Below are 72089 nucleotides of genomic sequence, written 5' to 3'. Positions count from 1 at the left end.
TCGCAATCGCTGTCCTCTTTGGCGCTCTCAACCGAAAGCTCCGATCGCAGTAGCAGTTGAAACGTGGGCGCGAGTGGATGTTAAAGCGGAAAGCAGTGCAAAGTGAAACCGTTAAGCAAACAGAAATAGTCAACAACCCGTCTAGTTATTTCTATAATTACTGTAATTATATTTAGTAAAAAGTGACGTCGCAGTGTTAAGTGTCTGTGAATAGTATTTGTAATTATTGTTGTCAGTGGGAGTGTGAATAAAATAGGTATACCAAATAGGAAACACACAGACGCGCACACACACTCAACATACACACACGCACACACGCATAGTTGTTACGTTACCTTTTGGACATCGTGTCGAGGACGGCTGAAGAAGAGCGAGAGTGTGTGCAGCTAGCCACAAGATGTCCAACACTTTGCAAACGGTAAGAGAATGTACAATGCCTTTCAATCCGTTTTGTTGTTGTTTTCGTTTTTGGTAGCCACTTCATCGTTTTTTCATATTCTACGTAATTCGCGTACATTGACCGACCCGCCGCCTTGTGTGTCATCGCAATCTCTGGCGGTTTACGGCCCTTGAAAACGCGTAAGAAGCTTACTGACTTTGTTAGTACTTTTGTCAGTTAAAATTAGATCAACCAAAATGCATAACTTTTAAAAGATGTACAGTTAAAATTGTATGTAAGCTGTCTGAGTTTCGGATTTTTCGTGACGTTTGCGCCAGTGTTGCCAGAGTGCAATCATATTTTATGCGTTGCCCAATTTCTTTGTTGTTATATTTTGTTTTTACTTTATTATTTTGATTTTAAATATGATGTTTTTTACTTTTTGTTTATTTCTTGCAAATTTAATTTCCTTTAGTCTTGATTTAAGATAAATGCCTTTAAAATGCTTTTTTTCTCCTTAGAATTCATAAATGTACATAGTTAAATCATATATTTTTCATTAGTTTTATATAAATCTTGGACTTCTGAAAAATATGGTTTTAGTGAATCGAAGTAGATTTTTATAACAATGTGATATATTTCCTCATTGGATTCCTATTTTGTGGAATCTTCTCTATATTCATAAGGAACAGATATTTGCGTTATACGTTTGAGAATTAAGTTTTAATAAGTTCAGTAGGGAAAATATAATTTTGAAATTATTTGCAAGCGTAAAGGTTTTACTGACGACCGCAAACCACATTCGACAATCATATTTAGGTTTACTTTTTTATTGCCTGATGAAATAGAATTAAAGCACATTGAAGAACGTGATTAGCTAAAACAATAAACTAAAATTGAACACGCAGCATTAGTTGTTGCTCCTATCTGACAGTGAGCCATTATCTTCAAGGGTATTTAAGCTTCGACTTGTTCGTCATTCAAGGTTTTTTTTCGTTCTTTCTTTAGATTTCATTTTTTTTTTATGGTGATTCCACGTTTTTTGTCGGATTCCTTGCTGATCGTTCACAGAGTTCTTATCGCCCGTTGCCTTTATACATTGTAGGCCGTTTGTTCTCTTTCTAATACAACTCGTTGCCTGCTCTTGATAAGCATTTCATTTTTTTTATAATTTTTTTTTTTTTGATTTTTTTTTTCACTTGTTGCCATCTTTTTGCGTAAAGCTCGTGTCGCAGTCACTCGTCGCATTGGCCGCCGCACAGGTGGCTCTGCGTGCCGGCACCCCCCGCCGCTTCAGTCACAGACTGGCGAGCATTTACCGCCCCCCGCCGCCCGTTTATAACTGTCGCTGGAGCAGCCAGAGTCGCCGCAACAGGTCACGTGTCGTCGCTGCTGCTGCGCAGTTGCGAGGCGAGCTGCAGACGCACAGTTGTAGCCAGGTAAATTGCTCTAAACAAGTAGTATCTGCTATCTACATACATATACATATATAATACATATACATATATACTACACGCACATGTCTGTACATGTGATTCCCCCCGCAGCGTCGTTGTTGTTGTTGCTTTTCTGTTAACGTATTTATTGAGCTATTATTGGCGCATTTTCCCCCCTCAAAGGCATTCCAGTGAATTCTTTTAACGAGTGCGTAATGTGCTTATGCATAAAATGATTCAGCTTATATATAATCTGATTTGGGATGTGATTTATTTATATTTTTATTATACATATCCATATAACGTTTCATTTATATTTAAAGCATCATATTCTTTTAAAATCTATCCTTTTGATATTTTCTAAAAAATGTCATTTAAAGTTAACAATTTTAAGTAGATTAACATTTTTAGTAATTATTTTTCTGAGCCTGAAATGCGATATATCATATTATATCAGTATTATATAAATATATTGACGGACGACCGGATGAGGCAAATAGTGTGTGTGTGTGTGTGAAAGAGAGAGCAAGTCAGACAGAGATAGAATTTGCCATGTACAAACTTAAAGTGCCGTAATTTAAAAAAAAGTTTTTTTTTTATCCAAAATCAGTTTTTTATCTTTAAATACGGGGCTGGGAAATTTACGATTTGTGAACTGATCTGCTGTTTTAACGTAAAAACCCAAATACTAAAATATACCCTACATACTCGCAGACAGAAAGGGCATATACAGATGATCGTACGGTTAGATTAACTGTCAAGAATTTATTTTGCTTAAAATTCAATTTGTCGCTACAAAATACACTTGCCCAACCAATAATTTCATATTTATTATCACAACAAATTCCACAATTCAATTAAAGTGGAATTTCGAAAAATAAGCCCAGAATCTCTGATAATTTCATAAAAAATAGATAAGGTGTCATTTATTAATTTATTTTGTGCATTAGTACAATTAATGTTGTTATCAAATTATAATTTTAACAAATACTATTTGCATAGCCATTCAAAGGTATTTAGCAAATATAGTATAGATAGTTTTTATGGCATACCATTCAATTTAGACCAAGATAACTAACTGGCAAAAACCAAAAGTCATTTAGTGTTAATAAATCCCGAGCTGCAAACGCGTCACGAATACCAACTATACCAGATATATGTATGTCTATTGGCCTGGTTTATGGTATATGGCTTGATGACATTGTGAAATAGATTGGTTACAAAGCGCTTGAGAATTGCGATAAGCTCGACTTTTTTACTCTATACTCTAGAGCTCCTGTAGATAATATCGAATGGTGTTTAGTGGGCATTAATATTAGTTATTTGGTATTTGTGCTAATTGCTTGTTAAAACACGCGCTCTTTCAGCAAATCTTATCAACATGGTCTTTCGGCTTATCAGCAGCAAATATATTCAGACCCTAGGCAGACTTTGGGAGCGCTACCAATTAATATTGACCTATATATTAGCAGGTTGATTAGCCGCATAATAAAACATAGAATGCAATATGATGAGCTACTTTAGAAGAGATTTGTGGCTTGATCGAGATTGAAATATCTTAAAAACTCAACGTTTTCTCTTGAATTTGTATAATAACTAAAATATATTAAAAGTCTTTGCTGTATATTAAATTAAAAAGGGGTTTGAGGTCTGCAAAAGCACTTTTTATAAGAATATTTCTGTGAATCAAACCGGAAGTTTTCAACATTACGTGAAATCGAATGATTTGTATAATAATAAAAGTATAATAAAAATCTTTTCTGGATATTAGGTGAAAAAGGGATTTGAGACCTGGAAAAGCACTTTTTATATGATTTAATAAATATTGCTGGGAATTTAAACCGGAAGATTCTCGTAAGCCAGAGTCTATTCGGTTTTCAGCTCCGAGTCTGCAGGCAACTAAATTTGTTATGTAAGGTGTAGACATTTTAAACAAAAATCAAATAAAATTAATTTCAGATTTAAGATATTTTAGTTTTCATTTTAGTGTTAGTTAGTGTAAAAAGTTGAAAGTCTGGCAATTAAAATGTTTAAATTTAATTAATTATTTTTTTTATAAATGATTCTGCTCGCAATTTGACTGGTGCCATTACTGATGACCTCCACGAAAGATCGATCGAAACATATTTCGCGTAAGCCCAGATCTCTGACAGTTTGACAAAGTTTGACAGTGACTGCTGAGAGCTTACAGTTGTAGAGTCGCCAATCACAGTTGCTATTACAGTGTAGGCAGCGTATTGCGCAGTCAGTGGCAAAAGACAAAGATAATGTAACCAACATCCTGTTATCAGAAACTTTGTTCAATGCCCTCTGGCATTATCTGAAATCTTCAATCTCCAACTGCGTACTCTATTGATTGTGGGAGAAATGACGATCGCATAGTTCGCACATCTTTGCGACTAAGGGGGCGTCATATGGAATGGCTGCTGATAAGTTCGACTGCTATGGCTGATAAGGTCCGGAACCGCTTATCAAGAACCTTTTCGTTGAATTGCATTTCAAATGGTGGAATTCAGTAATACGTAAGATCCCAAATGGGTTTACCACGTGCTGGCATAAATCTTGTTGTCATCTAGTTTTTCCTGCTCCTCAATTTGCAATTATCTTTGAAAAAATTTGCAATTAATGCATTTTTCATTTTCTTTTCTTTATGCTACATTTATTATTTAAACGCGTCTTGGATTTGTTTGTTCTTTTATAAAGTATTTATTATTGTGTTGACCTTCTTATTATGTTCACCCACTTGATAAGACTTTAGCTTTGTGCGTAAATGGAAGATTTTCTTGTTGCGATGATTGCGTGGAAAATTCCACGACGAAGGCGTTTCTCTGTGTGTGTGTACATAAATGCATGTGTGTTGAGGGAAAGTTGTATGAATTGAGATGCCATTAAACTAGTTTTATTTGAAGACTTTTATTATAATTTTGATCATTTTTTCAAACATTTTAACTCAAATGAATTGTTTTATTGGTAATCTCCAAATCCAGTCGATAATTAAAGGACTTCATCCTTTATTTGAAATGTTAGATCATGTAAAGATAACAGATGAATATATTTTAAGTTAAATTTATCCTATATTAAAAGGAAAACTCCCTTTGGACTCCATTTTGGTGGTATAAGTACTTAAAAACTTAAATTTTCATAAGCCTGTTCTATTGAAGATCTTAATAAAATACAAAATGAGAGTATAACTTAGACATATTTTTAAAGAGTTTTAAAAAATGAACCAGAGTATTTTGGTAGAAGCAAAGAGATCCTAAACAATTGCGAACGAGAACGGAGCAAAAGAGAGTTGAAAATGTTGTGTGAGAGCCAGTTTAAAAAGAGGGTGGAAATGGCGAAGACAGAAAATCGAAGAGCGGGAGAGAGAGAGAAATAAAATCTCGAAGGGTTGCACCTTTAAAGAAAGGTGAAATCTGGTAAATAATTGCATACCTGCTGATTAGGTACCTGGGAAATTAAACAAATATATATAATAAAGAGTTGCAATCCTTTTTATAAGAAAGCCAATATATCTTATGCTAATACTTCAATATCAGAGGTAATTCATTTATTTATTCTTTTAATTAAGATCAATTTAAAGGTATTTTGCAAAATATATAAAAGAAATGATTAAATAGCTTTAAGTCCGAAAAAAATATCAGATTTGCAGATTCTTGGCAACAAAAATGCAGCTTCTGTTTTCTACAGAATTACACCTAATTTGTCAGTGTTGGAACAAAATTTGATAGTATTATCGGCAAAAACTTTTACGAGTGTAATATTTAATAAGCCAAATGAAGATAATTAAACACGAGAATGAGATAAGGAATCTTTGACGTCAATTATTTGAACAGGTGCCAATATGTTACACAGGTCAACGAACGCATTGGACTTAAATATGGACAGCAAGGTTCTATGTTCAAGCCTGTTAACAATATTTACAAGTACTTAAGACCCAATCTTATCTTTAGTAGGTACTAGACTCCAACTAATTGCCTAGTTCTAAAACCAGTTCAATCTAGTATATTTACCTGTCTCAGAGACCTCAAACATCTGTTCTGAATCACAGCACGCAAATATTTCGTTTTCGAGCACCGATTGACGTATTTCTTAGTTACAGTCGAGTTTCTGGTCTAGGTAAATATATGCTTTGCCCTAGCAACCCCAAGGCAAGGGCTGTGGTGGTGGTGCACAAGCCACAAAAACAAAGAGACAGAGAGAACATGAGAGAGAGAGAGAGCAAGGGGCCACATCTCGGGGCGTCGATGAGTCAGTTGTGTTGTACTTTGCTTCAGTTTGTTATTGACCGCTCAGCTGTGAGGAACATTCGACTTGACTCGGAACAACATTAAAGACTTGCGTGCATACGGAATTGAGACATCTGATTTTATATAATTAGATTTACACTTATTATATATATATATATATATATATATACCATATATATTTACATTTTGATTGATCTTTTGTAAAACATAATACGCGTAGTATGAGACAACGTAAACATTTAAATAAACACAAAACTCGTCGTCAAAAGCAGCAAAAATTACCAGAAATTGATGAGAATTGTTGTAAACGCCCTCGTTGTAATTATGAACATATCTGGCAACATTTTCGACGCAATGTAAGCTAACCAAATTAAGTATTTAAATAGCTTTTGTTTTTGTTTTTTTTTAATTATAATTTATTTGCACTTTGCTTTTAAAATATAAATTTTTCGCTTTATTACTTTAGGTACATGTTAGTCCCATTTTAGTACACGACAGTTGTCTAAACCTTTTTGCGTCTCAAGTCTTGATTCTTAATAAAAACCAATTTTTTAGTATATATTGGGATAGTACCAAAGTTTTCCTTGGGTCGTTCTCTTCATTTTAGCTATCGTGTTTGCAAAGTTATCAATTGGTCTCCGGACATTATGTATAGTAGATTTCAGTTATGGAACAGTTCTCAGATTAATTTCAGTTGGAAATCAAAGTACCTAAGTTTTAGTACAAGTCGGTCAGGTTAAGTTTTATAGCTTACTTCTGATTTGCTGTACGTTCGGTTGGTTATATGTGTTTTATATAAGCTATCTATAATTATTTGTTTGCCCACTTAAGCTTTATTATATACATCTATAATATACTTAGCACTTAGGTACATGTCTAATAGGTATCTAGCTTTTTTTTTTTTAATTATTTGAGGTTCCACACTTGATATTTTAAGTTCCTATAAGCTGTTTATAAATAAATTTACTGCGGTTTTAGTTCACACCAGTTAACATGCCACTTGTTTCAGCTCATTGATATGTGTATTATAGTACATGTTAAATGTGTACCAAAATTTTGTCTAGCACATTCTCAAGGTCTTGCAGTTGTTCTAAAAAGACATTGCTTATTTGCTGTCTTCAAAATTATATGCCATTTTAAGCACATGCAAATACTTATTATATTTAGTACACCACCCCCAAAATCCCCTCCCGGGCACGAGTACGAACATTTGTTTTGTCAATTTGAAAAACGTGAGGCACTTTTTGCCACTCTCCTTAACTAAACGCATGCTCTCTCTTCTCCGTTTCTCTCTCGCTGCCTCGCTCTCTTTTGGACTTGACGCTCTTGGCACCAACCCAAATAGGCCACACTCGAGGAAATTCGCCAAGCGGCTTCTCGCATTTGCCGCGACTATCTAACCGGACGCTGGAAGGTGGTTACCCCAGAACAGCTTGTGGTAAAGCGCATCAGGTGAGTTCTAGAGGCCTCATATGCAATAGGCACAAAATAATTGAAATTCGAACCGTTTTTTTTTGTTACCCCGTTTTAGTGGCGGCCTCTCGAATTTCTTGTATTACGTAAGCCTGCCCGACTTGGATGACTTTGATGAGCAGCAATTGTTGGAGGTGGAACAGCAGCAAGGAAATGCCAACGTCAGCATTGGCAAGCACGTCATAGCCGCTTCGGTATTTGCCAAGAATAGCAGCAACAACAACAATAACAACAACAACAACTATACGGCAGCTGCTGTGGCCCCGGAGGTGGCCAAAAATTTGGCACAAACTGTTGTCGGGGGCGTTGACGAAGCCACCAGCCCCAGCCCTGTGCCCGTGTCTGTCGCCGCCGACGATGATGACGACGTAGCGCTGAGCGCCAAGCAGGCAAACAAACGGCGACGCTTCGATAGCGACAGCGGCGACTCGAGTTTACTGAGGCGCCTGCACACCCCCAAGCAGGAACCACGTGAGGTAGGTCCGACGATCGGTCGGTCAGTGCCCGTCCAAAAATAAAATCCCGTCGCCTAAAACTTGATAGTCTGGTATGCAAATATTTATACTTTATTCTTATCAACAGGTTCTACTGCGCATCTATGGACAAACCCATGGCGATCATGCGTTGGAGAGCATGATCACCGAGTCCGTGGTGTTTGCCTTGCTAAGTGAGCGCAATTTTGGACCCAAGCTACATGGCATCTTTCCCGGTGGACGCATCGAGCAGTATATACCGGTAGGTTTGGCTATGCAAATAGCTCTGAAAATTCCCTCGAGCTTGGCCAGAAAAAATGCGGAAGTTCGATACGAAACTCAGCCAGAGAATTGCACATTGTCAAACAAATGAAAATAGTTGACACTGATCAGGAATATATAAGTATACATGCACTTAATGCATTTGCTGAAGTCTTCTCCCAACTTTAGTTTTACAGTTCTTAAATAATCTGCAAGGTATTAAAAAGTTGGTTAGTTTCCATCAAATCTCTGTGTCAATGCTCATAACTGGCAGCAGAGATTTTCGATTACATAAAGAGTATAAGGAATATATACATATGCTTTCCATGAAAAACTTCTCCTTTTAAAAATTAAGATTAAATATCTTATTCTTTAAAGAATAGGCAATATGTGTACATATACTATTTGTAAATATCTGTATACCATCCATTTTTGTATAAAACTTTTAGAAGCTTAGTTCTGTTATTATGAGATATAGAAAATTTGTTATGTGTAAGATAAATATGTAAGATTTGGATATATTTCATTTTGATCAGGTAAATTGTATGGTTCATGGAAAACATATAAGACCTAAGCTAATCAGAGGAATAGCTGAATACGAATTAAATTTATATTTATGCCTGACATAAGATAAGTTTTTCGCTTCTTCTTGGCCTCTGTGGCAGCTTCTGTAGATATATTGCCAATTTAAATAATTACGTAGTATAATAAAGTAGAGAATATGACTATCTTAACAGATGGTATTCAATAGAATTAGGTTAGTTTCCATAATCGATCTTCTCTTTATTAACTTGCTGAGTTTCAATACAATACAGGCAGATTAGACAGCTTAAGCTGGTCTATTTGTAGAAAGTCTTCAACTTTGTTGACATAATGGAAGAAGCTGTAGTATCAAATTTTATTTAGTTAAGAAAAGTTATTTCTAATTTCAATCTGATTTTAAACAATATCTCTACTCAACCCAATATGTAGAAGGGTTCTCTCTCTTTTAAAAAAAATCTGCAATCTGCTATGTATAGACTTGTATGTAGTCTTGCCCTACATTTAATTTGTATAAAATATTAAAAATAACAATAACAATATACACATATTTTATAGGCACGTCCGTTGGCGACCACAGAGCTGGGCGATGGTCGCATTTCGATGAAGATCGCCGAGAAAATGGGCGAAATACACAGCCTGAATATACCGATGTCCAAGGAACCGGATTGGATCTGGAACTGTATGGATCGTTGGCTGGCCAGCTTGGAGAGCATTGTGAAGGGCAAGATTGAATCGAAGCCCAATTCGACAGTGCTGCAAAAGCAACGGAATTTAATGCGCTCCATTAACTACGTGCAGGAGATAACCTGGCTGAGATCGGTGATAGATGCCGGCGCCTATCCCGTTGTCTTTTGCCACAACGATCTGCAGGAGGGCAACATATTGTTAAGGCAATCGAGCAATGGTCAAGAGCGTACACCAAGGGAGTCGATAAGTATCTTGCGGTGCGTTCAATCGTATATTATTCAACAATACACTTTGTATACTAATTGAATTCTTATCTCTGCCATAGATCCAACTTTGATGAGACCCTGGGCGACAGCCTGGATGGCAACAGCAATTTGGATACGGATGACAAGTAAGTTCTATATAATTGTTTATAGTTTTGTGCTAACCTCCATACTTCTCTGTTGGCCGCTAACCAGTATTTATTTGCCAATTGCTAAATTAGTCCATAAGTTATATATATTATACATACATGTGCTTGCTCGCCGATATAAAACTACCTTAAATTCTAGATGGCCCCTTGCTGCGGTCGTGAAATTGAGTAAAAATTTATTGAGCTGGTTGTAAAAATCGGCCTAAGCAAATTACCAAATACATACAGGTTATCCATGCCATATTATGTTATATCTGCTGCAAATTGAACTAATCAAATTTCTCCCCCTTCAAATAAAAATCGTTCGCATTCGCCTATAGCAAATCGCCAAGTGCCTCACCGTGCGCCGAATTGGACACCACAGATGATTCTGCACTGGACTCCAGTTTCATGTCCGATCATGAGCCGGATCTCATTATCATTGATTTTGAATATTGCGCCTACAACTATCGCGGCTTCGATTTGGCCAATCACTTCATCGAATGGACATTCGACTATACCAATCCGCAGTTCCCCTACTTTCATCACTATAAAGAGCAATATGCCACGGCTCAGCAGCGACGCGACTTTATTGTCAACTACCTGAAGAAATATCATGATGATGAGCATTACGAGCCCAATGTCGAGGAGCTCGATACGGTCGATGCCGAGATACGGCTATTCACCATGCTCTCACATCTCTTCTGGAGCCTCTGGTCCGTGGTTAATGTTACCTCCGCCATTGAGTTTGGTTATTGGGTAAGTTTTATAATAAGTACAGATGGTGGATAGATAAAAACTAGGCAAAATACTTTTAGAAACTTTATAAAACGCATTATATTGCTAAGTTCCGACAGGTCAGCTTAGGGGACTTAGGCTGGGAAGAACATTAAATGTTATTTTTTTTAAAAAAATTAACTTGAGTATTGTTTTTTATAGACATGATTTAATAAGAGGCTATAAAACTATATTTGTTATCGTAAACTGAAATTTGATATCTAAATTCTATGGAGACGTATTAGACAATTTAGTTAGATAAAGAAAGATAATACACCTGTATAATAATAATATATAAGCACAGTATTTATATTGTTATTGGTCCTACCCTCTAGGTGGAAAATGTTTGCATGGATTAATATTTCATTATTGTTATATCAGCCTTAAGTTCAGTAACAAAAACTTTAAAGTATTTTGTTATATTAGATAATAAAATATATGGGTAAATTCTTTTCCCGGCAATACTTCCCGTGCAACCCTCGTAAATCGGTCAAATTTTGTTCTTATCTGAACTATTTTGTCAAAAAACTATAAAAGACATTTAATTCTGAGAATGTGTGATATTTGTATTCACGCTCGAGTGTTTAATTTATGAATGAATATGATTATTCTAAGAACTATCAAGGTTTTTTATTGAGATTTTAGTAAATCATTTTGTGATCTATATATAATGACAAGTTTTTATTGCTAAACAGATTAGATTAGTTGTTGTTAAATAATATATTTCTTTATGTACTTATAATGACTGTCATATATACCAAAAATAGGTTGTTTTTTTCGTACAACTTCTGTCTCGAACAATATTATTTTTGTTTTTATCATAATATTGAAAGTAAACTAATTCTCTTCTATTTTGATCTTTCAGGAATATGGCATTTCGCGCATACTGGAGTATCAAAAGCTAAAGTCGGCCTTTTTGGCAAAATGAATTTCGTCACTTGAGGATCAAATTTGATGGTGAAAAACTCAATATCATCAAACCGCACTTAATCGAATCGTAAAGCGTACTTAAGTGGCCTTAAACTTAAAAAAACAACAAGAACAAGAAAAACTAACATTTTCCCCCCCACCCCCAAAAAAATATGAGTTAGGAAACGTATTTCCCAGCTTAGTTATTGCAGTTGATCAACTAGTTGACAACAAACTACTTCATGGACTATATGTGCTATATAATTAGGATTGAGCAGACCCATTTATATATATACACACCTATGATATGTTATGCATGGCTAGTGCTATGCATGCATATACATATATTATTATGATATATTGCTGAGAAGAAAAGTCAAAAGAAAATTTGCAGCTGTGATTATTGCGTGAGTTAAGCAGAAGACAACAATTTTAGCTAGTTACGATTGTTGTTGCTTTAGATAGGGGGCGTGGCAGTATATACTAACCCCCATCTACTAAAGTTTCATTCAAGTATTAAGACAGCACTCACTATCTAACGCTACGACTAACTAGCGCTCTATCTTACACGGCTCTACAATTCCTTGCATTTTCACACACACACACACACACACACAGACACACACACCATACGTCAATTTGTTCGAATTTATTTGTCGTACGAATTTGTTTTCCCTATTTGCACAAAATTCACTCTTGGTTTTATATAGTATTATTTTTTAAACATATAATACCCAACTGGATAGAAGCTTTTCCATTGCCTGGTTTTTAAATTGATTGTATTCCTTAAACTTGATTCCCAATTTTGGATAACAGAAAGCAGCAGCAACAATCAACAACAAATTGTGTTTTTTATGTACCTATCTATATTCCTTAAATGAATTTAGTTCTAGTATATATATATATGTAATTAGTATTTAGTATTTTTGCGTCTATTTTTAATGCAATCAATAAATCAAAAATTTAGTTAAAATTTAAAATACATTTTGTATATATTTCAACTGGCGTATTCCTATGAGACACTTTCGGCGCAATTCCTGAAAATATTATGTGAGTTAACTGAATGCGAAATTCAAAAATTGCAAATCTTAAACTATGTATTTTTTGTTTTTCTTTTACAGAATTCAAATTGTTTTATAGTAAGCAAAAGTGTGGAATTGAAAATCGCGTTTTTAAACGGGTGTGAATATTTAAGGGCTTAGAAAAAGTATCGAAATGCTTTCTCTTGCATTTTTAGACATTTATTCAAATAAATAAAACCAGTTTCAATGCAAAGCAATGCACAAATTCTAAAGATACACGAAATGTATCTGAAGTTGCGCAAAGGTCAATTTAATTTAAATAAAGTAAAAGTGTCGGGCCGTGACAAATGACAACAATAACAAAATAACAATTAAAATAAAGGAATATAAATAGAAAAATGTCAGAAGGACGCTGAAAAAGATTTGAGGTAAGAAAACTTTAAATTATTATAATTGTTTTTATTATATCCTGAACTCTAAACAATGAAATCTTGAATGAAAGGCCATTTTGATATTCAGAGCTATGATAATATATAATTAACTTAAAATATTACAAATTATGTTGAATGGTAGATTGGTTGATAGATTTCAAAATCTATTGATAGGTCATTTATCGATATCGATAGGCTTTTACATCGTGCCTATAATTCATTGTCTCTTTCACTTAATTCTCACAATATTTAAAAAAAACCATGAATGTGAGAATATAATCAACCTGAGCAGGCAAAAGGCTTAAGAAGACATCTCCTACCTTATAATATAAATATTTTTCCTAATATGCGTGAGTTTCTCAGATACTTGTACAGTTAAGGACTTTCAAATTGTAGATTCTTATATAAAGAACACAGAAGTTATTTATATTTTTTCGATAGCCCCTCAATTATATTAAAATCGATAAATGTAGATATCAATAACTAGTCTTAAGAAATGGAGACTAGTAAATTGGTTTGCGTATAACTTTTAGAGCATCTCCGTATTTACCCATTCTTCAATATTGAAGCATTTATCAATGAAACTTAATTTGAAGTTTATGCGCACATTTAAATGTCATCTGTATGCCCAGAGCTTTCCATGATTTTCATGAAAATCAACAAAAAACCTATTTAGAAATCAATTTTCCATAGAGCGGGAGGTTGGGCTGAGTAAAAACACAGCTGTTGCAAACAGAGCGCAGCTTGGGGTGTGCGTGTATATGTTTGTATGTGTGTGTGTATGTATGCATATACTAATATGGAACATAGTGTTTTACTATTTGAAGTTGGGTGGGGGCATATTCTAGTCGAGTACTCAGCTAAATCAAATATAATTATTAATATAATTCTAATATTAAACATAAAATATTATTAAAGAAATTATATTTTTATTAATTTTATTATTATCAATAAAAAGAATAAAACTGCTTAATAATATTAATAAAACAAATCGTAATAACAATTAAAATTAATAATTATTATTATATGTATTAATTATATTATAAGGGACTCCGCAATAGAAATAATTACAAGAATACGAATTTTCCTATCGTTAATATTATTGTTATTACAAATCTAATTATTATTATTGTATTGTATTTAATTTTTTATTAATATTACTATTATTAACATTATTAATAGATTTAATCTTGTTGTTATACGTATTGCGGAGCATTTTAAAGGACTAACATTTGATTGATTGTGAATGCTGCTCGACTTGTTTTACAATCAGTTGAGCGTAGCTCACTTTGAGGCTGGCAAGTGTCAAACGTCAGGCCTTGCTGTTAATTTCCTTGGTGAGGACACAGCCCAATTACGCAAATCCTTTGACATTAATTCAAAACACAATGAGCTGACGCCGCCGTAGCTGCCAGGACCACAAGGACAGCAAATCGTACAATTGCCAGGATGCGGCCCCAAACAATGCAGCACATCTTTAATTAATGCAACAATCACAGGACAACAGAAGGACTATTTAAATGCCTGACAGGCTGGCAGTCAAGTCAGTCAGTCTGTCTGTGAGTGCGCCTCTCGCTGCACAATGGCTATCTGCATGTCCTTGTTCATGTACCATGTGCCGGGTCCTGTGTCCCGTGCCCGTGTCCCGTGTCCCGTGTCCCAACTCCCGTCTCCCTATGGCCATGTTGTTGTCTTGTCTTGCCTTGCGGTTTCGGACTGCACTTGAAACCATTTGAGGTTGGCGAGGTGAGGGGAGGGGAGGGGAGGGCGGGTGAGTTGTGTGGTTCTCGGTGCTTTATACTCGTCTAATGTAATGTACGCCTCGGCGGGCAGAAGCAATCCAAAGCAATTGTCTGCGGCTAGTGCTGAACGAGTGTCCTGCCAGGGACAACTATTGTTTAAATAAGTACAGCTCCCCTAGCACCCAGCAGCCCCACCCACCGCTGCCGCCGCCGCCCCTACTCCTGTTGACATACGGGAATACAAAATAGAAAATGATTTTCGGATTGCGCTGCGACAAGGCTTCAATATTTCGACTACAGCTGCGACGTGATGCACTTTGATTTTGATGATGATGAATTGTTATGCAGTCCTGCATCCTGTCCAAAACCATGTCCTGGCCCATGTCCTGAGCTCTGGCCAAGCTGTGCGCTCGCCTGCATTTCGGCCAAAACTTAATTAGCATTGGACCAAGACTCGAAATCAAATTAATTAGCAATACGTTGGCACTCGCATTGCAGCTGATTGAGCATTTGTGCTCGTCATAAGTAAATTTGATAAGACGTGAGAACAACTTCAGCATATTCCATGAGAGTTCAGACATAATCAACACATTCCAGACAAAGTCGACACAGCCCTTGAATTCATCACAACGGATTTTAAGAAGATTTTCAAAGATTTCAAGGAATTAACCTTGGGCCTTTGAAGTCGGGGTATGGTTATTCCTGAGAAATGCGTATTGCATTAATGAAGCCATTTTCAACTTTGAACATAAATATAAAGCTTTATTGATTAAATTTAGTTTAGTTGTTTAATTTAAGTCGGTATGGTTAGCCAGATTTGTTTATTTTTGCGGAATATTCCGAATATTTAGAGGTGTCGATAAGTATTTTTACGTATAAACTTAATTATCTCTATATATAAAACTGTTTGTCCTGACTGACTGACTGACTGACTGACTGACTGACTGACTGACTGACTGACTGATTGGTGATCAACGCACAGCCCAAACCGTAAGAGCTAGGAAGCTGAAATTTTCACTGTAGCTACCTTATGTGATGTAGGTGCACGTTAAGACGGGGTTTCGGGAAATTCCACCCGCAAGTGTGAAAAAATCGCGAAAAACGTTTGTATGTAACTTTTTTGTTTACCATCCGATCGGCCTCAAATTTTTTTTCAAAAGTCTTTGTTCAAATTCATTTGAGGGGCGTTTCACACTTTAAGGAAAATCCATTCCTCCTTCGTGGAAATGGAGGTCAAAGATTTGGTGGGTGACTTTTCGCGCTCAAATTCATTTCCAGAGGTCTATAAGAAAAATCATTTGATACGTGTTTCACACTTTTCGCAGAATTCAAACTTCTTCGGGGGGAATGCGATTTAAAGATTTTTTGGGCGAAGCTTAAGGTTGTGTCCGATTTGCTTCAAAGTTATTTTCAAAGCTCTACATAAGAATATAATGAATACGTGTTTCAGCGATTTGGGAAATTCCACTCGCAACAGTGGTAAATTGGCGGAAAACTTTTATATGTTTGTTTACCGTCCGATAAGTTTCAAAATCATTTTCAAAGCTTTTTGAGAACGTTAATTTTTAACATACGTGCCACGGGCAAGGCCGGGTTATGCCCGCTAGTATTAAATAAAGTCATATATGTTAGGTCCCGAACAACAGTTTTTATACAAAACAAATTATTTGTAGATATTTTACATCAATTATAATATTAATTATAAGCTTTATTTAGTTTTGGAATATGAGCAAAGTCTTTTGGCATTGGTCTACTAAATCATATCACAACTAACATGAATGATAAAGCAAAATCTTATTGGCATCGGACCATAATATTCTTTAGGATAATATAATTCCCTTAGGAAATATGGGTCGAAAATAAATTTTGATTTATCAATCTTTTGTATGGGCTTTATATATATAGTTTTATTATCATTAGATTATTGTAATAATATGAGAGCGAAATCGTATTGGCATCGGACTATTATACTCTGTAGCTGCAGGGTCAAAAATAAAGTTTTTATTTATTAATACTCTGGATGCGCTTTTAATATATCTAAGGTAAACTTTAATCACCATCGGAATATAAATATAAAAAGAAAATTATAACAATGAAAATCTTATTGGCATCGAACTATAATATTCCGAAGCTGCCATGGGAACTACGCCCCTAAGATAAAGATAAAGATAAAGATAAACTTTTAGTATCATTGGACTATTCTAATAAAATGAAATTAAAATTTTCGCTTTAAAAAATAAATATGCAAATCTTTGGCCTACCAGTAGTAAGGTGAAATGTATGTATCTGTAAAAATCCCGACGTTAAATCATTAAACCTATTGATATGCATTTTTATTTTTATTTCTATTGAGGCGATAATTTAATTTAAAGAAATTGAATATTTGGGATTGATTTATAAAAAAGGATTTTTATGAATGATTTTTATATAGTAAATACATTTTTATGTATATATTTATGTATAATATTAATAACATAATATTTTATTCTTATATTATCGCGTAAATGAAACCTAAGTCAAAAGCAATTAAGCACATAATTATTTTGAACAGTTTGAGTCCTTGTCACGTCGTATTACAACTTGAAACCCGCAACTTTCTCAATATTTATTTTAGTTTCAATTTTAGAGACTACCAACTACGCACTTCCTTCCGACCGGAAGCGGAAATCCACCGCCTCCTACTGCGTTTGTTTTATTGTTGTTGTTCTTGTTTGTTTCAGCGGTCAGTTTTGTGTTAACTTTGCTGGCCGCTCTGTATATAAACTGCTTCTAAATTACTTTGACCAAGTTCCTCGTCTCGGTTTCCTCGTTTTCTTTCTTTTTTTGTTGACATCATCTTTGCCTGAGCCAACCAGCCCGTCTGCCTCTTCTCGGACAAGATTTGCACTTCCGCAACAAAAAAAGAATAAAGGCAAGGAAAATGCAAGGAAAACTTTACCCGGCATTGTTCTTGTCTACGCCTGCAACATGCAACTGTCTGCGTCTATGTCAAGCTGTTGCCCCTTCCCCTGCCCCTCCGAATGCCCTTGGGTGTCCTCACATAGATCCATCCGCCCAGTTCATTGCGCCGTCTCCTCTCCCCCGCCCTTGGCTCGCACATTGTCCAATTGCAGCTAAAGTTGATTTATTGTTTGCATTTTTACAACTTTTGTGTCAGTTTCTGTATGGTTTTTCATTTCGTTTGACTTTGGCATCTCTTTTTTTTCTTTTCGGTATCTTGAGCTCTTCTTTGTTTTTGTATTATTGCTTCACATATTGAAATTGTCAACTTGGAGCCATTGGTCGAAGGTCCTTGACTGCAGCCGAAGGCGACCAAGTTGTATGGCTTTAAAATTGTTAAATGATTTATTTGAATACTTTTGATGCACTTAGGAGCTCTCAAGTGGCAGCCTTTTGACTATATATACCATTTTATATGTGTGGAAAAGTAAAGTGTACCATTTTTAATGCAATTCTTTCATTGAGTTATGCATTGTGTTCATATGTAATATAGCATTTAATTTATTTATATTCTTACAAAGTTGTCTCGTTTTTATTCATTGCTTAAGGTAGACTCAAGTGATAGATGATACTGCCAATTAAGATAGTTTTAGAGGACCTTAATGGGTTTTAATTTATACAAGGGTCGCCCGTAAGTTAGAACTCTTTGCGTTCAGATTTGTTTTTAATTTTTTTTTAATTTTTCGTATTGAAAAAATAATAATTGTTGAACAGTAAACGTTTTAAAATTAAATTTATTTTTATAACTCTATCAATTTGACGAATTTTAACAAAAAACTGTATTAATTTAAAAGTTAATTTTTTTTTCTTAAAAAGGAATTTGCAAAATTTCTACTACTTTTTATTACCTTCAAAGTTTTAAAAATATTTAATAATACAATTATACAATTGTCGCTGCTGGCGGAGCAGTAAACTAAAAATATAAAAATAAATATGAAAAGAAAATATATAAATATAATTTAACTTTAGTTACAATTATTTTATGCATAGTATATTACTTTTGATTATCTTAAATATTTTCATTTTATTGCTCCCCTTGCAGCTTTTTATTTTATTTATAAAAAATTTGTATCCCAGATTTGTCCATTCAGGCAAATTCTTTCAAAAGGGGGCCAGGTCCTTCAGAGTCAAATATTCATTTAATTCAATTCAAATTTTCTCTCTGCACCCGAAATGTACTCCAATAATTTCTGGTTATGAATTGACAATTTGATATAGTAGCAGGTTGGGACATGTCCCATAAAGTAAATGAGAATGGTATAAATTTTTGTCAGGCCATTTACGCGCATGGAACTGACTCGAAATTACATATTTCAGTTGACTTGACTTTTTGGCAAGCTAATTTTAGAGTCGACAAGTCACAGCGCTGAGCCCCATCATCAGTCAAAAGTGGTTTCTGGCATCTGAGGCGGGGCTCGACTTTATCTTAAGGTCGCCTGTGGAAAATTTAAAATAAACAAATGAGGTTAAAATGTTGAGTAAAAACAATGACAGCTCTTCTTTTGTGGCAGGTAGGTCAGGAATATATATAAAAATTAATTATTTAAGAGCGTCACAATGAAGCGTTTAACGTGGCGTATGAATTCAATAAAACGTTGCCTACTTTTGTGCGTGCAGAGCGAGGGGTAAAGAGAGAGTCAGAAGAAAGAAAGGTAGGCATTTAAGAAATGAGACATTCTGAGAGGGATAGGTATTTCAGAGATGAGAGTGAAAGTGTGAGGGGAAAGAAAAACGATGTTAGCTGACATACAGAAATATGAATAAATTTATAAAAGTTTTTAGAAGAAAAAGTGGAAAAGTGTGTACCATAAATAAGCATAAAATGTTGAGAAAATATAAAAAACAGCTAAATCAATTTCAATTGAGTACGAAAGTATAACTGATCGGTATAGGCATGTTAGGCTGTTCTTTTGTCATCTCGTGATGTACTTTGATATAATTCATATAATTAAATTTTTTGCATATTGCCTTAATTTTGTTCTGTTTTGTATAAATTTTTCGCTCAAATATAACTAGCTTATGATACCAATATTGGATAATTATATTGTCAATACATATATAAATTTAAGAAAATTAAAATAAAAAACAGATGATGCTCTTGTGCTCTGTATTCCTAAAATGACTAAAGCAAGGTATAACGAATCTGTGCAAATGTATGTTACATACAGTTAAATCAGATAAATCTCATAAGCTAAACAGCCGAGTCGACGTAGCCAAGTCGGACTGTATGATTGTTAAATCCGCGTTGGACTGGCATTACTATTCGAATTTAAAGTATAATACTTTGACCACAAGTTCCGTGTTGTTTAAAAACAAAGTGTCTACTTTAGCTTTTTAGCTTGTCTAGCAGTTGTATTTAATCAGGACCTGTGCAATATGAAAAATACCTACTGCTTGTTAAAGAAACCAAACTTCAAATCAAACGCCAGCAGGAAGGAGTATTGTATAATATCTGTGTGTTGGCATACGAAATAGTGACTGCTCGAGCGGCGAGCCAACGTCATCATTCTCCCAGAGTGGGCGAACGCCCACTAGAGACAGCTCGAGGCGAGTCGAAACCAACGCCCAGGCATAACTACCCGCTAGTCAAGCCAACTCTACGTATAATGATAAACATGCACGGGCAGCGAGAATCAGAGAAAGGGGAGAGAGAGAGAGAGTGAGGTGAAAAGGCAACCCAAGCATTTCGAGATATTCTCTTTTAGCAATTTCACGCACTATACGTGCATGTGGCAGGCCATACATAAAACAAATACAAATACAAATGTCATGAAATACATATACAAGTTTTACGCATACAGCGACAAGCTGAGATGGAGTGGGAGAGAGCGAGGGAGGTGCTGCTGTCTGTATTTCTCGCAATCTTTGCGTGGCATTTTTACGATTTCTGTTCGCCGAGTGTAACTAAGCAAACAGCTCGAGGCGCAACAAATTATAATGTACATAATGGCAATGCGTTGCAGACACACACACACGCACACACACAAACACGCACGCACTCAACTATAGTCTCAAGATATTCACAGATAAGCGCAGTGCGTGGCTGTAGGCCACAAAGAGGTTCCTTGAGTTGACCATGTCGTATACTTGATATTTAATGGCAAACTTTGCATAATATTCTCCCACGCCCCCCCCTCCCCCCCACATTTTCTCCAATTTTTTCTCTATTTTGCTCTGCTTTATGCTGCGCTACTTTGCGCTTTGTGTTATCACTGACAATTTAGTAGCAGAGCACAAAAAAAAAGAGACGCCAAACGAAGTGTAATCTGATTGCATTTGGCAGCAGCACAAAGCGAACGAGCGGAGCGCGGGGGCTTACAGCGGGCAGAGGGGAATATGTGGGTGTGTGTGTGGAAGGGGGGAAAGGGGCACGTCGAGGGTTATAATGTCGGTGTCATGTCCTGGCGTCTGCCAAAGGCGTTTTGCTTAATCAAACGTCGCTCTTTGTGTCAGCGCGATGTCAGTGAAGCGCTTTACACCTTGCCATGTTGCTGTCTGTTGTCCCCTCTCGCTCTCCCGCACCCCAAACCTTTCCTGGCCAATACTCGCCTCGCTTTGGGCCACGCCAAGTCATTCAGTCAGTCAGCGAGCGAGGCAATCGCTGAGATTGATTATGTCTGCTTTAATCTTGCAAATGTAATCAACATGTTTATGGGTTTTAGACGCCCCCCCCCTTTTAGTTCAAGCCCTCACCACTGGCATACACCTAGGGGGGTTCTATTTTTTAGACAGTCTGCTTACCGACTTCATTTAGCTTACACTTTGTGCGGGTGTGCAGCTGCTCTTGTGTGTGTGAGTTAACTATGTGGCACGTTAACATGATTATGCCAAAATAAAAATTGGATTTAATGCCAAATTTTATAAAGGAAAAAACTGCTACCAGATAGTAGTATCCAGATAATGCTACTAAATACTGTGCCATATAAGTGCAGCTGCTGGCTGAAAAAAAGAAAGAAATTTTAACATAGAAACGGAAGAGAATAATTCTCACTGCAATGCCAACGATTAAGTATTAGAGAAATATAAGGGATCAATTATTTACTATTCTTTGTATATTTTTCGACTCATGATTTGTCCGATTGTCCGATATAGCAGCTATATTATATAATCAACCCATTTGACTGCCTTAAATAGGAATCTTTATTCTTAATGGAGTTGCAAATTTCTGCTTTATTGCGGTACACATTTTGTGACACACTCATAGATCATGATTGAAATATGTCGGAAAACAAAATATTTTGCAATATAAGAACAAGTGATGTAGTGCTCCGATCCGGCATATTCCTGCAACCTATGCAAAGCTTTAAGATGATAGCCTTAAAACTGAGAGACAAGTGCGCATAGAAAGCGACAGACGGACAGACGGACATGGCTATATCGCGGCTGTTGATGCTCTAGAATCTAGAATATATATACTTTATAGGGTCGGAGAATTCTCCTTCTTTGCGTTACACATTTCATGATAAGATTATAAAACCTTTTACAAAGGTTGTAAAAAAGAATAGATCGGTTTTTACTGACAGAGAAAAATGTCAGATGCGTATTTTTAATCTTAGGGCGCTTTGTTCGTGATGTTCTTAAGAGAGGCTTTATTTGTTTATTTACATATTCATATTATTATTCATGTTCATATTACCAAGTTTGAAATAATGACGACTAAGAGCTTAAGGAAAATATTCTTTCTTTAAAAAAATATTCATTAACTTCTAGTTCTGCATACATTTACATTTGCACCTGGAAGATGGTGTGAGTTAAAAGATATATGTAATAATTTTGATGATATTTAAAAACGGCTTATGGACTTTGAATAGGCCACCAACAAGAGGTTTATTTAGATTAAGATTTTCCAAAATATTCTAAAATTTTTCAGAGCTTCGAAAGTTCCCAGGGAATTGCCTGGAATTTACTTAGTAGTTCTCATGTCGTTTGGAAATTTGTTATATTTTTAATATTTATTGAGGAACTGCAGCAGGCCTACATTTAGATATGCCAATTATACTAGTTGGAAATTGAGAAACAGCAGAACCCATCTGGCAATTGCTGGGATAATTGACACCCGCTGACTTGGCAGCACGGCAAACACATGGAGGCCATGCAGGAATCTAGGCAGAAATCCAAGAACCAAATGACAAACACAATTCGAAACCGAAGCCACAGCGCGTGTAAACTTTTTGGATCTTGAGCTGGTGTGCTGGGGGAGCCATGAGCGAGAGAGAGAGGGAGAGAGAGAGAGTTCCGACAGTTTTGGAGTCCGTCAAACTTTAATGATTGTGCGGTGGTGCATAAAGTGCAAAAGCAAAGTACAACATTGAGTGCAGCGGGTTGGTGAAGGGTGAAGGAATGGGTGCTGCTGGGGATGCAGTAGGGAATACAATAGGAGCTGTGAGAATTGAGCGAGAGTGAGAGAGAGAGCAGGAGAAGAAGCGAGCGAGCGAGTGGGTTGGATGGCTGGCAAAGTTTTGGACGTCTCTTGTAGAACTTCACACGGTCCGTGGACCCCGGCGAGTCAGAACTTGAACTTTTAATTTGTTCCAAAGTAAATTTCTGGCAAAAAACTTTAAGTCATATTGGTAGTTGGCTGGCCACGAATCTAGCTTCAGTCTGTGTGCGACATATGTGGCGTCAGCTAGCAGCAAGAGATAGGGCTGCGGAGGGAGGGGGCCGCTGGCTGTAATTGTGTGGGGCAGGGGGGGGGGTCCCTTCTGTTTTGGCATTTGCAACTAAAATTGCTTCAATTGCTTTGTGGCACTGGCCGCAATCGATGCCGCTGGCCACATGCCACGCCCACTCGCACAATCGCGTGGCAGTGCTCCCCGCATACCAAAAAAGTTTTTCAATTAAATTTATGTGCAAATAAAGTAAAATTTTGGAATTTTATAGTCGTTGTTGTTGTTGCTTTTGGCACGAAAAGCCACCAAAATCGCAACATTGACGAATTGCTTAATTGAAGTAATTATTTATGGTTCGCAGTGGGGCGTGGCAGGCAGGCGGATGATCAGGCTCTGGCCTGGTCAGGCTATGGCGTCTGTATGCAATTAATGGTGCATGTAGCTCGTGGAGCAACTAGTTTGAGATATCGAATTGATGGTCTACAAACAAATAACTTACAATAAATAAATAAATTTAAATATACTATGCAAAATCTAAAATGTTGCATAGCTGCTACCTTGATTTATATTTTTGGTTTAGTATTTTTATATATTTTATTTTATTTAGTATTATTATTATTTTTTTTAATTTTAATGCTGGCATTACATATTACATTTTTACATATTCAGTTTACTCGAGGACTCGACCTCTGACTGAATATTTATAATTTGATTTACTTAATATATAAGAATATAATATAAGAATATTGATGGTTTTGGTGACCTTTCCAAAGCCTAGGTATTTTATATGCTTGTCCCTTTTCGAAATGTATTTTGTCTGTGAAGTTATAAGAGTCTACAGCTAAAAAGAAGAGAAAATAGTAGTCTATATACTATATATAATAATCTTAATTGAATATATTAATTTGGAATATATAAAAAATAGAAAAAAAAGGGATAAAAAAGTTATTGAAATATGTATGAAATATGTTTTAGAATATAGAATATTGAGAAGGAAGGGTAAGATGATAGTGTTGGGAAGCTAGCGACCAAGTGGGGGGAAGTTATTTTACTTTAGCTTTTATTAGCCTTTTTGAATTGTGGCAATAACAAAAAAGCTAAAAAAATTCTTTGTATGGGCTTTGATGTATTGCATATAAACTTCATATTCTGAAAAATTAAAAAGAAAATGTCTTGTGGTCGGATAATCATCACCTTTGTATGGTCCGTAGTATCTAAAATTGTTATTTATTCATTTTAACTTTTTTTACAGTTGGCACTTGCATTGTAATAAATTTAAAATCTCAAAAGAAAATCCCTGCATATATAGAACACAACCCTCTGGCATGTGCCAAGCGTTTAAAGAGCGATTATCCTCCAGTTGCTATCTAAAATAAAAATATTTCTTTACCAACAAAAAGCACAGAAAGTTTAAATAAATATGCAAATTGTTCAAATGATTTTTTTTTGCTGGAAAATTGTGAAGATTAGTCCAAAAGTTGTTTGGGACAGCGCTTTCCCAGGGCAGAGAAAGCCAGCTGCATACGTCATCATCATCATCATAAATGATAAATCGTCAATTCCCGCTGGCCATGTTCAAGTGGCTTGTTTTATTCTAGTTCTTCTTGGTTTTTTTTTTTTTTGTACATCAATAAAAGAAAAGCCAAGGAGCAAAAGAAATAAACAAGTTTCCATTTTTTTTTCTTGCCAAGAGCGCTAAAGGGTGTGCGGCAAACAAAGCCAATGTAATAAAGGAAAACACAACAATCATATTTTTATGGCAAATGCAAATGTAAAAGGAAAACAGGACAACAGGACAACAGGACAACCGAACAGGACCCAAACGCAGCCAACTCACTTATGACCCTTCGCCTTGTCCTTGTCAACGGCCATTGTCGCCGGATGACAGTTGAGAATAAACTAAATAACAATAAAAGCAATTCAGCTAAACGAATTGCAAGTACACTTCAGAGTAATATTAATTAAATATTAAATATGAATTTTTACTGGGTTATGGTAGGTCCGTTAAAAGTTATTTAATTTTAATTATTTTTAATAGTTTGTCCTATAATTTATATAAAACTAAAATAAAAAACACTTGAATATACAGGCTAAATAATATTTAAATATTTATAATTGAATTAAGTAATTCCTTCGGAAATAACAGATTTATTTATTAAAATATTAGCCTAAATTAAGGCTTTTTAAGGTTATGTTTTATATATTCTTTGATTATAAGAGTTCAATAGTAAAAGTCGTATAGACTGTCCCAATGTTAGGGTATACGAAAAGGACAAACGCATACATTTACCTATTACCCGCGGTAGGTGGCGCTTTTGTGGCGGTGGCCGATAAAATGATTTGCGTACAAATTGGTTCGAGCAAAATTCGATTGAGCTGTGGGAATATTCAGCGCCCTTTTGTTAACCGGGTTAACGCGCAAAAGGCAAAGTGGAAAATATGGCAAAAGAGCAGCAGCATCAACATCAGCATCAACATCAACAGCAGCAGCAGCAAAAGCAGCTGAGGAAACCGCCGGCCAACGTTTCCTAACTTCGTAAAGGGCTAAAAGCGATTTGGTCTGGGCCCTGGCAGAAGAAACACTTCAATGCCGAAAAGAAGTTTCCTGTGAGGGGGGAGGGGAGTGGGTAGCTTAGTTTCCATGGGAGAGAAAAAAAAAAGCTGTAAAAAGCTTTTGTGGTTATTGAATTTTCGAAGCGTTCCTTCGCCTTTGTTGCGGCTACAATCTCTGATGCTGCCAAATATGCCGGAAAATTTTAATGATTTCCGCGCGCTGGAGACAAAACTCAGCCGCAGACTAGATACGAGCAGCCCGTCGCATTTACTTGAGTAAATGAAAACAAATCGACGTCCAGCGATTCAGCAGAAGTCGCGACGAGCGCATTCATTAGATTTCTCCCACACCCCACTGCAAACACAGTTTTCCCCAATTGCATTGGCCGCATAAAGCGCTGAGCAGACCAACAGATAAACCAATCGATACGTCATCATTAGTTTCGGGGCAACTCCAATGCCTCAAGTCAAGAACTGGCCTCCCAGTTAACTGGGCACTGCCACTGCCACAGCCTCATGCCTCATGCCTCAATGGGCAAATGATGTGCAATGAATGCGAATATTTTGCGCAAATATTTTGAAGATTGCGGTGGTTTCATTATTGCAAACTACTCATTATTCTAACAACTTAAATTTCTTTAATTTGTGTTTAAGGATTTCGAAAATTTATACCTATTATTGGGAAGTATTCTACGTACTTCGATTTCATTAATTTGTGTTTAAGGATTTCAGAAACGTACTTAGAAATGTATTTCTTCTCCCCATAAATGTGTGTCTCAAAGGCAACTATTTGATTTTAATGGATGGTCAATTGATTTTTAATATAACTAAGTACAGAATTGTCATCGATTGTTGGCAAGGTAGTATATATGCGTAAAGATATTCGTGGTTTATAATTTTAAAATGCATTCTGGGTCTGATTTTCTATATATTTAGAATTTTTATTATATTATTCCTTGAAAGATTATTTTCTTAGATTATTATTAAACTTGTTCTAAGCTTTTGTGAGGAATAAGGGTCGTAATGAAACTATGTAAAAGTATATAACAGGTAGTAAAGGGAATATCCGAAACTATAAAGTATTGGTACAAGGAGCTAAATGTATATATATGTCTGTCCTCCTGTCTGTCTGAAAGCGTCAATCCATAAAAGTTGCTTTGTTTTTATATTTTAAAAACTCGTAAATATAATCAATAATTCAACCTGGTATATTCTATATCAAATTAAAGAGATCTTTAGAGCTGGAGCCACTTAATTTGGTATGTTAGCTGTAAAGGGATCCATGTACAGTATTAATTTTATACCTATTTACCCACTTTTGCTCTAATAAAACTCTTCTCCTTCGCCTTAATACTAAATTCTTTTTTTTTTAGCTAATTTGTTTATAATTTATCAATAATAACATACATTAATTAATAACATATATAAATTTATTTAATACTAAATTCCACATTCAGGTTTTGATTTATTTAAATTTAGCATAGCATACTTTTCGGCATGTATAAAACTATCGCGCCATCAGGTTCAGTGAATTTCTTCCCTTTGTCAGTTGTTTCATTGCTGGTCGCCTGATGGCATCAGCAAAGGTTTTCCGTGCCGGACAAGCCGCCAAAACTCATATCTCTTTCCGACTTCTCTATCGCACACGCCGATTGCTTTGTCGTCCTTCTCTCTCGCTCCCTCTCTCCATTTTTGTCACACATTTACTGCCGAATTGGCCAGGTCATATTTGGTTATTTTTGCCATTTTTGTTTTGAGACCCAAAAGACCGAATTAATTACGCTAATTGAAGTGGCTATATGCCTGCATATGTGTGTGTGTAAGGCTGTGTGTGTGGGTGGGCGTGAGTGTGTGGCCGTGCCAGTGCGAGTAGAGGGAGAAGCGAAGCGTGCTTTAGGCTTTTTGGTTATTTGTACTACACGAAAAAGCAAAAGCACGTTCCTGCTGCTTTAAGCCTTGTACGCAAAAAATGCGAAAAAATATGAAAAAATTGCTGATCCTAAAAGTGATAGGTCTGTTGTGGATATCCATTTCGATAGGATCCAGGAACTTAAATAAAAATAAACCTTATTCAGCAAAGTCAATAGTTAATTTAGAAGTATTTATTCATATATTTATTGATAACATTGATTATGATTTTATTTATATAGTTATTTCTTGCTTTATTTATATTTAAATGTATTTATTGTCTAATTTTTTTAATCTATTTTTATTTGCATTTTTTTTAACAAGGAATCTTATAGCTTTTATTTAATTTGATTAAAAATAAGGCTAATAATATTATTAAATATATGTATATATGAACATTTATTTTTATTGGGGATTCTACATTCGATAAAGAAAAAGCTACGATTTAAAAATATATTGCATTTAGGCTCGAAATGGAAACATTATTAAAATATTAAATATTGAATAGGGCCCAAGCAGCTTCAATAGGCCTAATCGACATTTCCAGGTTTTTCTTCTGGTATTTTTATCCTTCGGAATATACAAGAAACAAATAATTTGTGTTCAGTTGAATATAGTGTAAAAATTGGGACTATTCTTCAAATAATTATTTGATTAATTAAATCAAAATCTATCTATTTCATATGTGCCTTAAGCAAAAGGCAAGCTTTATTTTTTCTTTTTAAGATTTTGTCAATCAGTCAAATATCTTAAATCCTAGCATTTTGGGAGCATAACTTGTTGCTAGTAATTATTACTTAGAGGCAAAATTAAGTTCTGCGAATAAGTTGCTCGAAAGTGCAAAACTATGCACAATGGAAATAGCATTTGAGGAATTTTGTTGCATGTCTTCAATTACGGGCAAACTAACGTTTCCAGCAGGCAAATTAAACTAATTTAATGTTTAATTTAATTATGCAAACAAATGAACAGCGCGTAAGCTGAAAGAGACAGACAAACATTGAAACACTGGGAACAGGAAGTGCGTCGAAGTTTGTCGAACATCTTGAAAGGAAAACTTTGTAAGCAAACTGCCAAACTACGGCGAAATGCCCGAACGAACGACTGTCGTCTGCATGTGGGAGAGTTAGAACTCTATTACAATATGCTAAAAAGTGCCAACTGCCAAATCCAAGTCCAAGTCCAAGTCGAACGGTGAACAATGCAAATTCAATTGGCAAGAAAAGGAAAACCAAAACATTTGGCTGGAGTCATAATATTTATGCTCCGAACTTAATGGCAAGTTCAGATGGCGTTTAAATTTTCCACGCAAAATGCAAATTGCAGTCAATGTAAGAGGGTGAAGGATGGAAGGGGGTGGGCTAAGAAAAAAGCAAGAAAAGTCGAGCAGCAAGTCCGGAAGTTGACACTTAAGTTTATAAATCCAATAAAAATCACATTAGCCTTGCGGCGGAAACTCGCGTGCAAACAATGAAGAACAAGAACTGACACTGAACCGAGCAGTGCGACTGGAGGAGGAAGGGATGGTCCTGGCGCGGCTGGGGGTGCACGCCAAGGGGCGCCAAATCCGCGCGACACATTTAGCTAAGCCACTTGAAGCGACTCCCGAGCCACGCCCCCCCCCTAGAGAGCAGATATGCTAATGATAAGGCCGCCCGCTTTTAGACCAAAGCGTTTTAGTCCAAGTTAAGACAAGCAAGTGTTCACTAGTTGCGAGTGCCCGACTAGCAGATACCCTGTTCATTCAACTAGCGTAGCAAACATTAAAACGTCCTACTTCACTCACACATACACACACATAAGCCCAGATATATTTCTACCTTTCTTCGTCCCTTGGTCCAACTCTATTGGAAATTTATTCTTGAATTACTTCGGTGCTAAAAGTCCGATCTGTATGAAAGCAACGCTAGACCAATTCAAAATTTATTTCAATTTATTGACGGAACGGCCATAGGTCTCTAGCTCTTTTAGCTCCGAGCTAATTCTGATGACGTGAAACAAACCTAATATGTGCATAAAACAGGAGAAGCTACGTTTAAAATTTAAATTTTTAGCGCTCGGACAATCAAACGATTGTTTCGCCAATATATATAAACCATAATACCCTTTTTACCCACTTTAAACAGGGTATACAGCAATTTTAGCCCACTCCAAGCTTGCTTTCAATAATTTAAATGTGGGTCTACTGCAAAACACGGCTAATGGAATCGCCAGTCGCTTACCATATTGACTCAGCTCCAATCGAGTGGACACTGAAAAAGCCTTGAGTTTAAAAATGGCCGCAAACCGGAAATGACAGCACCCCAAGACAAATGTCCTAAAATGAAATCTTGTAAGTGTTGCGCTCTCTTCAAATGTTCTTCGCTTGAGTTTTTAGTGTGGCGCTTTGCCGTTTATACTATAATAGATTTTGTAATATTGGACAGATCTAAGAAATAGTTTTATATATTCTCAGAAAAAATGATCATTATTTGATCATTGGCTAATTCGGAATCAGAATACTTAAGAACCAAAATTAGGTTCGACGAAAAATATAATTAATATACATATGTATACCTATACCTATTTTACATTGCATTACATTATAAGCACACATACACACACAGACACGCATGTGCCTCTTCTTTCCGATGCCCCTCACTAATGCATAATAAATATGGTATACAGATTCAATTTTAAAATTCATGACGATGTTCCGAATAAAGCTTTTTTTATATTTGACTGTGAGAGGAACATAAACCAAGCTACTTATGAAACACAACAAATAATATTCCAAATAATATTCTCAGGCAAACAATCTAGATCAACTCCCTTTTTAACTCATTTTTATTTAGTGTTTATATAAACATGCATACACCTGTTTCAGAAGAGGGAGAGCGTAGAATATAATAGTGGCAGAGAGGCCACAAAGTGTGGACATTGTAAATGCTTTGAGCGTCTGTTTGTCCGTAGAGTATTCTCTTAATTCCGTTTTGAGTGCAAGCTGCAGCTGCTAGCAGAGCGCGAAATGATATGAGGCTCCTCTGCGCTTATGCTGTGACGTTTTTGATCCCGTTATGTTAGCAGAGAGAGCTTATACAAAGAGCGCAAGCATTGCGGATAGAGTGGGAGCGGAATTAACAAATGAATTCTATTATTGTATTAGTGCGAATGTCGGCTTAGTGCAGGCGCCTGCATAATGAGTGTATTTAGTCTGTGCGCGTTTGCTCTGTTGATCGTTGTTATATTTCGCGTGTGTTAATAAAATCGATGCCAACGGAGTACAGTTATAACGGTTTAACGCGTTTTTTTCGTGTGTATTGTTAAATTCCATATATATATATAAAATAGTGAATTATTTTTCCATTATTTAAATGGAATAAATAAGAAAAAATATGTTTATTGAGCAGAGCTTTTTTCACAAGCAATACAGGCGCATAATAGAGCTTGAGAGCATGAGAGCGAGAGAGCAGCTACAATTAAAACGAATAAATGAAGCTTTCGTTGTCTCTGCAAAAGGAAAGGTATTAATTTTGTTTTCGTTTTAAATTCTTATACTTACATATGTCAATTTAGAAGCGAACAAAATAGCAAAATGTTCACAAAAACTGCTGATGAGGCAACACACATCGAGGCAGCTTACGCATTATCATGCAAACTAACTAAATTAACATTCCGTATAAATGCATTTCTATACAAAGTACAAACTGAGGGCTGGGTAGTGTGTCTGAAAATTTGAAATACCTTCAGCGCCTTTCAAGTGCGTGACATTAACAGTTGAATGAAATATTGAAAATTGCATGAATGAATGAAAGACATTGAAAGTGAGAGAGTGCGAGCAGCAGATAAGGAAAGAGAGTGGGAGTGAAACGGAAAGCAGGCACTCGCAATGTAGGTTCGTCTCGGCTGCAACTCATCATCAACGTCATTTGCAAAGTTCGCGGCAGAAGAGCACAAATTTGGTGTACCCTGTACCCATTAAAAAGTGTTAAAGTGGGTGTATTGCAGCAGAAGGAAGTATCTCCAACTCTTTTAGAGTATATGTGTAAGCATATGTCATGGGTCCGCCCCAAAAGGCGAGTCAATTTAGCCATGTCCGTGCGTCAGTCCAATTGCCTGTCTGACAACTAACTTTAGTTATATGTATCTGTATGCCATACGCAGATGAAGTTAATTTCAAATTGTCGATAACTGCACAGTCTTATTATTTTTCGGAGATTCTGGAATCTTAAGATACCAAACACCTATTAAAAATAGTTATTTTTTTATATACCTTTCATCAATAAAAACTACTAGTTTTTTATTTTGATTTTGTTTGCTCGAATCGGGACACAGGGTATTTCTTAGTCGGTCACCCTGCACAAGATAGTTCTCACTTGTTTTTTTTGTTGCTGCCGTCGGCATCAACAACTACAACAACAATCAGGCAACAGCTTCAGTTACTTTTAGTGGCATGCCCCCATCTGTAGCAACGTCTCCAGCTTGTCCTGCCACGTCCTGTCGCGTCCTGCATAAGTGCCGAGTGCTTGCCGCAAATAAATTTGATTTGCATGTGCAAATGAACGTGGAATTGAATTTTCTTATGCATGAAATGTGCGCATAATTGGTCTATGGCACACACATACACACACATACACACACAAAAGCATACACAGACATCCGCAAGAAGAGGCACTGCCAACATGCTGTTTAGCCTTTTACCACTAGACAAGTGCCCCAGTTGTGGCATAGCTCGTAATTGCTTATGTATAAATTTCAATTCACAAATAATAATTTTTGAGTATATTTGGATTGCAGTTAGGCGCAAATGGATATACAAATATAAAGACTAACAGTATTTATTTGGATTTTTTTTAGAAAGGATAGAACAACCGTTAGAAATTGTCATTCTTAGTACCGATTAAGAATGGGGAAAAAATATATGTTTTCAAAATTTAGTTATAAACAAATTCGGAGATTATAAATTAAGATCAAGTTTTTTTCTGTACATAAAAAAAAAAAGAATAAAAATTGTATAATGGAATAAAAGCATTACATTACATTATAAAAACTTTCTAATTCCAGATCAGTATTAATTTATAGAAATGTTCGGCAGTTTGTTTGGGTGAAAAGTGAATCTCAATTGGATATATTAAGTAAGGTAGGTAAATTTCCATGTTTTTATGAAGTATATTTTAAATTTAAGGCGGCATATCTTCATTTATCCTTAGACCCCCAAAATGAAAACCTAAAATATACCCTCTTCCCTAAGTTGTGTTTATATTTTTATTATTATAAGATTGTGCGGCAAAGATATTGCCTTTGAAATGAATCTTTTTTAGTTGTGTAAGGGTTTATCGAAGTTTTCTTAAAGGGAAAACGGGAAGTTGATTTTGATCGATTGGGGAGAATGGCAGGTGTTATCAATATCCTCTCAACTTTTCTGTCGTCCTTACCATTCATATATAGATATATTATGAGACGTTGTCTTCTGAGCCCATTCCGTCTTAAAAAGATTCTTAAGGAATGCTTAAAATAGTTTGTTATGGATTCTAAGCTATAGTGCAAAATTATAAGATTTTGCGTTCTCTTTAACTGGCTAGTAAATACTCTATATTCAAAATAATTAAGTAGATTCTAATGATGTTCAAGTATATTTGAAGCTCTTATTGCTCTGCACTCAATTAATAATTAATTAAATGCTCTGCAGAGTTTTAAATGTCGCGACATCTCCTTCAAAAGGATTAAGTGGGTGGCAATAAAATAAATACAAAAGAGAACATAATTTGTATTATATAATAGACAACGCGCCTTGTTCAGATTGAATCAAGTGCCGGGGAGGTGCCATGTGTTTGACATTTGTTATTGCCCACTTAATAGGGTGTTAAGTAGCGAGGAGCACTATGTATAATGCCCATCGTACTGCCATACTTGACGGACTTGTGGAAATACAATGCCCACTGTGGAGTGGCTGGCGGGGGGGCAGCAACTGCACTCGAGAACTTGAATAATTAAAAATACAATATGTAGTGCAAACAGTTGGGCAAAACTGGAGCGTTCTGCTGTTGGCTGAATGGCAGCCAGTCCTGGCTGCACTTAGCCAAAGATATCCACTTACAGGACTCAACATCCGAACATCCAACCCACTGACAAGGGAAGTCCTGACAAGCTGTGCAAACAATCGAAGCAAAGGCTCGACAAAAATGCAGCCCGTGCCGTGATTTCTTTGCAGGCAAACGTGAACATTCCGTGCAGATGCTCGCACATAGCGTTTATGGGTCAACGCCAGGAGTAAGACGTACATGTGGGGATGAAAGGACCTCCGGAAACTAGAGAGGACAGCGTGAAAATGTTTCAGAAACTAGACACAAATGTGTTCCCCGATGAAAATGTAGCAAAGTGTGGCGATCTTGAATGAAGAAAAGATGCGTTATGAAAGGCAAGGAATCGAAATTTGAATAAATCCGACATAAGTTATATTGTGCTCAAATAAAACATGCAGCTTATATTTGGCAAGTTTAAGTAAGATTTTAATAAGAAATACTTCTTTGGAACGATACTCATTTTGACTTTGCTTGAAATCCTCAAGTATTTAAAAATATGAGCTGGATTTTTTAAATAATTCCTTTTCACAAATTGTATATATGACCAATTTTAACAACAGTGCTTTGATAACTAAGAATGTGAAAATATTATTAGACAGATGTCAGAAGCAGTTATACTAATATGATATGAAAAGTGTATATATCTCTTAGAGGTATACTGGGGATGTATGTATTCTAATCCTATCTTCCACTTTTTGTCTTCAATCTCACATCACTAGCCGAGGGACATTTTCGTTCGTGCGGCAAAGTCGCCATCGTCATTGTCAACGGTTTTTGGCTTTGTTTTGCTATCTTTGCCGCTGCCGTTGCCTGTTACGGTTACGGTTACCGTTAGCGTTCCCGTTCCCTTTATTGTTACTGCTGCTCTTGCTGTTGCTGTTACTGTTACTGTTTTATTTATTATTTGCGCTCATTTGAGTCAATTACGACAAACGGAGATTGTTAATTGTTTTGCTGCTGCTGCTGCAGCGGCTGCCGCTCAAGTCCAAGGCAAACAAGTCACATCCTGTCCATCGGTAACAGGGGGGGTGTGGGGCGCACTCCATTTTGTTTTCTAGTATTTATTCGTTTGCCTCTTTTGCCTTTGTTTCGCTGTTGCTGCTGCTGCTGCTGCGGCAGCTTCTCGGCTGCTGCTTATTGTTTGCCTTTTGGTCTCTGTTGGCCTTTGTTTGTTTGCTTTTGGCCAATAAACGGTTTCTCCCCTATGGCTCTGCTTGCCCCCGCTGGCCACCCACTGATCTGCAGCGCGTTTAATGGCGCGTTGAACGTTACATTTGCTCATCGTCTGTACCACGCCCCTCCTCTCTCTCTCTCTCTCTCTCTCTCTCTGTCTACTCTCTTCCACGTTTCAGCTGTTTTTCTTGCTGCTCGACTTGTTGTCGTGTCTCTTGCGTAAACTTTAATTGGCTGTCAGTTCACTGAGGTAAGTTTTAATTAATTTTTTCGACCATGTTTAATGTGTGGCTGTGTAGGTGTATCTTCATCTTAAATGGGTGCCTCTACTATGTGCACTTCTCGGCGGCTAAGTGGTGCGTTAAGCTGGGCACTCAAATGTTTTGCTAATTGTTCTGCCAACATTTTGTGCGGCCCAGGGGAGGCTCTGGAGGACGTACTGCTTAAAGGTTGTCAATCTTTGGAAATTTATATTTCTTATGCTTGAACAAAAGTCTTATTTGACTTTTATGGGCTTTCTTGCAAAAGTGAACAAAATATTTGCTACTCTCTTAAAGATGTTTTGAAGACTATAATGATAATGGCATTTTTATGGATATTAAAATGTATTTCTTATAGGTTGCAAAAAATGCTGGTGTATTGCTTTTGAGCAATGGTCAGTCTATTCGGCTGAATATAGAGATTTATTGAGTTATTTGTATCGGACCTAACATTTGCCCTCACAGCCTTAATCCAAGGGTCCCCAAATTGAATGGGTACATTTTGGATTTTGCAAGTCATTGCCATACTAACCAAACAAAAGAATTCTACTTTTACACTTATTCACTTTAACTTTCTTGTTCCAATTAACGTTTGACTATGCATTCTATGAATTAAAAGGATTTACGTTTTAATTTCTACGGAATATTATATTTCTTTGAATCGGCGAAAACTAATTTACAAATATTGGACGCCAAAATTGCAATTTTGATAAATTTTTGAATTTATACAAATCTTATTCATGTTTTGTAGGGTTGCCAATTATTCCAAACGTGGAATTTTGCGAGAACCTGAAACGATATAAAGGAATTCAATTTAGAATGCAACTACATTTTACAGAAATATTTATATTTTTCAAGATCTTGTTTGCAGTTCAAGCTCTCAATTTGTATTGTGGAATCTGTACTTACCGATTTGCCACATCTTTTGGTTCTTACTGTTTTCCTTAGATATAATTTTTTCTGGCTCATTCTTTTTCTTTAAGTGCAGTTTTTCCTGATTTTTTTTCTCAGGAGGTTTTATAAGTTTTTCAACCTTGCGGCTTCGTTTGCTTAATATAGTCTTATCCAATTCGCTTAGATGCTGCTGATCATATTCACTTAACATACGTAATGGTATCTTCATTTGCCAGCGCCTAACAAAGCCACTGGTCTGTGGCCTAAAGTCGACTAAGCAGCGGTTGTTTTCCATACCATGGAACCGCCTGAGATTTTCGACTTTATAATGATTTTTAGTTGAGCTCATAACCTCATGGGCCATGATTTCTTTTAGTTTCCTTGACAAAGTGGGTTCCTGTAAGTCTTCTCCAGTTAATACTTTTTCTTGCAGTTTCCGCCTCTGTAGATAGTGCTCCTTGAGTATCTCATTGCATTTGCGGATCTGCTCGGCAGCCAGGTGGCTCTCAAGCCGTTTCTCTGTAATGGGCATACCATGTCGTGATCTTTCCTCATGGATCAGACTAATTGCAGAGCTTTTGCTTAAGAACTTGGAGTAATTGGGTTCGGGTATTGGTTTCTTCAATTGCTTAAAAGATGTCACATAACGATGTGCGGAGTAACCTGAATAAGGAGCTGCAATTTAAATTAGAATCTGCCCAAGCTGTCCAAGCTATGGCACTTACTGTTTGGGAATCTTTTGGTTAAGCCAAAAAGGCTCATACTGTTAATTTTATTAATATTTTTGGCGGCCATTTGGAAATTTATAATTTTCAGATGGGCACTTTGTGTACGCTTTACAATTTTGGCTAACTCCTAACAGTTGATTTCAAATGTTATCTGGTTGTAGCAGATGTGACTACACGAAAATTTTTCTTTAGTTTAGGTAAAAATTTATATTTTGTTATAACTTTGGCCTACTCTGCTTGTTGAAAGCAATGGAAATAGTTGTCTTTCCAAATGTCAAAAAATACTTGGGAATTGAAAGTGAATTTCGGCCATGTACTCAAAAAATTACGCGTAACTGGCAAGCAGATCCTAACTAATGTCACCTAATGCACAACGATGCGCTTCATTAGCGAAATATCCAGCCTAATGTCCATTAAGCACCTTCCAATTGAGCCCAAAAGAAAAGTGCATTAAGTATTTTGTAATATTTAATGTTCGTCGAAAAGGTCGGCCCCACCTTAGTTGGCAAAACTTCGGTATGACTTAAATAATCCTTAACCGACCATCATCATCATTATTGCGATGACGATGATTATCATCATTATCAACATCTTGTTGTAGCAACCATGTCCAGCAATCGCACCCGAAACGTGCTGCTGCTCCTGGTCTTACCTGGCATCTCGTTTAGAAAAATTGCTCACGCACGGTGTCGTTTTGGATGGTTGGCGGTGTTTCGGGGCTGGGCAGAAGGAGGATTTTAAGTGCTGGCAGTTCTGTGGTCTGGCTTGCTCCTGATTTTGTTTACCATTTACCGTTCAACATTTTCTGCTGTGTATCGTTCGTCGCCTAAGCGCATTAAAAGTTTTCTTCTTTCATTTTTTTCCTTTCGGCGATTTTCCTTTATTCGTGCACTTTATCGAAAGCACATCACGTAGTGCACCTGATTTGCTGACAATCCTTGGACATTCTAAATAGGCAACCGGCACAGGCTTAAGACTGGACTCAAAGCTTCTACTCGGGCTGCATACGAAATTCATGCAACGCTTTGTGGCATCGTTTCAATTAAGATTAATTGCCTTCAGTAGTTAATAATTTCGCTCGCTTTGATAAATATTTAAAACACCTCATGAAAGTGTCTCACTTTAGGGATCCAAAGTTAATTTACAGCCTAAATGGCCCAGAATATTTTTCGAAATATTCTGCTAATGGGTCTCGTCGTTTAAGGGAATTTTAGAAAATGTGAGTATGCTGAAATTTGAAATTTACGAAGCTCCAAGTTGCTTGAAGCAGTCATAACTCTTAAGGGTACCAAAAGGCAATAATGTTCAATATTTGTCGATATAGATAGATAGAAACATCTAATTGAAAATACAATTTATATATAATAAAATTGCCCTGGACTTCGTTTTTTCATGCACAACGAATTCTTCATGCAAAAAAGAAACATATATAGAAAATATATAATCAGTTAATACGATTGAATATATTAAGAAATATGATGGATAGTAGTAGAGCCGTTTATTTGACATGAACAAGAAATATGATTAAATATTAAAGTATGTGGGTCAGAGTTCAATGGTACACACACTCTTCTGTACACGAAGCTATCCAACAATACAGATTTCCTCTTCTGAACTTCACCCTAACCACTTTGGGTCTGTGTGTTTTGGCCAGCTTTGTTACATTTCACTCCTTTGGTCACAGTGCGTCATGTGCTTGGGCTTGCACCTGCTTATAGGGCAGAAAGGCGAGCTATTGCATTGAGTGCGACTCGTTGTTAAAATTGACTTCAATGCTTTCACATCAGCCAAGTAAATCTGTTGGGCTTGTTGTTGTTTTGTGGCTGGTAATTGTAAGCGAAGCTCGGCAGCCCACACGAACGTCAAACAGAACTGGCCATCATTTTGGATAATTGGTTTTCCATATCTTTGAGCTATGGCTATGTACAAGGAGGTGCAAACGTGTGCGTAGCTATATATAGCGCAAGTGGCAGCTAAAGCTGCAGATCCTCTTACATAGACACCATATATGACAGAGAGATGAGTTTATATATGTGCATAAAAACGACGATTATAAAAAGATCTACTTATGTGATGGGCAGAATGAAAGAGAATCCTAAATAAAATTCTTTGACATTGAGCATTTGATATAAAAAGGTTGTCAAAAAATTTATAAATATTTATATTTATTCATTAACTGAAAATTCTCCGAAGAGGTTAATATTAGTTAAGCTCAATAATTGGTAATTATAGTTTTATTTTCGGTGAAGTTTAGAATGAAAGTAATATATATAGTTAATATATATTTGTAATATTGTATTTTATTCTGTTCTATTATACTGCAATGAAAAAGTGTAAAAATCGGTTTACAAAATTTCTTAATTTATTTTGTCAAGCGCTTAAAATGGTAAGCCATTGGGAAATGCAAATTTACCCAGGTAGCTACGGTAAAAGGAACTAAATAGCATTAATAAACTGTGAAATTGAAAAAATTGTATACGTTGCAGAGCTGTGCAAACGCCATGCTCCATTAGTGTAGACCAACACACGGAGGTTTGAACCGCAGCAGACCTAAGGCCTATTCCATGCCCAAAAACCCGAGCCAAACTTGCGACTCAGCAAATCAAATTGAAGGACCGTGCGCGTATCTATGGCCAAAGCTTGCCCAGCAGCTAACAGCTTTTGCATAAAATTGACAATGCATTAGGAGAATAGAAGGAGTGCATCCTTTATATGTAACTATGAAAGTAAATGGCTTGGTGGGAGCCGAGTTTGTGTGTCAATTAGTTTATATTGCAATATATTTTTGGCTATATTGACTATTTCACATAGTTTAGATTGAGGGATTACATCAAGTAGGCCTCTATCTCAAACGAAAGAAGTATATATTGTATGCATTTCTATTTTAATAGGTTGCTTAAATTACACTGAAAATTTGGGTTGTATGTCTAAATATTTACGCTAGCTTTGTTCTAGTCTCAAGTTGTAGTCTTGGGCGAGTACCTAGATTTCATTCGGAAGATATTCCTAACAGCACCAGCCATTGTCAATGCAGCATGCATTGCAGTCGTATAGATAAATGCAGGGACTACAGCATGTTGAGCAACATGCGCAGTCACAGGATATATAACAGCACAGAGTACAGCAGGGGCTGCAGCAGGTACTGCAGCACGGACTGCAGCACGGACTGCAACATGGGATACAGCAGGGGCTACTGCAGGCACTGCTGCAGGGGCTGCAACACGGGCCGCAACAGGGATTGCAGCAAGAATAGCAAGGAGAGCACATCTTGGTAATTGAAGACGGTTATCGCTAATAGAAATAAGTTAATTGATGTTAAATGAACGTCAAGATTCTTACTCTTGAGGGAAGTTCTTCACAAATATAGGAACTGCATATTTGCAAACGAATGGTGTGAGTGTTGATTGGGTTGCATGGCGCCCTCGATTGTCAGAGGCCAAAAGTTCACACAAACGATATCACAAATGTATAACCACACGAAAGACTAGAGCCTGCAATAAGACATATGAGTACAGAATTATTATTATATTTTTATTAAATCAAATTGTATACTCACATGCTTGCAGACAGTCATAAAAACTTACACAAACATATATAGATGTTAATGGAACAGTAGCCAAAAGAATTATGATAAAAGGTTGATTTGTAATGCTATAGTTGAAAATATTATTTCAAGGCTTGCTTATCGGCTCTTCATTTCATGCTTTGGAAAAAGGTATTATAAAACAAAGAAGAATCCATATCCTACAGCTTGAAGAATGCATACCTATTCAGGATATATATTTCTGTAGAAACCAACGAATCTACTTGGTAAAAAACTATATTGACAATGCTTTAGATAGGTACAACTACTGTATCATCAAATTGCTTTGGCCCCACAAACAAAATTTTGTTTTCTTATTTTTATATTTTGCAATGAGGTTTCCTCAAATTGAAAAATCCGCAGGTAAACAAAAGTTGGATACTGAAAGTGCTTTTATCGCTACCTCAAAGAAAACTTGTTTTCTTGAATATATCCACACACATTTACAAAAGTAGATAAGTGTGGAATAGAAGAAACATTGACCTAAAAGGAACGCTATTGCTTAAAAATATAAAGACCAAAGACCACATTAGTGTCCATGGCTACTATATATATATCACATTTGCTGTCATTTTTTGATATAGTACGTAATTGACAGTAAAAACAATTAGAAAAGCAAATACTCCACATACCAATATTATGTCTTTGTCGACTTGTATATAAATAGCTTAGCATAACGAAACAGAACAGTACTTCTCACATGCTCGCCATGGTAAGTCGCACAGTCAAAAGTCAATTTCAACACAAAAACTTCTTAGAGAAATTATCAGTTTTTCAGGTATTTGCTGGTCTTTGCAATATTTGCATTTTGCATGGCAATGGTTAAATGCCGTCCAGATAGATTACGGCAAATTCAATTCAGGCAAGGCGGGCCAACAACCACAACTACAATTAGTGACCTTTGTATAACACATCCTAATATACCTCCTTGTCGCACTACAACTACTGTGACAACTCCAACAGCAACTACTATACCTACAACCACAGTAACAACTCCAACAACACCAGCCCCAACCACAGTGCCAGTAACCACAGTGGCAACACCAACGCCAACTAGCACCACTACAGAAACTAGTGACCTTTGTACAACATTTCCTAATTTACCAATTTGTCGTACCACACCGACTACAACCACAGTGACAACACCAACGCCAACCACAGTAACAACATCAACCCCAGTGACTACACCAACGCCAACCACAGTAACAACACCAGCCCCAGTGACAACACCAACGCCAACCACACTATCAACACCAACCCCAGTGACAACGCCAACCCCAGTGACAACACCAACGCCAACCACACTAACAACACCAACGCCCCTGACAACACCAACGCCAACCACACTAACAACACCAACCCCAGTGACAACGCCAACCCCAGTGACAACACCAACGCCAACCACACTAACAACACCAACGCCCCTGACAACACCAACGCCAACCACACTAACAACACCAACCCCCGTGACAACTCCAACGCCAACCACACTAACAACACCAACGCCCCTGACAACACCAACGCCAACCACACTGACAACACCAACCCCAGTGACAACGCCAACCCCAGTGACAACACCAACGCCAACCACACTAACAACACCAACGCCCCTGACAACACCAACGCCAACCACACTAACAACACCAACGCCCCTGACAACACCAACGCCAACCACACTAACAACACCAACCCCAGTGACAACTCCAACGCCAACCACACCAACCCCAGTGACAACACCAACGCCAACCACACTAACAACACCAACGCCCCTGACAACACCAACGCCAACCACACTGACAACACCAACCCCAGTGTCAACACCAACGCCAACCACACTAACAACACCAACGCCCCTGACAACACCAACGCCAACCACACTAACAACACCAACCCCAGTGACAACGCCAACCCCAGTGACAACACCAACGCCAACCACACTAACAACACCAACGCCCCTGACAACACCAACGCCAACCACACTAACAACACCAACGCCCCTGACAACACCAACGCCAACCACAGTAATAACACCAATCCCAGTGACTACACCAACGCCAACTACGGTGCCGACACCAACGCCAACCATAATCTCAACCACCACAGTAACCACTCCAACTTCTTTGCCTACAACGACAGTGAATTCTGGAGGAGAGCACGAGCACCACAATCATCACCACATTCATAATCACCATATACCTGCATTTCCTCTTCCGCTTCCTTTGCCGGTGCTTTCCATACCGCCGCCACTCCACCTACCGCCGCCACCCCACCTACCGCCGCCACTCCACCTACCGCCGCCACCCCACCTACCGCTGCCACCCCACCTACCGCCTGGTAGGTTGCCTGGACTTCCACCCTACCTACCACCACCTCGGCCTTTTGGCTTCCATTGGAAAGCCCTCAGTCAAACAACATCAAAAGTCGAATAAAGTTGTATGATTACAAAAAATATTTAAAAAACGATCTAAATTTAAAAGCATTTGAAGAAAGATGAATTAAATAAACCTTCAATATTTTTAAACGAAACTTAAACTGGAATAATCTTTGTTTAAACTATAAATATATAAATATGGTATATGTAAACTATAACCATTTACGAAAATAATGTTACTTGCAAGCGATTTGTCATTATGAACCTATGTTATTATTCGATTAATTCGACTTTGTTTAATTTTTAAAATAGAAGCAATAAATAAAAGCTATGTTCGCATTACCGAAGACATAATTCACTTGCAGACATACATATATCAGCTGATAAGATTCTTTTCATTTTTACCAGAGCTATAATGTACCGTATAAAAAAATAATTTGCTAGTATCTAAGGTGCAAAATAAAGATATTGCGAGCAACAAAAAAGTTTTCTCTTCTCAAAGAACAAAATTTTTTAAAGGTAATTCCTAACACAGCCATATGAAGTGATGTAGCGCTTTGAACTGATCAACATATGTATTGCCTGCGCCGAGCTGCGTAATAGAACATCCTTCTGCCAATATCCATACATATATGTGTCGCTTGTTGAGCCTCTTAAGCAGTGTCTTTACTTCTTAAAAGTTAATTCGTGACTATCTTCTAGATTTATTTATTTAATCCTATGAAATGTTTCAACACAAAAATGGATAAAATTTGTTTGGGGTCTTATCAAAATAGTTTAACTTTCCTAATGTACAATACGACAGCCTACATACTATATTTTATTTATATACTCTCATATAAAATTAGTATGTAAATAGGACTTGCTACCGACAGTAAAAGAATTCTTTCTGCACGTTAATTTTATAGAGCAGTAGAATATATATTTCAAATTTCAAGACTAGCTTTTGACGTTTTCGCATTCAAACAGAGGCGAATAATCGTCCTGCTTAGTTTCTATGCCACATTTTGCCTGAACATGCATAAACGCAAGAACATTAAAACCGTTTTGCATGGGTTTAAAGTACAGAAACTGACTTGTAATATAAAATTACATATATTTACTTTCGATAAAAATAGACAGAATCAGAGGTCATATTTGCAGCTATAACAATATTTTATTTTATATTGACATTAATTAAAATAATACTAGATAAAAGTTTTAAATATATTGTAAGCAATGCAAAATCTTTCAGCAGTTCTTGCTATGCTTAAAAATGCATTTCCTTATCGGCGACCTTGTAGTACCTTCGCTCACATTCACAAAATTAGCCTTCAGATATATGTTTGTAACATTGCAAGGGAAACTTTGACCTTTCAAAACAATTTATTTAAGTTGATAAAATTAATAAATTACTGTCTACTGCTGACATATATATTGCACAGGTTAGTTTTCTAATCTGATTGAAGTTCATTGACAGCGAGTGCAATTGAGAAAGAAAATTTCACCTATCTTTGCACTGCTATACATTTCCCTGTCCCTATATAAAGAGCTTTGCTCAACGAAAAGTCAATAGTGCTTCTCAGTTGCTCGATATGGTATGTGACGACTTAAGAATAGACTTTTCCTTTAAAAATTCTAAGATTATAACAGAGTTTCAGGTTTTTATTGATCATTGTAATTTTTCAAGTCTTTTCTGTCCTGATAAATTACGACACACACTAACATCGACAACCCGAGAATCAACCACAAATACAACTCAAGTTTCAACTCCAAAGACAAAATATATTATTCAACCAAGAGACAACTTAAATTCCTACAGCAGATTACAAAGACAACACCTGTTTCTACAACAAAGACAACTCCACTTTCAACTACAAAGACGACCAAAATCTCTACAACAGAGACAAACCCAGTTTCAACTACAAAGAATACTCCACTTTCAACTACAAAGACGACTAAAATCTCTACAAATAAGACAACCCCAGTTTTAACTGAAAGGACATCACCAATTTCAATTGCAAAAACAACTTAAATCTCTACAACGAAGGCTACAAAAACTACATCTGTTTCTACCACAAAGACAACTTCACCTTCAACTACAAAAACGACAAATATCTCTACAAAAAGGCAACATAATGAGGTTTCCTCAGAATGAAAAATCCGCAGGTAAACAAAAGTTGGATATTGAAAGTTCTTTTATCGCTACCTCAAAGAAAAATTGTTTTCTTGAATATATCCACACACATTTACAAAAGCAGATAAGTGTGGAATAGAAGAACTATTGACCTAACAGGAACGCTATTTGCTTAATAATATAAAGACCAAAGACCACATTAGTGTCCATGGCTACTATATATATATCACATTTGCTGTCATTTTTTGATATAGTACGTAATTGACAGCAAAAGCAATTAGAAAAGAAAATATTCCACATACCAATATTATGTCTTTGTCGACTTGTATATAAATAGCTTAGCATAACGAAACAGAACAGTACTTCTCACATGCTCGCCATGGTAAGTCGACACTCAAAAGTCAATTTCGACACAAAAATATCTTAGAGAAATGATCAGTTTTTCAGATATTTGCTGGTCTTTGCAATATTTGCATTTTGCATGGCAACATTTAAATGCCGTTCAGATAGATTACGGCAAATTTAATTCAGGCAAGGCGGGCCAACAACCACAACTACAATTAGTTACCTCTGTATAAAACATCCTAATATACCACCTTGTCGCACTACAACTACTGTGACAACTCCAACACAAACTACTCTACCAACAACCACAGTGTCAACACCAATGCCAACTACTATACCTACAACCACAGTGACAACACCAACGCCAACCACCACCACAACAGAAACTAGTAACCTTTGTACAATATTTCCTCATTTACCAATTTGTCGCACCACACCGACTACAACCACAGTGAATACTGTGTCAACTACAAAGACAACTCCTCCTTCAACTATAAAGACTACTTTAATCTCTACCACAAAGACAACTCCACTTTCAACTACAAAGACTACTAAAATCTGAACAACAAAGACAACCCCAGCTTCAACTGAAAGGACAACCCCAATTTCAACTACAAAAACAACTAAAATCTCTACAACGAAGGCAACTAAGACAACTTCTGTTTCTACCACAAAGTCAACTCCACTTTTAACTACAAAGACTACTAAAATCTCTACAATTAAAACAACCCCAGTTTCAACTGAAACAACAACACTAATCTCAACTGCAAAGACGACTCCTGTGTCATCTATAAAGACAACTCCACCTTCAACAACAACGAATACTAAAATCTCAACAACAAAGACACCCCCAGCATCAACTGAAAGGACAACCCCAATTTCAACTGCAAAAACAACAAAAATCTCTACAACGAAGGCTACTAAGACAACTGCTGTTTCTACCACAAAGACAACTCCACTTTCAACAACAATGACTACTAAAATCTCTAACCCGAAGACAACCCCAGCATCAACTGAACGGACAACCCAAATTTAAACAGCAAAAACAACTAAAATCTCTAGAACGAAGGCTACTAAGACAACTTCTGTTTCTACCACAAAGACAACTCCACTTTCAACTATAAAGAATACTAAAATCTCTACAATTATGACAACCCCAGTTTCAACTGAAAGGACAACACCAATTTCAACTACAAAGACTACTAAAATCTCTACAACAAAGAGCACTCCTGTGTCATCTACAAAGACAAATCCACCTTCAACTACAAAGACTACTAAAATCTCTACAACAAAGAGTACTCCTGTGTCATCTACGAAGACAACTCCACTTTCAACTATAAAGACTACTAAAATCTCAACAACAAAGACAACCCCAGCTTCAACTGAAAGGATAACCCCAATTTCAACTACAAAGACTACTAAAATCTCTACAACGAAGGCTACTAAGACAACTCCTGTTTCTACCACAAAGACAACTCCACTTTCAACAACAAAGACTACTAAAATCTCTACAACGAAGACAACCCCAGTTTCAACTGAAACAACAACACAAGTTTCAACTACAAAGACTACTCCTGTGTCATCTGCAAAGACAACTCCACCTTCAACTACAACGACTACTAAAATCTCTACAACAAAGACAGCCCCAGTTTCAACTGCAAAAACAACTAAAATCTCTACAACGAAGGCAACTAAGACAACTTCTGTTTCTACCACAAAGACAACTCCTCTTTCAACTACAAAGACTACTAAAATCTCAACAACAAAGACAACCCCAGCATCAACTGAAAGGACAACACCAATTTCAACTACAAAGACTACTAAAAGTTCTACAACGTAGGCTACTAAAAGTTCTACAACGAAGGCTACTAAGACAACTCCTGTTTCTACCACAATGACAACTCCACTTTCAACTACAAAGACTACTAAAATCTCTACAACAAAGACAGCCCCAGTTTCAACTGAAAGGACAACACCAATAACAACAACTAAGACTACTAAAATATCTACAACGAAGGCTAGTAAGACAACTCCTGTTTCTACCACAAAGACATCTCCATTTTCAACTACAAAGACTACTAAAATCTCTACAACAACGACATCCCCAGTTTCAACTACAAAGACTACGCCTGTGTCGTCTACAAAGACAACTCCACCTTCAACTACAAAGGCTACTAAAATCTCTAGAACAAAGAGTATTCCTGTGTCATCTACAAAGACAACTCCACTTTCAACTACAAGGACTACTAAAATCTCTACAACAAAGACATCCCCAGTTTCAACTACAAGGACTACTCCTGTGTCATCTACGAAGACAACTCCACTTTCAACTACAAAGACTACTAAAATGTCTACAACAAAGACTACTCCTGTGTCATCTACAAAGACAAATCCACCTTCAACTACAAAGACTACTAAAATCTCTACAACAAAGAGTACTCCTGTGTCATCTACGAAGACAACTCCACTTTCAACTATAAAGACTACTAAAATCTCAACAACAAAGACAACCCCAGCTTCAACTGAAAGGATAACCCCAATTTCAACTACAAAGACTACTAAAATCTCTACAACGAAGGCTACTAAGACAACTCCTGTTTCTACCACAAAGACAACTCCACTTTCAACAACAAAGACTACTAAAATCTCTACAACGAAGACAACCCCAGTTTCAACTGAAACAACAACACAAGTTTCAACTACAAAGACTACTCCTGTGTCATCTGCAAAGACAACTCCACCTTCAACTACAACGACTACTAAAATCTCTACAACAAAGACAACCCCAGTTTCAACTGCAAAAACAACTAAAATCTCTACAACGAAGGCAACTAAGACAACTTCTGTTTCTACCACAAAGACAGCTCCTCTTTCAACTACAAAGACTACTAAAATCTCAACAACAAAGACAACCCCAGCATCAACTGAAAGGACAACACCAATTTCAACTACAAAGACTACTAAAAGTTCTACAACGTAGGCTACTAAAAGTTCTACAACGAAGGCTACTAAGACAACTCCTGTTTCTACCACAATGACAATTCCACTTTCAACTACAAAGACTACTAAAATCTCTACAACAAAGACAACCCCAGTTTCAACTGAAAGGACAACACCAATAACAACAACTAAGACTACTAAAATATCTACAACGAAGGCTAGTAAGACAACTCCTGTTTCTACCACAAAGACATCTCCATTTTCAACTACAAAGACTACTAAAATCTCTACAACAACGACATCCCCAGTTTCAACTACAAAGACTACGCCTGTGTCGTCTACAAAGACAACTCCACCTTCAACTACAAAGGCTACTAAAATCTCTAGAACAAAGAGTATTCCTGTGTCATCTACAAAGACAACTCCACTTTCAACTACAAGGACTACTAAAATCTCTACAACAAAGACATCCCCAGTTTCAACTACAAGGACTACTCCTGTGTCATCTACGAAGACAACTCCACTTTCAACTACAAAGACTACTAAAATGTCTACAACAAAGACTACTCCTGTGTCATCTACAAAGACAACTTCACCTCCAACTACAAAAACGACAAAAATCTCTACAATAAAGACAACCCCAGTTTCAACTGAAAGGACAACCCCAATTTCAACTGCAGAAACAACTGAAATCTCTACAACGAAGACAACTAAGACAACTTCTGGTTCTACCACAAAGACAACTCCACTTTTAACTACAAAGACTATTAAGTCTCAACAACAAAGACAACCCCAGCATCAACTGAAAGGACAACACCAATTTGAACTGCAAAAACCGCTAAAATCTCTACAACGAAGGCAACTAAGCCAACTTCTGTTTCATCTACGAAGACAACTCCACTTTCAACTATAAAGACTACTAAAATCTCAACAACAAAGACAACCCCAGCTTCAACTGAAAGGACAACCCCAATTTCAACTACAAAGACTACTAAAATCTCTACAACGAAGGCTACTAAGACAACTCCTGTTTCTACCACAAAGACAACTCCACTTTCAACAACAAAGACTACTAAAATCTGTACAACGAAGACAAACCCAGTTTCAACTGAAACAACAACACCAGTTTCAACTACAAAGACTACTCCTGTGTCATCTGCAAAGACAACTCCACCTTCAACTACAACGACTACTAAAATCTCTACAACAAAGACAACCCCAGTTTCAACTGCAAAAACAACTAAAATCTCTCCCAGTTTCAACTGAAAGGACACAACCAATAACAACAACTAAGACTACTAAAATATCTACAACGAAGGCTAGTAAGACAACTCCTGTTTCTACCACAAAGACATCTCCATCTTTCAACTACAAAGACTACTAAAATCTCTACAACAAGGACAACCCCAGTTTCAACTGAAAGGACAACACCAATTTCAACTACAAAGACTACTAAAATCTCTACAACAAAGACATCCCCAGTTTCAACTACAAAGACTACTCCTGTGTCATCTACAACAAAGACTACTCCTGTGTCATCTACAAAGACAACTTCACCTCCAACTACAAAAACGACAAAAATCTCTACAATAAAGACAACCCCAGTTTCAACTGAAAGGACAACCCCAATTTCAGCTGAAAAAACAACTAAAATCTCTACAACAAAGAGTACTCCTGTGTCATCTACAAAGACAACTCCACTTTCAACCACAAAGACTACTAAAATCTCAACAACAAAGACAACCCCAGTTTCAACTGAAAGGACAACACCAATTTCAACTGCAAAAACAACAAAAATCTCTACAACGAAGGCAACAAAAACTACATCTGTTTCTACCACAAAGACAACTTCACTTTCAACTACAAAGACTACTAAAATCTCTACAATTAAGACAACCCCAGTTTTAACTGAAAGGACAACACCAATTTCAACTGCAAAGACTACTAAAATCTCTACAACGAAGGCTACTAGGACAACTCCTGGTACAAAAAGTACATCTGTTTCTACTACAAAGACAACTTCACCTTTAACTACAAAAACGACAAAAATCTCTACAATAAAGACAACCCTATATTCAACTACAGAGACTACTCATGTGTCATCAACAAAGACAACTCCACCTTCAACTACAAAGACTACTAAAAACTCTACAACAAAGAGTACTCCTGTGTCATCTACGAAGACAACTCCACTTTCAACTATAAAGACTACTAAAATCTCAACAACAAAGACAACCCCAGCTTCAACTGAAAGGATAACCCCAATTTCAACTACAAAGACTACTAAAATCTCTACAACGAAGGCTACTACGACAACTCCTGTTTCTACCACAAAGACAACTCCACTTTCAACAACAAAGACTACTAAAATCTCTACAACGAAGACAACCCCAGTTTCAACTGAAACAACAACACCAGTTTCAACTACAAAGACTACTCCTGTGTCATCTGCAAAGACAACTCCACCTTCAACTACAACGACTACTAAAATCTCTACAACAAGGACAACCCCAGTTTCAACTGAAAAGACAACACCAATTTCAACTGCAAAAACAACTAAAATCTCTACAACGAAGGCAACTAAGACAACTTCGGTTTCTACCACAAAGACAACTCATCTTTCAACTACAAAGACTACTAAAATCTCTACAACAAAGACAACCCCAGTTTCAACTGAAACAACAACACAAATTTCAACTGCAAAGACTACTCCTGTGTCATCTACAAAGACAACTCCACTCTACTACAAGGACTACTAAAATCTCTACAACAAAGTCAACTTTAAATACAACTACAAGGACAACACCAACTTCAACTGCTAAAACAACTAAAATCTCTACAACGAAGGCTACAAAAACTACTCCTGTTTCTACCACAAAGACAACTCCACTTTTAACTACAAATATAACTCCAGTTTCTACAACTCCGATTTCAACTACGCAGACAACTCCACTCTTATCCACAAAGTCAACTCCACTTACTACTACAGTCTCTCCGGGGTCTACTTCTCTAGAGCCAACTGTATCATCTCCAATGTCCACAACTGTAGATCCGACAACTTCAGTGTTTACAACTCCAGCTTCAAACTCGATTTCTACAAATGCCACTTTGTCTACTGTGACAACTATGTCTACTGCTGATCCAGACAATTATCATGTGCACCAACACAACCATCATCATCATATACCACAGTTTCCACCGTTTATGCTTCCATTTCCTGCACTTTCTGGTCTTCTGAATTCAGACCGCCTGCCTATTATACCTTTTCCATCATTTCCATTTCCAGCTGCAATACCACCTCCACATTTTCCAACACTTCCTGATATCTCGTCGTTTATCCCGCCTTTATCACAAATACCGCCACCACCGGGTCTTCAAGTACTGCCTCCGCTTCCACCAGGTCCTAGACCACCTGCTTTACCGCTTTCAAGCCTACCGCCTATCAATAATTTACTGCCAATTCCTCCGAGAATACCAGCTCTATCTTTTCCTATGCCTCCCGTCTTGCCAACTCCTTCCAGAGTTCCAAGTCTAGCTCTTCCAAGTTTTCCAGCCCTTCCACCTCCACCCAAATTACCGGTTCCAGCTCTTCCTAGTCTACCCAACTTCCCAACCCCTCCCAAGTTCCCAGATTTAGCCCTTCCTAGTTTCCCCAATCTTCCAGCCCCTCCCAAATTCCCAGTTCCAGCCCTTCCTAGCCCTCCCAAGCTTCCGACTCCTCCTAGATTTCCGGTTCCAGCGCATTTCACACCTCCTGCATTACCGTTTCCGGGATTACCTCCACCACCGCCACCATTTTCAAGCCCCTTTTCACTTTATGAAAATAGAACTTATGACGTGATAAACAAATAAAAAATTTGTGAATTAAATTTACATTTTCTCTATTAAAATTTACAATTCATTTATTGGGTGGCTTTTCAAGGGGACTTAGTTTTGTTCTGAAGAAATCGCTAACAGCAAGGTCCACAACCGCCACAGCAAGTTCCACATGATCCATAGCATGGTGAACAGCCACAAGGACCACACGGACCGCATGGTCCGCAGCAGGAGCCAAAGCAGGGACCGCAGCAGGGCTCACAGCATGGTCTACGGATAGGAATTAGAGTGGAACAACCGTCGTGGCACATCTTGATGGACTTCCTTTTGTGTTTCATAGCGATTATTGTAAGACCTGTTGTGTGCAAGGTAGAAAAGCACCTACCTTTCAGCTGAATGCCTCGTGAAAATGTTCTTCACTGCTTGTGAATTCAATATTGTCGAGGGCAATTCCCAGATTCTAAGCGTCCACAAAGTCCGTGTAGCCTATTGGTTGATTACAAAAACAGACCGACTCCTGTTGTAAATAGATGTTTCAAAATATTTCTTCCAATTTAATTTTACATTTTCTTTTCTACTTACATGCCTAAAAACAGTCACAATGAAAATACAAATATTGTGCCAGGATGTTTTATGTAAAAACATTCAATGATGTATGTCTAAATATTCAGAAGGTCCATTGGACCTTGAACAGTTTTTACTTAGGCCTACTATATTTTTTCTTTATATTTTCAAATATTTGTAATATATATATGGGTATTTTTTAATAAATGCTGCACGGCTGCTAAAGTTAATATCTTTGAATCATACTTCTGAATTCTCCTGTGACAAATCTTTATAAAACCTCTCTTTTTTAAATATAATGCAATTATGTATATGTACTAAACATACTACTTGTGGATAGAACTGTATCCGTCAAATTTAAGATAACCCTTCAGAAGTTTAATTCAAGGCAACTATTATCAGATTAATATTTTTATATATAACATGTTAAGTTGCCAAATGTTTCTCTTAATATTTGAGTAATACGTTTGCCAAGCGAAAAGTTAATTTAGCTAGTTTAGTTAGTTTTACTTGTGCCCCTATGTCTCAGATGACAATTATATATTATAGTTGCTATCAACAGTTTCCACTGTTCGATTGGGTTATTTGGGATAAAACACTCGTCTTCTTTCAGAACATATTCCTCCCGCAACTTTATTTCATAGCTATGTGTACGCAATTGAAATTTCCATTTAGCTATTTTACAAAATAAGTACACACAACAAGTCTGTAATTAACATTTATTAACTCTTCCTTATAATCCCATTAAATTAAGACCATCATACCATCATCACCATTAAATAACAACTTGATGCCAACTTAACTATTGAAAACCATGCAAATCTTGTGGAGAAAATATATATAATTAATTAAAATTCACATGAATTTTGACTTACCCAGTATACCAGTACCAGCGATAACGTCCAGTATCACTAATGTGGGTGCATTGTGCTCTGTATCCTATCTCTATCCTATCCTAATTCCAACATATGGCTAACACCATAAAACGATTATAGTTAACAGCGAAATCTGTTTAGAGAAAATTGATAAATTGAAAAAAAAACATAGTATATTTGTAACTTACCAATTTATCGACACGCCGTCGAAATTTTAAAAATGTATTAGTTATTAATACTGTGTGGGACACACAGGAAAAACTTGTGTACGAAATTATTTACAAGGAGTGCAAGCAAAAAACATGACTTGTAGTATTACGTATCGAGCTGTGAAAAACTTTCAGAAATTGGTGAATTTGGTTTGCCAAAAATACTTACTTTTAGCCATTTTTTGGAATTAAGATTTACCGACGAATTTCGAATAAACATTTTTAATTTGTTTTTCTTGTTTCCAAAAAATGTATATGGAACTAACAAATGTTTGTTGAAGACTGAGGATATTTTTTAATTCACTGCTGGGCTTACGAAAGATTTTAAACCTGAAAGTCAAGGCTAACTGCGATTTGTTAAAAGCAATTTTGCAAATTTATTTTTATAAAGTCTACACCTAAAGACGGTATTAGCTCTAAATCGGGAACGCGACCGAAGATCAGACCGAATATATTTCGAAATACTTGTATCGACATATATATCCTATGGCAAGACATTGCATGTTGCCAGTTTTAATATAGCTATCAGAACATTCAAAACAGTTGTTTCTTTATATGAAATGATATATTTAGTGTGCAGTAACAATTATCTTGAACGCTGTATTCTATGGACATAAATAATTTTGAGAGCTACACATGATAGTAGCTGTGAGCTATTCTTCCTAGATTTCTTCTGCAACCGAGATCTCATCACCGCCTCATCCGAATTTAAAAGCCAGTTTATTCAGTGTACTTCTGTGAACAACAGTTAGTAAAATTAAATAAATAATTAATAAAATAATCGTACCAAGACAAAAATTAAAAGCGTCCAGCGTTTTTAACACATTCGTCCAGTCCAGAAACCGGGTCCGCTTGGACCCCACCAGCTATTAAAAGGTCCGTTGAATGACCCAAAGCAGGGATCATAATAACCACCAGGTGCGCTACCACCGCAAATTCCAATGCAGGCGCCGGGATAGCACGTATATCCAAACATGATGATTTGGTATGAGCTGTATAGGATTTTTAACTTCTTATTAAGTCTTTGGAGCTAATAATTAATCTTACATTGCTCGCGTTACACGAAAATAGGAAAAAATGCCGAAATTTCAAAAATATTTATTTCGAAATTTGAGTACCGAAAGGTTTCAGTGTCGGTGTTGAACTGACTAAAAATCTATACGTAAACTGTGAGGCTGAAGCTGGACTATGAGGTGAAATCCAATGCCTACTAGGCTGAAACACGAGTACATAGCTATGTAATATGGTCTGTACTTTCTGAACAGACTACTTTAAAAGCGATTCCAATATTCATCGTAATGCAGAATAATCAACTATGTTCCTAGAAAGTGCTAGCCAGATAACTAAAATGCCAAATACGGCACAGAATTATGCGATAAGATATTTTTCAATGTTATTTTAGTTGGTCAGATCTATTATTTATTTTAAATTTACAAATTACAAGGTGCCGTCTATATTGTTTGTGGTACTATTGCATTATTCCTTAATTTCGTTCTGAAGAAGATTTAGTTAACAGCACGGTCCACAGCCGCCGCAACAGGGTTGTAGTCCATTTCGTTTTCCACAGCAAGGGTTGCAAGGGCCGCACGGGCTACGGCCGCAGGGTCCACAGGGGCCGCAACAGGGGCTGCAGCAGGGGCTACAGCAAGGGCTACAGCAAGGTGAGCAGCAGGAGTCGCAACACGAATAGCATGGATTACACATCTTGATAGGGTGGCGAGTTTTCTTGCTGTAGGTCAGGGATAATCAGATAGGCCCTAAATTAGCGGCGATATAGTACCAACCCTTAAGTCAATTTCTTCACGGAAATAAGTTCTATTTAAGGGGCAAATCGATTTTAGAAATATTGTGATTATTTTCAGCCTCCAAGTCTCCAAAATGCCGACGGACCCAAATGGCACAATGTTTAATTACAGGAGAGACTGGCACCTTTAAAAACAATTATTTTTATATTACTTTTGATTTGAATAAATATTTCTACTTACAGGCCTAAAACATTCACAAAAATTTCGTATTTGAATATAGAGTTCTTTTCTGTACGAGGTTCAAAAGATTAATGAACAAAATATTACACAGCCATTGAGAGCTCTTGCAAAATCATTTTCAAAGCCTGCTTTGGTATTATATTTTGAAGGCCTACTAAGTTTTTGGTAATTTATCGGAAATCGGAATCGATTGCCTTCCAAAGCCGAGTTAGCTTTCGATAGTTATACAAATAGAAAGAGATTGCTTAAAAATTAAAGTAGAATTCTTCAGTTTATTCGATAAATATATAGCATAAGAGGAATATATAATAGATAAATCAAGATGGTTATTGGTGAAATTATGGTTTTATTTTCTTTGTCTATGTAAACATAAACCTTATATACTGATCAAAGCTGTTGAAGCGTCAGATTACCGAGCGCTGGTGGGTATATAAATAATTTTGAAAGTCAAATGACCCTAGAATTCTTCCTGGATTTCTTCTGTAAGCCAAATCTGCATAACCGCCTCAACCATGCCATGTATATCCCAGTTCTTTCTGCTTATCACATTTTTATATTCAGAAAATATTATTAAAAAAAAGTAATATTTTATAATTACTCACCAGGACAAACATGGGAAGCATGAGAACAACATTCAATCACCAACAGCCACCCCCCCAGCAGCCACAACAAGAGCCACCCAGGCCGCAAACGGGCCCAGCCATTGATCCATAGCTGGGATCATAGAAGCCACTCGGCGCGCATCCACCGCAGGAACCAATACAGGCAGCGGGATAGCAAGGCCAACTGCACATGGTGATTTGGTAAGAGCTGAAAGCGAACGAGATTATAATATCTTTTATATTTAATATTATTGAAATTGAGTTACATTAATCGGGCTACACGAAAAAAGGAAAAATTTCTAAGATTTCAAAACTTATTTATTTTCTAAGCTGAGTTACGAAAGGTTTTAATGTTGATGGTAAACTGAATAATGTTTGATTTGTAGGGCCTGAATAGGTTATATATTGAGTGAAAATTCAGGGACTGCTGTTACGTAAAGAAAAACAGATTTTTTATTTAAAACCAAAACTTTAACGTACAATTTTAATTAAATTTCTTGACTTGGTTTTGCCACACCTCATTTTATGCCTTTTAAGGCCAAATTGTGGATGAACAAAAAACCTCTGCCAAAAATGTCATTTTTAGCCAATAATTAACTTAAGAACCACATGAATTAAGAGTGTTGGGACTTAAGTGAAAATGCCAAGAGTGCATAGAAGACAAAACGGAAATTAATATCATACACGCTGTGCTACAGAGTTGAATAAATTAAATGATATTAGTCGCTACTTTGTGTATGCATACTTGTGGTTTTGCTGATGTTACGCATACGCCGCGTGTGACAGCCAGAGCGACAGCGAACGCTGCTAGGCGAAAGTCGAGCGACTTGTCAATGCTGTCAGACCATCAACTCAATCGTTGTCTCTCTCTCTAAAATTAAGTGCGAAAATGTGCAAATTAGATTTTGTGGTTGACGTAAAGACTTTCCCAGCACATACGCACAACCAACAACAACTCACCTTTAATTACATCCAGTCTACGCTGCGTATACGCAACCCGGCATCTAGTGAGCAACAACAACTTTTTGACACCACGCATATGAATTAATTAGCAATTGCCGCCGCGCCTGATGTACCTGCTATTTAGAAGCAGCCCTCTGACAACTAATATACGGGGTACATATGAGAACGATATTTATGGAAAGAACAGCTATGTCTTAAATGGTCGAATATTAAATACCCTTGCGGACAGAATAATTAAATTAAAGGACAGAAGTATTTCGGCTTTTTAATGTTAATATTTCTTTTATTTGTTACAATTATAAACAAAGTTTACTCTATTCAAATAATTTTTTGCAACTATTTGTTTTTCGTTTCATTATGAACTCCCGTGATTGTATTGGGCTTTGCCACATATAGTAATTTTTAGGGTTCCTTGGTAGTTGGGCACTAGAGTTGAGCAACATCCGGGATAGAATATCAAGTATAAAATGCTTACAATGCCATTCTTAATATTAACAGGCTTCCTTTAACTATAGATAATTGGCGCCTCTTCATGAAGAAATTTCTATGATATCAGAGTAGTGTGCTAATCAGATTTGGCCCACTCGTAGAAATATAAAGAACACCGAAGTCTATATAATGTAATACTGACTGTATAAAACATTTGTCGAAAGAAATACTTCGCAACAACGGCTATTTAATAACCCGAACTTGTTGGCTTTGTTATTTAAAATACCCGAATTGAAAGGTATAAACATGTATATAAATATGTGCACGGTTTTCGTGCGTGTGAGTGTGTGGTGAAGCTTGTGGTTTAGGCGCTCTTAATGTCAATATTGAAGGAGTTGGGAGGTACAGTACGTTTGACTGGTGCGCAGAAATCGTACCTTGTTGGACCAAAGCTTCAAAGTGGTTGACAAAAAGTTAGCATTAACAATAGTTAAGCCAAGCAATCGCAACTTGTACTCGCCATGTCCTTGTTAGCTCTTGCATACAATTATAAAGCCATTAATGTCAAACGGAATGACACAGGACACATTGTGTCCACCCACACATTTACTCACCCGCACCCTCACACAAACACACATACACACATTTGCCGGCAGGACAATTGTAGAGCATTGTAATTGATTACACTTGGGATCAGCTTCATTTTGACATGGCCCAAAAACAATCCCCAAAACCCTGCATTTAAAAACTACTCTCCATTTTATTGTCTAGGTAAGGAGTAGGGGCAAATAATTTGTAAGTGTGTGTGCGCAACTGTGTGCAAACTGTCAATTTAAAATGTCACTACCAATAATAAACGAGGCTTGCCCACACACACACACGTTCACATACATTTATTGGACACATTATGCAGAAATCAATGTTAATTGTTAAGTGAAATCAATTGCCATGCAATTTTTTAAGTGTTTCATGAATTGTTTTTTTATTGTTCCAACACTTGAAAAACTATTCGTTCCCTGCTGCCAACACATAATTGATTATTAAGAGTCTGGACAAGTGGGGAACAATGGAAACGAGCGTTAATTCAATATTTTCATTAAATATTTGCATTCCTCTCTGTGGAGTATAAAAATAATTATTTTAAAATTGCGTGCAGGCTTTTTAAGCAAAAGCTCTTAGAAAAAAATATCTACAGGCTATCTTACCTTTGGAGTGCTCAATTTGTATTTTCTATTCTCTGAAATGTTACTTAATAGAGAATAATAAAACTTTACACATGGATAATTAAGTATTATATGTTGTGCACATTCTTCAGTCGTGAAAGATAAAAGAGTTTCATTTGAAGACGTTTCTTCAGGTTGCAAATGGATTGATAGAAAATATATCGTCTGGGTGATATATTTGCGACTAATATATTATTAGACATAGCTATAAGGTATCTTTCAGCTGGTCTTCTTTGTCTTTTTGTTTTCATAAAAATCCCGTTTGCCATTCATTTATCGTTTTGGCACTGGCTGCATCAACAAAGAATGCGCATTAATTTTCAGTTGAGTTCCACTTATTTATGCGTCACATTTCAGATATAATTTCAGCGGTTGCATAAATAATGCAACGATTGGCCGAATTCGAATAGTGTCTGACTACGAAACGCATTTGATGCCACTGGGAATTGTGTTTATGGCCACAATTTCACTTGGTAATCGGCGACGACGCGCAAGTCAAGTTAATGCCAAACAATTTGTCAACAATACGTATTATCAGATTTTTGATTGAAATTCTTTCTTGTTTTGTTTTTGTTTTCTTATCTTCACTTTTAGTTGTGCGCTGAGTGAAGATTGATTTGAGGAGCAACAACCACAGTGGAAACAAAGAATTTATAGCACAGTGTGCAGTTGAAGATGAAAATGATTGATTTCCCGTAATGCCAGAGGCAGGGAAATGGAAGGCGGGGTAGGTTTTGAAGCTGGCATTCACTCAGAGTTTGTATTTGAGTTTGAGTTCTTGTTTTAAACTGAAGCGTTTGTTTTTGCTAGCCGGTCTAATCATCAATCAATCAATCATATGCCCTGCAATTGCTGCATAAAACAAAAGGCAAAACGCTTAAAGTTTTGCGCCCGGCAAAGTATGCAACGATTTTTGTCTGAGCTGCAGAGTGCGTGTGCTTTCGTGTGTGTGTCTGTATGCTTGCCTCCCAACTTAACGGATCAGAATCCGCCACAGTCCCTGACTTTATCTCAGCTTGCGAATTTAATTTCAGCTGTCAATCAGCATTCATTACGAGCCAGTTGGCTGGCTTTAAAACCGCATTTGAAGGCTTGCTAAAGACAATTCCGCATACGCAGCTTATAAAGAGGGCAGGTAAAAACAGGGCCAGCTGCACACGGCACATACACACACACACACACACACACACACACACACACACACACACACACACACACACACACACACACCCACAAACAGCCGCCAAATTGATTGTAATTGACACTTATTGGACAGCAGACGCTGACAGAGTTTCGCTGTGTGGATTGCGGACCTTTGCCCTTTTTGTTTTGGGACTCTCCTGAGGCGGTGCAGAAATATGTCGCTGCAAATAAATCAATAAGCGCCAGACACTATGTAACTTCCGTTACACATGTGCAGATAGACAACATTTTACGGATATTTTTTGAAGCAAAAAATTAATATATATATATATACTAGCGGGTATTACCCGGGCTTGCCCGTGGCACGTGTAAAGTAAATATTCTCAAAAAGCGTTGAAAATGATTTTGAAACTGATTGGATGGTTAACAAACAATTTTCATACAAACGATTTCCGCCAATTTACCACTGTTGCGAGTGGAATTTCCCAAATCGCTGAAATACGTATCCATTACATTCTTACGTTGAGCTTTGAAAATAAGTTTGAAGCAAATCGAAAAAAAAAAATTAAACTTTACCAAAAAAATCTTTGAATCTTTGATGTTTAGATTTTGCAAAAAATGTGAAACTCGTCTCAAATGAATTTTCATATAGATCTTTGGAAATGAATTTGAGGGCGAAACGTCACCCACAAAATGTTTGACCCCCATTACCACTAAGGAGGGATGGATTTTCCAAAAAGTGCGAAACACTCCTCAAATGAATTTGAACAAAGATCTTTGAAAATGAGTGTGAGGCCGATCGGATTATCATAAGGTAACTACAGTAAAAATTGCAGCTTCTTAGCTGTTACGGTTTGGGCTGTGCGTTGATCACCAATCAGTCAGTCAGTCAGGACAAACAGTTTTATACATCGATATTTGAGGGTACCATTTTCACACTAATTTTGACTTAAAATAATGTGGCCAGATTTAGATGCCAATTTGATCTAGAGGTCAAACCATGAACAGTGAACAGACCGAGTTATGGGTGTGGGAAATGTTGACATAGGATATTTGAGGGTACCATTTTCACATGAATTTTGACTAAAAATAATGTTTCCAGATTGAGATGCCAGTTTAATAAAGAGGTCAAACCATGAACAAAAAGCCGAACCTTGTGAAAATCAGATGAGTTTTGAACGAGTTATGGGTGTGGGAAATTTTTTACTTATGACTACATAGGATATTTGAGGGTACAATTTTCACATGAATTTTGACTAAAAATAATCTTGCCAGATTTAGATGCCAATTTAATTTAGAGGTCAAACTGTGAACAAAAAGCCAAACTTCATTAAAATCGGATGAGATTTGACCGAGTTATGGGTCTGGAAAATTTTGACCTATGTCTACATAGGATATTTGAGGGTACCATTTTCACATGAATTTTGACTAAAAATAATGTTGCCAGATTTAGATGCCAGTTTAATAAAGAGGTCAAACCATGAACAAAAAGCCGAACCTTGTGAAAATCAGATGAGTTTTGAACGAGTTATGGGTGTGGGAAATTTTTTACTTATGACTACATAGGATATTTGAGGGTACAATTTTCACATGAATTTTGACTAACAATAATCTTGCCAGATTTAGATGCCAATTTGATCTAGAGGCCAAACCATGAACAAAAAGCCAAACTTCATGAAAATCAGATGAGATTTGACCGAGTTATGGGTCTGGGAAATTTTTTACTTATGACTACATAGGATATTTGAGGGTACAATTTTCACATGAATTTTGACTAAAAATAATCTTGCCAGATTTAGATGCCAATTTAATTTAGAGGTCAAACCATGAACTAAAAGCCAAATTTCATGAAAATCAGATGAGATTTGACCGAGTTATGGGTGTGGGAAATGTTGACCTATGTCTACATAGGATATTTGAGGGTACCATTTTCACATGAATTTTGACTAAAAATAATGTTGCCAGATTTAGATGCCAGTTTAATAAAGAGGTCAAACCATGAACAAAAAGCCGAACCTTGTGAAAATCAGATGAGTTTTGAACGAGTTATGGGTGTGGGAAATTTTTTACTTATGACTACATAGGATATTTGAGGGTACAATTTTCACATGAATTTTGACTAAAAATAATCTTGCCAGATTTAGATGCCAATTTAATTTAGAGGTCAAACTGTGAACAAAAAGCCAAACTTCATTAAAATCGGATAAGTTTTGAACGAGTTATGGGTGTGGAAAATTTTGACCTATGTCTACATAGGATATTTGAGAGTACCATTTTCACATGAATTTTGACAAAAAATAATGTTGCCAGATTTAGATGCCAATTTAATCTAGAGGTCAAACCATGAACACAAAACCAAACCTTATGAAAATCGGTCGAGTTTTGGCTGAGTTACAGGTGTGGAAAATGTTGACCTACGTCTTTATACGACACTAGCGGGTGTTTCCCGGCCTTACTCGTGGCACGTGTACCCCCATTTCCACCAAGGAGGGATGGATTTTCCCAAAAATGCGAAACACCCCTCTAATGAATTTGAACAAAGATCTTTGAAAACGAGTTTGAGGCCGATCGGGTGATTTGACATATTTTCACCAATATTCGACTTTAACAATTCTGGAAGATTAAAAAATGTTGCTAGCACAGAAATTAATAGAGTAGTAGCAGAATTTCAAGGTATATGTAAGAATATGCATATCATGCACGGAATTTAAGTTTTATATTGATTGAAGCCCAGCAAATATGTTTTTATTTTTAAAATTTTACATTTTAATATCAATGGCTATTAAATGGAAAAATAAGAAAATTTATTTTTAAAGTCCCCTTTTTTCAAATTGGGAAACGCAACCCAACGGATATATACTCAATAAAAAAAGCTGGTCAGCAGAAAAGATCAAAATGCGATTTTTTTAAGGCACACGTGTAGAATCAATTAAGAAGACAAACTACAAATAAAATGTGATTCCTGATTTACAAGTTTAGTTTTGGCAAATCTGTCAGAGATGGAAGTTTAGTAAGAGCATTTATTGAGCTGAATTATTCTGTGTATAACAGTTAGAGAAATGAATAAAACCAAGGACTATTCAATGTCAAAGCATAGATGAAACAAAACTCTGTTTAAATAAAACGAAATATTTTTGATTTCAAGCAATCTACGTGAAAATCTCTGCAAAGGAGCTCTGACATTTTCTTTTTTAGTTTTATTTTGTTTCGTTTTGCTATTTCAAACAATAACAATGACAATATACTAATGCAAGGATCCTTTATACACCCACACACAGATGGTCTAATGGAAGTAAAAAAAAAAGTACGAACCGAGTCAACAATTTGGATTTTAGCTTGTGGGCCAAAAACGTGTCTGGCATTTTTTTGTGTGTTCGGCTGTTGTTAATGAAACCCAAAGTGAGAGTCTTAAAACAGGCTGCCAGTCGAATTGATTTCTCAGTTGCTTTGTTTTGTGGTCAGCAAATTGTTTTAAATTTCTAACAACTAGTTTAACAGCCTCATGTGCACCCACTTCACCAGCCATACACGCACACACACACACACACTCGCACTTGCACACATCACATACGGGGCACATACAAAAAGTTTTGTTGAATTAAGGGCCGACTTACTACTGGAATCCATAGTACTTACTTACGCCTTCTTCGTTGTCCAACGAAGCATTGGATTTTAGCTGAGCTCTGGAGCGGTGCTAAGTGCAGTTTTTCCAGCCGCCCCCCCGCAATCCTGCCAGTTGTCCAACTCACTCCCATCAGCCCGTTCAGTTTCGCTAAAGCCGTAAGCTGTATTTAAAGTTGCTGCAAAGTTTTTAATTCAAATTGAGAAGCGAGCGAGAAATGCTGCAGCTGAAGTCAAGCCAAACCGAACTCGTTTTCAGTTTGATTGACGCATTGAATGATTACCAACGGATTTTTCACAGTCTTTTCCCACAGTTCCGTAACTGTGTACTTGGCATTAAAACTTTAACGCGGACGTAAATTTATATGCCTGCCACTCGGTTTGTCACCTGAGCCAATAAATCCCTTTTTCATGCTGCCTCAATGACGTCATGAGTTTTCCTTTAACCAGTGCTGAACTATTGCAAATTGAATTGAATTTAACTTGGCTTGTTATTGTTTCTTAATTAATATGATCCTTAAACTACGCGAACGAAATAGACTGACTTGTAAACGAACTAATCATGTCTAAAAAAAATTTCGAAAAGTATCTTCTGTAAATCTTTTGGTAGTTATATGAAATAACAGTTGCTGTTTCGAAGATTTAACATTAAATTGTGGCATTTACTGTGTGTGGCTTTTTGTCCGCAAAAATAAAAGCGACAATCAACAGTCAACAGGAAAAAGAGGCCACAAAAAATTATATAAATATGTATATATTTATATATGTATGTACAGTATATATGAAATGCTCATCATATTTTTATAACCACGTAGACATAAAGATTCGAATCGCTATACTTCTAAAGGGCAACGTGAACCGGCAACTGGCAACTGGCAACTGGGAACTGGCCGGCGAATTTGTTGCTCCGTTGTTGCTGTAATCTTTTGTTATGTGACCAATAAAGTAGGCGGCAGTTGGCCCGCAGGCAAGGCAGAAAAAAAATTTATAAATGCACCCCATCCCCTGTGCAGGACACTGGCCGACGGACGCGGGGGCGTGACGCGTTCCGGGGGCGTGCAAAATTGGTACGTAAACCCGACATAAGCCAAATGTGCAATAAAAGGATTTGTGTGAGAAATTGCATGAGCACGCATTTTAAATCCACATTAAGTATGTATGGGGCTATAGTGGGCGGTGGACGGTGGGCGGTGTTTGGTGGAGGATGGGAATGGACTTTAGGGCAGGACTAGGGCGCTTTTTTTGGGCAGTTCGGTGGCTGGGCATAAACGCGTATAAATAAACATGAAATAAAAATGTAATGAATACCACAACAAAATAACCTAGCCACAGAGAGGGAGAGGGGGAGAGCGAGAGAGAGAAAGAGAGGCGTAGAAAATTGTTGAGCTGTTGCGGCGAGATGATTGAGAAATGATTTATGTCGAGAGCAGTGTGAACAACAAATAGACTAAGTAAACGTAGAGAAGCTGAAATAGTGAAGTGATAAAAGCGACTTTAAAATGTCTAAATTTGATACAAGCTTTGACTATATTTACCTTAATTGTAGCATTACGTTCAATTTCACATTTACTTTGGCTTGGGTGGAGCTAAAAACGCAAAGATTGAAAATAATTTGTAGTTTCTAAGTAAAACCTTATATGGTAGGTATTTCTTTCATGCTAATGTACATGCAATTCTTATTATTAAATATTTTTTTTTATTTTTGCTATTTAGGAATATACGCAAAATAACAAATTACGCGCCTATTCTTTAGCAGATAAAATCTTAAGCTTATTTAAAATATTTTTTATTTCTTTGTATAAATCTATATTAATTGTTTTGCTTTTTTGTATTGTTTTATACGAGTGTTTGGCAAAATTAAAAAAAATGTACCTATATAAAATTGTAGAGGGTATTTATATTTCTCTGCGCTGAACTTAACTGTACTCTCATGTTGATTCATAAATTAAACATCGTTGAAGTCTATTATTAAAGTTAATTTCTATAATCTCAAAAGTATACATTGTTACATGCTACGCAGTTAACAAAGATCTCACTAACAAACATCGACTCGGTGTGTAGCGCATCGGCAATTATCATCATTTGGCCAGAGGCTAATTTTACAACTCCCGCAACTCTCAGCTCAGACCATGTGGCCAGAGTTCGAACTGGGGACGCAGTGCCACAAAGAGTTGCATCGACGTGTGGGGCAGGCCGGCAGATAAATCAAGTTTTGTGGCACAGCCGTTGACGCCTTTGGCTCTGTGCCTTAAAGTCGAAGAGCTAAGGCGATCCCTCGAACTGCAGGCCCTGTCTACACGTTTGGGATCTGGGCGTGTTTTTGAGCTTTGTTTAATGTATATAAATTGATTGGGGATCAATGGGTTAAACTGATTTATCAGGCGTGTCTTGACTGACTTATGCAAAAGACGATGCGAGTGGGCAGAAATTTTGAGCAAGAAGAATGATTCCATTCAAACAACATTAACAACATCAGGGACCACAGAATTCTTTTACATTAGATTCTGCCTTGAATTAAATAAAATTCTATTTTTGTTAAATAATTAACCGAATGGCCAGGCAGCAATAGGAAAACATGCTCTTTCTCCCCAGCCACACAGTAAAAAAACAAATACTATGAAAACTTGTTAAACAACTAGAAAACTTTTTGCAAACAGCGCTAAAACATCAACAACACACACATCCACACCCACACACACACACACACATACACTCGCACACTCGCACACATGTGTGGGTTATTCTATCTCTCGGCTGCGCTGCCGCTCGCGCAATAAGGCAGCAAATGCCTCCAAAGCGCTGGCTCGTGCTTGTTTACTTTCTACTTACAACATTAACAACAACAACAACAAAACACAAAGTTTCAAGTGAGCGTTTGGCATTTCACCTAATTTCATTTAATGCCTGGGGGAGTTTTGGCCTTATAAAATGTATGTCAGAAATCATCTCAAATTGCTCGCGTTGGTTATAGCCAACAATAATTATTGTCAAGTACACATCTAGTATTTCTCCTGACTACAAATTAAAACTTTCATAAAATATATGTCAGCTATTCATTACAATATAAATAAGAATATAATTTTTATGTAAAAAAGGAAGGAAATTAATACTAAGAAAATTTAAAAACTATTAATAATAATAATAATAATAATACTAATAATACTAATAATAATAATAATAATAGCTAATAACTAATAACTAATAGTAATATTAATAATTACCGTAATTATAATAAAAAATAATAATAATATAATAAAAAATAATAAAAATTATGAAGAAGTTTGACTGCATGGGAATAAAGAAAAGATTAAGCAGATCTGTAGGTTTCCTAGCTACAGGATCTATTACTATTAGTTTTATTAAAGGATTAATCATGCACTATCAAAACAACTCTTTAAATAGCACTAGCTACTAAGGCTCCCGCCTTACATTACATTAATCCACTAGTCCGAGCCCGCATCCAAAGTGACTACTTGGTATTCATTGGCAAATGCTTTCAAAGGAGCCTACATATCAAATAACTATTAATACAGAAGTACTCGTAATCATACTCATATACATATAGCCAATTGCCACATCAAATCCAAAATCAATGCCCACAAATCTCGCTGCAGCTCAACTCATTTCCTAATCAATTAAATATTCCGATTTCGAGGGACGGCCGTAACCCAAGTCCAATGAATGCGTTTTGGACATGCCGAACAAAGGCGCGACGAGGGACGGTTACTTAAGATTCATTCAGCTACGAGTTCCGAGTTTTTGGGGTCCTTTTGTGATTGCGTAATTACGTCTAATGAATTCAGCAAAACGAAATTGAAAGAGCGTAGCGAGTCCTTCCCCAGGAATTTCTTTTGCGCTCAACCTTTTTTATTCGCTTTTAGCTGCTTTTTCTTTTGGGTGAGCTTAAGCTTAGGATTTGTTCTTGTCGCTTTTCATTTTTAAGACATGATAGAATAATAAAAATTTAAGGCAGCAAAATCTGCCGTAACATGTATCCCAAATTCTCGACAGTTTTTTTTTTTTTTGTGCCGTTCACAAAGCCAATTAAACAGTTTGGGCAATCGATTTTGTGCATAAATCTCCCCTCCAAAACCCCTAACAGGAGCTGTCAGAAGCTGCCTGTGGCTCGGCTCCTTGAGCCACACAAAGTCCAAAAGCTACACAGCCTTTTCGCCAGCAGCTGCTGGCTGCAAGTGTTTTAAGGACATTTTGGGTAATTGACATTTTGACATCAATTACCGCATTTGCCGGGCGTAAAACTTGTGCTTAACCCCATCTATTTCCTGTATTTGTTGTTGCTGTAGTTGTTTACTAAAGTAAAGTGTCCTTTACAAGAGTCACCTGAGGGCCAACTGCTAATGATTCAAGTGCTTTCCAAATACGAAACAAAACCAAAGAATTGAAGAGGAAAGAAAACCAGTTAAAATTATATATTTAGAGAGCTCAGAATGAACCAAATAACCCAAAAATGATATTATATTAAATATGTGAATATAACACTTTTTGACTGACTGATGTATTCATGATGATTTGCTGAGTGGGTTTAAACAATTCTACTTCACACTTTAAAAATCCCAACGTCCTAGCAAAAAAGGAAATTAAGCTAAAAAGTGATTTCAAGTAAATTATACACTTTGCACGGCAATTAAAAAATATTGCTAGCGTTTAGATTTTCTTTTAAATAAATGTCAAAAAATGTTCCTAAAGTCATATATATGATCGGCACATCTCAACTTCCTTTATCGATGCTAGTCAAAATTCATATCGTATCTCAAATTTGAACCCTGGTACCCTACATGCAACTCCCTTGGCCCGCATTCGGCTCAGCAAGTGGCGTCCAAATGGCGACTGCTTTTTGGGGCAGCTACAGAAACAATCAGAACTGTCAGTGGGAACTCAATGCGCCAGGGCCAGACTGTCAGGCTGCCAGAAGCGGGTCAAGCAGCCAAAGCTACATACATATTGAAATCGCAACAGTGGCAAAAAAAGCCAACAACAAGAAGGCTAAAAATTGCAAAAGTACCGGCCTGACTATTGAATACCCTGTTATATTAAAAACTTAACTGTACGCTTCGTGTAGCATTGCTCTATAATATACTTTCCTGTTTATAAAGCTGTCTAAAGTTCATTCTAATGGGATTGCAATTAAAAATAACATATTTATAAGTATTTAATATATTATATATTAATTATAAACATTTTGGGAAAGTTTATAAAGAACTTTAAACGACTTCATTGCTTAATTTGATGAAATCGTTTTAATAAAGCAAAACAGTTTTCAATTTATTATTAGAAGGCATCTACATTCCAAGTTCTGTCGATCTAGCTCTGACAGTTTCCGAGTTTACATAGTCAGTCAGTAAATGTTCGGTTGTGAAACAAGAATAGTTATATTTTTTGAATTGAGCTGGTTTTTAATACCCACTCTATGGAGTTTTAGATATACTGGGTATATTATGAGCAGCAACAAAAGGAAATGTCATTGAATTTTTACACCAATGCAATGCAACATCAGCTGAAGCAGGAGGAGAATTTAACGCTGTTTCCGCTCCTTGTTCTCCACTGGCTGCTAACGTTTTCAAGTCATTTTCGTAATGGAATGACTTTTGAATATTTGAAGAGCTGTTACACAACATTGAAACTTGACTGGCTGCTACACATGCTGCTGCTGCTGCTGCTGGTGCTGCTGGAGCTGCTGTAGCTGAAGGGCGGCATTTGCTAAATCTTGAAAACGCCTGGGGCAACGGAACTGGGTGCCAGTTTTGGGCCGACTCCCTCTTCTATCTATCGTCGCTTTGAAATTTTCATGAACTGCTGCTGTTGCAGACATCGCAAGTTTCTTTTTAATTTTTAAGCATCTCCTCTCTCTCTCTCTCTCTCAGCAGCACAGTTTTCAATTTGCTTGGCATGCAGCTATCTGTCTATCTAGGCATGTATCCATTTCTACAACTCCAAAGCTACACAGAGTTAGATAGCGTGAGTGGAAGGGAGAGAGCATGTGGCAAGGCAGCAGCATCAATTGCTCAAGTCAAGTGCCAAAGTTTGCAATTGCAACATAATCGATGATTGGCAACATGGGGCAACTGCGCGGTGTCGGGGGTTAGTTTCCATGTGAGTTAATGCCAAATGTTCAAGGGATTCGCTGCAAAGTTTGAATGTGCACATGTTTGCATATTTTGAAGAGATTTTTGCTTTGCCAAACGAATTCAAAGAGCACAAAACACTATTCCTTTTGTCATCTGGCTTTTTGCTTACATCATTTTAGCAATTATCAATTTTTTGTCAAAATTATGTTCCGATTTAAGGAACAACATATATTTTAGCTATGTAAAAACTAATCCTATGAAACACCTGTTAGCTCTATTCTTTTAACACTTTCTTCTTTATCTATTTATTTTTTATTTATTAGATTGAAACATTGCATAAACAATATCCTTTATCACCTTTTATCGACCCTTCAGACCGCGAATACTTTTTGACCGCGAATACTTTTTGGTAAGTACCTACGCTATAATTTTTATATTTGTTTAATTCTTTATGCACCCTCGCGAGAGTATTATAATTTTGAAACGCATAAAAAGGGGTATCTCGATAAATATTCTCGATCAGCTAAGTTAAAAGCTGGACAACTTCAAACTACTACACAATTTATTTTAATTATTGACTTCAGACTGATAAGATTATTATCGAAAATATTCTTTTAAGATACATTTTCGAAAATATAAACTATCAGCCGATGCCCAGCCGGATGTGCTAGTAACTCTCTCATGCATATTCATATTAATAACCAAGTGTTGACTTTATCTTTGGTCGCAGGCCATGAAAGTTGCCCACATATCGACGAACAGCGCATCCCATAAATAATTTGATGTGAGAAGCGAAATTTTTATGGCACCCACATGCGAACTATGCTGAGAGTTGGATTCACAGAGAAGAGCTAATCTTTTATTTTTGTGGGGGACTCGAAAGGTTTTTGGCGAGCCTATGCTCACATATTTATGATCACTCAATTATTGGTGGGGGGGGGGGGGGGGTGGGTTAGAGGGGGCGTGGTCACGTCAGCATGAAACAAATCGAAATGTCTGTAAGTGTATGTGCATATCCATTAGCATTCCATTCCATTTTCATTTATGCGGCCATATTATTTATGCGTGTTGTTGCTGTTGTTTGCCTAAATTGGCATCAATATGCCCCACACATACACACACGAACAAAAGTCGAAGCTGCCACGCCCACCCCCTGTGTGTTGACTGTTGACTTTGTGCGCAGCTCGTGTGAGGCATTAATGTTAATAATGCACGAGTATTTGGCTCCAAATGTCGGGCAATGTACTCGTAAATAGTTAAAAATTATATTTGATTACAGCGGCCATTGGCCCAAAATGATGGCCAAAAACTCAGTTTCCTTCCTCTCTCTTATTTTTGTGGGACAGTTTCGAATTGATTTTACCCCTCGCACTCGTGCTGTTGCTGTTGCAAATGTTGTTTGAGAGAAAAATTGAGATGAATTGTTTAGTAGGCAATTTGTTTAAGTGTGGTTGTGTCATGGGCCAAAGTCGAGTCTACTGGGATGGGCCCGCACTCAAATGTTCTTCATCTTCTTCTGCCTGCTTACGAGCATTTTATGTGACTGTAACTAACTGGAGTAAGGCACTTAATATTGGGGCCTGTAAATATGTGTCAATGTCGGTTGGTTGTGTTAGGGGAGGGGGGAGTGGTGTTTCGAGTGGCTATTTACATCGACAAGTTTATAAAGTAACAAAGGATATAATAGAAAAGTTATTGAGCGCAAGTTTCGTCTCTCAGGATTCAACTTTTGACATTTTGACCACGTTATGTGGCATTCTAATTATTATTTTGGTTTCTTTTACGGTATTATATAATCGATTGGTGGGAGTTAAACATAGCTCAATTTTCGCTTGTATATATATGCAAGAAGTGATATTTATACTAAAGATATGCTTCTGCATATAGAGATACCGATATGCACACATAGATGCAGATACTTATATGAGTACAATGATACACACGTATATAGATATAAGATATATAGAGGAATGCCAATAGAGATGCAGATACAAATGCAAATACACATCGATATGAACATATATAACAAGGTAAACATACAGATAAAGATTAAAATACACATACAAGTATAGATATGGGAACGGAAACATCTCAACATTAACAAGATACAAGTACCTATTTATATATAGATATTAACATTAAGATACATATATCTTTTGATAAAAATATAGATACAAATTAGGGTGCATATTCCGATACAGATACTGATGAGAATGCAAAAATTTGATATGCAGATATTGATAAAGATCAGAACACA

General features: G+C 36.7%; 3 protein-coding genes and 4 long non-coding RNA genes across 11 annotated transcripts; 2 read left to right on the top strand and 5 right to left on the bottom strand.

Annotated features, from left to right (window-relative positions):
* Positions 1-34: 34 nt before the first annotated feature.
* LOC135439066 (choline/ethanolamine kinase) lies at positions 35-11739 on the top strand. Of its 5 annotated transcripts, none has more exons than XM_064697691.1 (9): positions 35-418; positions 1603-1818; positions 7411-7517; positions 7597-8014; positions 8121-8273; positions 9371-9759; positions 9828-9893; positions 10054-10142; positions 10235-10374. In XM_064697691.1, the coding sequence occupies exons 1-8, from the start codon at positions 398-400 to the stop codon at positions 10106-10108; spliced, it is 1425 nt and encodes a 474-aa protein (XP_064553761.1). In that variant the 5' UTR covers positions 35-397; the 3' UTR covers positions 10109-10142; positions 10235-10374. The 5 variants fall into 5 exon arrangements, with proteins under 5 accessions (XP_064553761.1, XP_064553757.1, XP_064553760.1 ...); XM_064697687.1 differs by lacking the exon at positions 10054-10142 and adding an exon at positions 11536-11739 and having other exon boundaries at positions 40-418; positions 10235-10652; XM_064697690.1 differs by lacking the exons at positions 1603-1818; positions 10054-10142 and adding an exon at positions 11536-11739 and having other exon boundaries at positions 42-418; positions 10235-10652.
* Positions 11740-35966: 24227 nt separating this feature from the next.
* Positions 35967-37197, bottom strand: LOC135438997 (uncharacterized). Its single transcript, XM_064697571.1, has 3 exons — positions 36959-37197; positions 36249-36908; positions 35967-36128 (listed from the first exon to the last, which is right to left on the bottom strand). Exons 1-3 carry the CDS (start codon positions 37026-37028, stop codon positions 36100-36102), a joined length of 759 nt encoding a protein of 252 aa, XP_064553641.1. The 5' UTR covers positions 37029-37197; the 3' UTR covers positions 35967-36099.
* A 35-nt stretch (positions 37198-37232) lies between these two features.
* LOC135438998 (uncharacterized) lies at positions 37233-37814 on the top strand. Its single transcript, XR_010437964.1, has 2 exons — positions 37233-37477; positions 37563-37814. It is a non-coding gene; the product is annotated as an uncharacterized LOC135438998 (long non-coding RNA).
* Positions 37815-39826: 2012 nt separating this feature from the next.
* Positions 39827-40657, bottom strand: LOC135439090 (uncharacterized). The gene is made up of 3 exons (XR_010437987.1): positions 40518-40657; positions 40301-40452; positions 39827-40252 (listed from the first exon to the last, which is right to left on the bottom strand). It is a non-coding gene; the product is annotated as an uncharacterized LOC135439090 (long non-coding RNA).
* Positions 40658-52180: 11523 nt separating this feature from the next.
* On the bottom strand, positions 52181-52869 carry LOC135439101 (uncharacterized). The gene is made up of 3 exons (XR_010437990.1): positions 52715-52869; positions 52518-52649; positions 52181-52456 (listed from the first exon to the last, which is right to left on the bottom strand). It is a non-coding gene; the product is annotated as an uncharacterized LOC135439101 (long non-coding RNA).
* A 1454-nt stretch (positions 52870-54323) lies between these two features.
* On the bottom strand, positions 54324-54987 carry LOC135439391 (uncharacterized). The gene is made up of 3 exons (XM_064698113.1): positions 54828-54987; positions 54568-54772; positions 54324-54515 (listed from the first exon to the last, which is right to left on the bottom strand). The coding sequence occupies exon 2, from the start codon at positions 54754-54756 to the stop codon at positions 54598-54600; it is 159 nt and encodes a 52-aa protein (XP_064554183.1). The 5' UTR covers positions 54757-54772; positions 54828-54987; the 3' UTR covers positions 54324-54515; positions 54568-54597.
* A 1104-nt stretch (positions 54988-56091) lies between these two features.
* LOC135439094 (uncharacterized) lies at positions 56092-56793 on the bottom strand. Its single transcript, XR_010437988.1, has 3 exons — positions 56634-56793; positions 56368-56575; positions 56092-56301 (listed from the first exon to the last, which is right to left on the bottom strand). It is a non-coding gene; the product is annotated as an uncharacterized LOC135439094 (long non-coding RNA).
* Between the last annotated feature and the right edge of the window lie 15296 nt (positions 56794-72089).

This window comes from Drosophila montana, unplaced genomic scaffold (assembly GCF_035044405.1).
Source record: "Drosophila montana isolate Dmon_TW-CO22-7 unplaced genomic scaffold, ASM3504440v1 contig_402_1, whole genome shotgun sequence".
In the NCBI taxonomy this organism is placed as follows: Eukaryota; Metazoa; Arthropoda; class Insecta; order Diptera; family Drosophilidae; genus Drosophila; species Drosophila montana.
The sequence above is the reverse complement of the archived record's forward strand: the minus strand, read 5'-3'. Positions and strand labels throughout refer to the sequence as shown.

Excerpts from the sequence above, each read along its gene's own strand:
- LOC135439066 (XM_064697687.1), top strand. The coding sequence starts at position 398 with ATGTCCAACACTTTGCAAACG. Across the intron at positions 1,819-7,410 it reads AGACGCACAGTTGTAGCCAG|GCCACACTCGAGGAAATTCG; the intron begins GTAAATTGCTCT and ends CAACCCAAATAG. Across the intron at positions 8,274-9,370 it reads GCATCGAGCAGTATATACCG|GCACGTCCGTTGGCGACCAC; the intron begins GTAGGTTTGGCT and ends CATATTTTATAG.
- LOC135438997 (XM_064697571.1), bottom strand. The coding sequence starts at position 37,028 with ATGGCCGCCAAAAATATTAATAAAATTAACAGTATGAGCCTTTTTGGC. Across the intron at positions 36,909-36,958 it reads AACCAAAAGATTCCCAAACA|CTCCTTATTCAGGTTACTCC; the intron begins GTAAGTGCCATA and ends TTTAAATTGCAG. Across the intron at positions 36,129-36,248 it reads CCAAAAGATGTGGCAAATCG|GTTCTCGCAAAATTCCACGT; the intron begins GTAAGTACAGAT and ends ATATCGTTTCAG.
- LOC135439391 (XM_064698113.1), bottom strand. The coding sequence starts at position 54,756 with ATGTTTGGATATACGTGCTATCCCGGCGCCTGCATTGGAATTTGCGGT.